This window comes from Maylandia zebra, linkage group LG19, assembly GCF_041146795.1.
Source record: "Maylandia zebra isolate NMK-2024a linkage group LG19, Mzebra_GT3a, whole genome shotgun sequence".
Taxonomy (NCBI): Eukaryota; Metazoa; Chordata; class Actinopteri; order Cichliformes; family Cichlidae; genus Maylandia; species Maylandia zebra.
Window position 1 is genome coordinate 1,858,363 of NC_135185.1, and position 72,089 is coordinate 1,930,451.

At 41.1% G+C, this 72,089-nt stretch overlaps 3 protein-coding genes and 1 long non-coding RNA gene across 6 annotated transcripts in view; 3 read left to right on the plus strand and 1 right to left on the minus strand.

Annotated features, from left to right (window-relative positions):
* Positions 1-16,855: 16,855 nt before the first annotated feature.
* On the minus strand, positions 16,856-26,573 carry hhipl1 (HHIP-like 1). Its single transcript, XM_004564177.6, has 9 exons — positions 26,229-26,573; positions 24,518-25,164; positions 24,168-24,311; positions 23,427-23,755; positions 22,331-22,457; positions 20,086-20,231; positions 19,893-19,974; positions 18,148-18,230; positions 16,856-18,042 (listed from the first exon to the last, which is right to left on the minus strand). Exons 1-9 carry the CDS (start codon positions 26,514-26,516, stop codon positions 17,483-17,485), a joined length of 2,406 nt encoding a protein of 801 aa, XP_004564234.1. The 5' UTR covers positions 26,517-26,573; the 3' UTR covers positions 16,856-17,482.
* A 25,841-nt stretch (positions 26,574-52,414) lies between these two features.
* Positions 52,415-60,860, plus strand: gpr135 (G protein-coupled receptor 135). The gene is made up of 2 exons (XM_076877628.1): positions 52,415-53,088; positions 57,078-60,860. Exon 2 carries the CDS (start codon positions 57,088-57,090, stop codon positions 58,420-58,422), a length of 1,335 nt encoding a protein of 444 aa, XP_076733743.1. The 5' UTR covers positions 52,415-53,088; positions 57,078-57,087; the 3' UTR covers positions 58,423-60,860.
* Positions 60,861-66,232: 5,372 nt separating this feature from the next.
* On the plus strand, positions 66,233-68,910 carry LOC143413972 (uncharacterized). Of its 2 annotated transcripts, XR_013094542.1 has the most exons (4): positions 66,233-66,392; positions 66,773-67,158; positions 67,247-67,388; positions 67,540-68,910. It is a non-coding gene; the product is annotated as an uncharacterized LOC143413972 (long non-coding RNA). The 2 variants fall into 2 exon arrangements; XR_013094541.1 differs by lacking the exon at positions 66,233-66,392 and having other exon boundaries at positions 66,415-67,158.
* A 561-nt stretch (positions 68,911-69,471) lies between these two features.
* LOC101475992 (mitogen-activated protein kinase kinase kinase 7) overlaps positions 69,472-72,089 on the plus strand; it is a 27,730-nt gene continuing 25,112 nt past the window's right edge. The window contains exons 1-2 of one of the 2 annotated variants that reach the window (XM_014408197.4): positions 69,472-69,716; positions 70,177-70,287. In XM_014408197.4, coding sequence (XP_014263683.2) covers positions 69,651-69,716; positions 70,177-70,287 — 177 coding nt within the window. In that variant the 5' untranslated portion in view covers positions 69,472-69,650. Of the gene's footprint in view, positions 69,717-70,176; positions 70,288-71,871; positions 71,894-72,089 lie in introns of those variants that run through there. The other variant, XM_076877285.1, reaches the window with a different exon arrangement.

A 72,089-nucleotide genomic window follows, 5' to 3' on the forward strand; every position in this document is an offset into this window, starting at 1 on the left:
AGTAGTTGCATTAAGCCTTTACATTACTGCCATCTTGTGGCCATTGTCGCTGAAAGCGGTGCTTACTTCAGTCTCAGAGAAAACTGTAGTCCTCTCTGTCTCCCATCAGGACTGATTGGAGCAGGGCAAGCGAGAGAGGCCAGCAGCTTGCTTCTGGTGGTTTGGCACATTGTTAATAACCCGCTGGTCTGTGACTGGAAACATATGCTTTGTAAGCTTCATTTAATGTATAACATTTCGACATAGATTTTTTGTTTCAAATAAAACAAAATAATTGCGATAGCACATACTGCTCCAATAAGCTGAGAGGGTATTACAACAAGTTAAATTTTAAAGTTTAAACAAGTATTATCATGTATTATCTGTATACGCAGTCACATTGTGACACCTAAGTTTACTAGCTGGGACCACATCCTCAGTAACGATGAGCGATGAAGGATGAGGAACTGTGAACTGGTGCTGCGGTTTGGGGAAGGCTTCGAAGGGGACTGGAGACAGCTCCCGGGCCGGGCAGATCCCCATGTACTAACTAGAAGTGAATGAAGGAAAGGAAGAGAGGAGAAGAGGAGAAGAGAAGGAAAAAGGGGGGAAGGGGGGACATGAAAATGAGAACAGCATTTCTCAGCTTGAGGCCAGAAGGGGTGTGAATGAGGAGTGGTCCCGCTCCTGAAATTCAGATGATATCTCCACTTGATTAAGTCAATAGTAATCTGGTCATCTGTCAGAGATCATAAATCATCAGTGTGCTGTAAGAAGAAAATGGACAGATTATACAGATGTGCAGTACTGCTTCAATTCAGTTCAATTTGGTTTTATTTATACAGCGCCAAATCACAACAACAGGCGCAGAAACAGAAAAACTCCCTTTTAACAGGAAGAAACCTCCGGCAGAACCAGGCTCAGGGAGGGGCGGGGCCATCTGCTGCGAGAAAAGGGGGTGAGAAAAGGAGGACAGGATAAAGACATGCTGTGGAAGAGAGACAGAGATTAATAACAAGTATGATTCAGCAGAGAGGTCTGTTAAGTGAGTGAGAAAGGTGACTGGAAAGGAAAAACTCAATGCATCATGGGAATCCCCCGGCAGCCTACGTCTATTGCAGCATAACTAAGGGAGGATTCAGGGTCACCTGGTCCAGCCCTAACTATATGCTTTAGCAAAAAGGAAAGTTTGAAGCCTAATCTTAAAAGTAGAGATAGTGTCTGTCTCCTGAATCCAAACTGGAAGCTGGTTCCACAGAAGAGGGGCCTGAAAACTGAAGGCTCTGCCTCCCATTCTACTTTTAAATACTCTAGGAACAACAAGTAGGCCTGCAGAGCGAGAGCGAAGTGCTCTAATAGGGTGATATGGTACTACAAGGTCATTAAGATAAGATGGGGCCTGATTATTTAAGACCTTGTATGTGAGGAGCAGGATTTTGAATTCAATTCTGGATTTAACAGGAAGCCAATGAAGGGAAGCCAAAACAGGAGAAATATGCTCTCTCTTTCTAGTCCCTGTCAGGACTCTTGCTGCAGCATTTTGGATTAGCTGAAGGCTTTTCCCTGGTCAAAAATGACTCCAAAGTTCCTCACAGTGTTACTGGAGGCCAAGGTAATGCCATCCAGAGTAAGAATCTGGTTAGAGACCATATTTCTAAGGTTTTCAGGGCCGAGTACAATAACCTCAGTTTTATCTGAATTAAGAAGCAGAAAGTTAGCGGCCATCCAGGTCTTTATGTCTTTAAGACATTCCTGCAGTTTAACTCATTGGTGTGTGTTATCTGGCTTCATGGACAGATAGAGCTGGGTGTCATCAGCATAGCAGTGAAAATGTATGCTATGTCTTCTAATGATGCTGCCTATGTATGCATGCATGTATAATGTATTGATCCAAGATGGCGCCGGTGCGTGTGGCTTGCCGTCTATCACTGCCAGTGTTATGTTTGTTTGTTTTGATTTTATTGACTATTGTAATAAATGCCAACTCTCTCTTGGTGTATGATCGCCTAACCCTACTGGATCTCCGACCTTCTGTCAAAGGCTGGGCAAAGTGGAACCAAGCTGAACATAAAACTTTGCCCCCGCTAATATCGGAGATCCCGGCTCACCTGTGCCGTGTTCCAGATCCACCACTCCGGCAAAAGTGCCGTCGCCGGGGTCGAAGGGCTGGCTTCCTGGTGAAGCTGAAAGCTTCTTTAAGGTATTCTCTTAAGCCCTTGTCCAGAAAACAAGGAGTGGTGCCAAACTTCTGTTTCTCTCGGCGATCGTTGGAACCTGTCTGTGCCTGGCTGGTACCTGTCATCGGCCTAGATGGGATGTCCCGAAAACCCTGCTCTCCTCGCCCCCGCCGACGTGGTGTGAATCTGCGGAACCTGCGGCCTCTGTGTCGGGCTTCTAGGACGGCTAGCGACGGGGATCCGCTGCTTACCGCCAGGATTGGCCTGGTAAATGCTAGGTCCCTAGCGAACAAAACGTTTATCCTGAAGGATTTTTTCACATCCCGAGGACTGGATTTTCTTTGTGTGTGCGAGACGTGGCTGAGCGCCGGTGAGTGCAGCATCTTCTCGGATCTTCTACCCGGCGATTGCTGCTATTTTAATTCCCCACGTATGCTGGGCCGAGGAGGAGGAATAGCTACGATCTTTAAAAGTCATTTTAAATGTAAGCAGCTATCAACCCCGTCATTCACCAGCTTTGAACTGTCTGTGTTTGAGCTGGGCTGCTCTCACACAGTGTTGTGTGCGGTGGTTTACCGGCCTCCAAAATACAATAAGGACTTTGTGAGTGACTTTGCTGACTTCTTGGCTGAATTCATGCCAAAATATGATCGTGTTCTTATTGCTGGGGATTTTAATATTCACGTGTGTTGTCCTGACATGCCCATGGCGAAGGGCTTTTTAAACCTTATTGATTCGTTTAATCTGGTGCAATGTGTGACAGGTCCCACACATGAACGTGGACACACGCTTGATCTTGTTTTATCTCATGGTTTTTCTGTTTTTAACATAGAGATTTGTGATGCTGTGTTTTCTGACCACAGTCCTGTGATGTTTGAAGTTCCTCTTGCCTGTGCCTGAGTTAAAACTCGCGCTGCTGCCCAGCGCTGTCGTGTTTTTAACTCCTCCACTGCTGAACACTTTTCAACAGTCTTTGACCAGATCTGTAAGATCCCGGATTTTTTATGCAGCCAGACTGAGGAACTGAGCTCATGGTTTTATTCTACCTGTCGGACTGCTTTGGACACTGTGGCTCCATTAAAATCCAGACTGCCTAAAACTAAATCTGAGCCCTGGCTGAACGACTTGACCCGAGCTGTCAGACGCGACTGCCGTCGAGCTGAGCGCAAGTGGAAAAAGGACAAACTACAAGTGTCATTCCAGATGCTGAAGGACTGTTGGCGTCGATATCAAAGAACTGTAAAAGATGCCAAAAGAAAACACTTATCTGACATTATTTTGTCAAACTGCCACAACCCACGTGTTTTATTTAATACTATTAACTCTGTTCTTAATGCACCATATACTGACTGTATCGAGCCCTCATCAGAAGCCTGTGAAAATTTTTTACACTTTTTTATCGAGAAGGTCTCCTCCACAAGGGCTCAAATCTCTCCTCATGCTCACGACCTCTCAGTCTCTGTTTCCTGCTCTGCTGTCTTTGACAGGTTTGAGCCTGTGACTCTATCCTTTTTAAAGGAGACTGTTGGTCATCTTAAGCCTGCAGGGTCTCCAAATGATGCTGTCCCTCCTCGACTTTTAAAAGAGGTGTTACCTACAGTTGGTCCTTTGGTGCTTGAGCTGGTAAACCATAGTCTGATGTCAGGTGTTGTCCCTAAAGATTTTAAACATGCAGTAGTCAAACCCCTGATTAAAAAACCTGCTCTTGATCCTATGGTTCTTGCAAATTACAGGCCTATCTCCAAACTACCTTTTCTTTCCAAAATTCTTGAAAAGGTAGTTTACAGCCAAATAATGGCCTTCCTGGAAAAGCAAAATGTTTTAGAGGTTTTCCAATCTGGTTTTAAACCCTTTCATAGCACTGAATCAGCCCTTTTAAAAGTTTTTAATGACATATTTTTAGCGACTGATGCTGGGGACTGTGTTGTTCTTGTGCTTTTAGATTTGACAGCTGCGTTTGATACCGTGGATCATGCCATTTTATTCTCTCGTTTGGAGCACTGGGTGGGCATTAGGGGCACAGCACTGGAGTGGTTCAGGTCCTACTTGACGGGGCGAACTTTTTGTGTCAGCCTTGGTGACTATGCGTCGTCCTCCGCTCCCCTCTTGTGTGGTGTCCCACAGGGCTCAGTTCTAGGCCCCCTCCTCTTCTCTTTATATCTGCTTCCTCTTGGTTCTGTACTGAGAAAGCACGGCATTGCTTTCCACTTTTATGCTGATGACTGTCAGATCTATGTCCCTCTAAAGAAAAAAGGCAGATACCTTACACAGCCATTACTTCAGTGTCTCGATGACATTAAGGCTTGGATGTCTGTTAACTTTTTAAAATTCAATGATAAAAAGACAGAGGTGATGGTTTTTGGCAGCCCCACTGAGACCCCCAATGTGTATGTAGATTCCCTGGCACAGTATGTTAAGCCAACTGTCACAAACCTGGGGGTCAAAGTGGACTGTGATCTAAAGTTTGATAATCAAATTAAGGCCGTGGTAAAATCTAGCTTCTTTCACCTCAGGCAGCTGGCAAAAATAAAGCCAATTCTTTCACGGCAGCACTTTGAGACAGTGATCCACGCCTTTGTTAGCACTCGGCTGGATTACTGTAATGCACTTTATATAGGGGTCAGTGCATTATATATTAGTCATCTACAGAGGGTGCAAAATGCCGCAGCTCATCTTTTAACTGGCACTCGAAAGTTTGAGCACATTTCCCCTGTTTTAGCTTCACTTCACTGGCTGCCCATTTCTTTTAGGATTCATTTTAAAATTCTTTTATTTACTTTTAAAGCTCTCCATGGCCTAGCTCCATCTTATCTCTCTGAGCTGCTACAGCCTTATACACCCACCCGCTCTCTCAGGTCAGCTGATCAGCTGCTCCTGAAGATACCCAGGACTGGGCGTAAACTTAGAGGAGATCGTGCTTTTGCTGTAGCAGCTCCCAAACGGTGGAACGAGCTTCCTTTAGAGATTAGACAGGCCACTTCTTTATCTGTTTTTAAGTCACTCTTGAAAACCCACCTCTTTACCTTGGCCTTTGACACCACGTGAGATGTTGGTTTTTTATTTTTATTTTAGTTGTTTTTAGGTGATTCGATGCTGTTTTATCTTGTTTTTGCTTTAACATAGGGCTGTTTTAATTTTATGTCTTATGTGTTTTATTTATTTAATTTGCTGTTTTTTGTTATTCTATTGTTTTAACTTATTTTCTGTACAGCACTTTGTTCCTGTGCTGGGTATTTTAAAGTGCTTTATAAATAAAATTGGATTGGATTGGATTGGAATGTAAACAGAATTGGTCCTAGCACTGAACCCTGTGGAACTCCATAATTAACCTCAGTGTGTGAAGAGGACTCTCCATTTACATGCACAAACTGGAGTCTATTAGATAGATATGATGCAAACCACTGCAGCACAGTACCTGTAATACCTACAGCATGTTCTAATCGCTCTAATAGGATATTATGGTCGACAGTATCGAACGCTGCACTGAGGTCTAGCAGGACAAGCACAGAGATGAGTCCACTGTCAGAGGCCATAAGAAGATCATTTGTAACCTTCACTAAAGCTGTTTCTGTGCTGTGATGAGCTCTGAAACCTGACTGAAACTCTTCAAATAAACCTGTGCAGATGATCTGTTAGCTGTTTGACAACTACTCTTTCAAGGATGTTTGATATAAAGGAAGGTTGGAGATTGGCCTATAATTAGCTAAGACTGCTGGGTCTAGAGATGCTTTTTGAGTAAATGTTTAACTACAGCCAGCTTGAAGGCCTGCATAGCCGATTATTAGAGATAGGTTGATCATATTTAAGATCGAATAAGACTCCAACTGACTTTCCAGTTATATACATTAGCCAGATACATAGGCTGGGCTGGATGGTTCCCTGGCCTAAGATGGGTGATGGGTGTATGTGGCGGGGTGTGGTGAGTGGCTTGGCTGCAGGGTGGATTGCGCAGTGAGTTAAGGGGACAGTTCCAGGGGAGTTTGCTTAACGTGGCTGGTGGTTGTTGTCATGCCCATCCCTTATTTCAGTAGTGTGCCAGGACCTCGAGGTGTGTGGAGTTGGTGAAATGACGGCAAGCTGACTAGACATAGAGGACTGGAAAGAATCAGCCTGAGGGATCTTGACAATGTAAATAAAGCAAACTCACATTGTGAACACAAACATTGTGTGGTGTGTGGGGTCCCCAAGAGCACTTGGGATGCCTGTAGCTCAGTGATTAGAGCAGTGCATCCACAGCTCACAAGGTTGGTGGTTTGATCGCTGGCTGCTCCGGTCTGCAGGCTGGGCAACCCAAAGTTACTTTCTGATGCATTTATCAGACCACAATGGTGTGTGATTGGTAGATAGAAAACACTTAAGCATAGAAGAAACAGGTTGTGTGAATCAGGCATGTTGTATAAAGTGCTTTGAGTCCTCCATGAGAGATAAAAAGTGTTAAGACCATTTTCAGTTACTCATCGTGTTACATGCCCGTTTATTTTGTGGTTTTACAGAGCTAAGGAGTTAGGGATAGCACTCGTCTGTAATCTCACAGTTTGTGGTTCGATACCTGGCTGCTCTTCGATACATCCATCAGAGTGTGAGAATGGGCGACCGTGGCTCAGGGGGTTGGGAAGTGCATCTGTAACCGGAAGGTTGCCGGTTTGTTCCCTGGGCTCTCTGTCCTGGTCGTTGTGTCCTTGGGCAAGACTTCACCTACCGCCTACTGGTGTTGGCCAGAGGGGCCGATGGCGCGATATGGCAGCCTCACTTCTGCCGCAGGGCAGCTGTAGCTACAACTGTAGCTGCCTCCACCAGTGTGTAAATGTGAGAGTGAATAAATAGTGGAATTGTAAAGCACTTTGGGTGCCTTGAAAAGCGCTATATAAATGCAATCCATTAATGTTAGAAAGCACTTAGGTAGAGCATGGGAAAAAACAACTTGTGTGAATGAGGTACACTGTGATTTCAGAATCAGAATCAGAATACTTTATTGATCCCTGGGGGAAATTATTTTTTGTTACAGTGCTCCATTTTAAACCAACATTAAGACAAGACAGACAATACACTAACTAAGAATAGTACAATATATACATATATATACATACATACATAAGTGCAACATAAAAAACCTAACCCAGCTTTTCCAAAAACTGCAGACCTTTTGTTGTTCAGTTTGAACATTCCTTATTATTTGTTGTATGAGGTCACCAGACATTAGTTTTTAGTAGCCATAGACACCTTTTGCTATCCCATGAATTAACTTAAAACAATTAAAGTGAAGTAATGTTTGACGAAGAATGCTTCTGGTTTTGAAGTACATGAAGAAAAACACCAGTTTACTGCATTTCATTCCACTGTTTACTCCTCGTGATGAGAGTGGGAACAATGTGGAGAAACATGGCAGGGGGCTGAAACCAGATCCCCTTTTACAACCACTTGCAAAACAACTTCTCTCTATAATGTAGTGTTGATCAGAGCCCTGCTGAGCCAGCAAGCTGCAGAGGCATCTTTAATTGTTGCAGGTGGTCTGGTTCAGGGAACACAGCTGTGATGCTTAGGGATCTTCAAATAAAACTCCAAAGCATGCATATGTGAATGGGTACATAAACAACAGAACTGGGTCCAACACAGCTGTGTGTGAGATTGCTGTGCCAGGGTTCACAGTCTGAGTTAACGGCATGGCTTCCTTTTGCCTTGTGTCAGTGATTATGAGTGTGGCAAAAGCCACCGCGGATTCAAAAGCACACTTATCAGTTCTCTACAAGTGTTTTTTATTTAAACCAACTCGGAATCTGAAGGACTGGAATTGTTCAAAAAGTCCTACAAAACCACCAAGTAAGGAGATTACAATTGAAATACTGATACGTGGATTGTAAGTGCTTTCAGTGGTAACTAAGGCAGTCTTAAGAACACTGCAAATCACAGTCTTTGTATGTAAGAACAAGTGAATCAGCTGCAGGTGTAGGTTGATAGGCTGGGAAATAGGAAAGTTCATGCTGGAAGCCTTGAGAGTAGCAGCGTTCCTGGCCAGAAGAAACAGAAAGAAAGTGCTTTCTGAGATACTCGACTTTTACTATCATTAAATGGATAAAAACGAATTATCAGATATTCTTTATAAATTAGCTTCAGGTTTTATTCTAAAGGTAAATAGATTATCAAATCACAATGAACTAGGCTTCATTAAAAATGTCCATTACTGTATACACCACAGGTCAAAAGTTTGGACAGACTTCTTATTTTATGTTTTTTCCTTATTTTTACTACTTTCTACATTGTAGGTACACACTGAGGACATTAAATATATGACACAAGATATAAGGAATTATGTGGCAAAGAAAAATGGATAATAATGTCTTATATTTCAGATTCCTGTAAGCAGCCGTCCTTTGCTTTGTTGACAGCGTTGCAAACCCTCAGCCTTCTCTCAGTGAGCTTCATGATGTCGTCACCTGAGATGGATGCCCTTCACAGGTGAGCCTGTCAGAGTTCATTTGTGGAATTTCTTGCTCTTTTAATGGGGTTGGGACCATCAGTTGTGTTGTGCAGAAGTCAGGTTGGTACACAGATGACAGCCATATTTGACAACTGGATAGCGCAGTAGGTAGAATGGTCACCCCATGATCGGAAGGTTGGGGGTTCGAATCTACTGAACGGCTACCCTGAGGTACCCCTGAGCAAGGTACTGTCCCTACACACTGCTCCCTGGGCGCCTGCTTAGTGGCTGACCACTGCTTCACTGAGTGAATGGGTCAAATGCAGAGAGAGTAATTTCCCCATGGGGAAGTACGCATTATTATTGTTGTTAGAATTCATATTAAGTAAGAACCAATCAGCTAAGTAAAGAGAAACAACAGTCCATCATTACTCTAAGAACTGAAGGTCAGTCAGTTTGGAAAATGGCTCAAATTTTTTATGTGTGTCCGCAAGTGCAGTTGCAACAAACCATCAAGCGCTACCATGAATGACGACCGCCCCAGGAAGGGAAGACCAAGAGTCACCTCTGCTGCTGAAGATAAATTCATCTGAGTCACCAGACTCAGAAAACCATTTCAGGTGACGACCTCATGAAGCTCATCGAGAGAATGCCGAGAGTGTGCAAAGCAATAATCAAAGCAAAGGGGTGGTTATTTTGAAGAATCTGAAATATAAAACGTTTTGAGATAATTCACACTTTTTTGTTTACAACATAATTCCACATGTGTTCTTTCATAGTTTGGATGCCAGTGAGAATCTACAATGTAAATAGTCACGAAAGTAAAGAAAAACCATTAAATGAGAAGATATGTCCAAACTTTGGACTGGTAGTGTACGTCTTGTGGTAGCAGGTAAAGTCAATAAGAAATATTTGCCATGCTTTTTCAGTCACTGTTCAAGACAGCAATGACTGTCATATCAATCATAATAACAAACATATATATATATATATATTTAAATCTATAAAAGGTTCTTCAAGGTTCAAGGTTCTAAAAGCTTTAGTTAATGCTATCCAGTGTTTAAAGCATTTTTTTGGTTTAATTGCAATACAGCAGGTACAACACCAGACTTGTAATTAGTTATTAAGGAGCTGAACATTCAAATTTTAAAAGCAATTCAGAAAACGATGAGTGTGTTGGGAAAGACTTTGTGGGGTTTTTTTTTTACAACATTATAACATTACTAACACACAACAATATATCCACTTAAACAGTTCTTCCTGTATATGGTGTCACTTAATTTCTTAGCTTAGGTATTTCCTATCTGTTTCTGAACTATATTTTGAGCTCTAGTTTCAGAGTGCGTCTGGATAAAAACATCCATCAAAGTCCAGGAACTCGCTATGTAATAAGCTACTCTACTAATAAATTGGAACAAACAAATACACAAGCTGATGTAAATACAATGAAAAGAACAACTAACAGATGGTATGGTGCTGCAGAGGTCACCACAGTTCACAGCAAGAAGCTTCCTGCTTCAAACCCAGAGTCCTCTCTGTGAGGGGTTTGCTTGTTCTTCTTGTGCCTGTGCAGGTTTACAAATTACAAAAAGTGAATTATAGTTATTAATTCATTCATTATAGTTGTTAATTATGTGAACTGTGGTTCACAAGTGCTTTGTGGTGAGTGATACTAGAAATGTGTTACAAAAATGCCTAGTTCTTATTTTTTGTGTATACTATCCCTACCATATTACTATATATGATATATGATAGTACTCTATTCCTGGATAGGAAAAGTGCGTAGCTGAAAAAAAAATCTTTCATACAATACTGTATCTTAAGATAAGATAACTCTTTATTGTCATTGCACAGTCATACATAGTACAATGGTATAATGAAATTGGAAAACTGTCCTTCGTTGGCACTACATATAACACAACACGACCCGATACGACACATCACAACGCAACACAAACAACACAACACAGTATAATAACATAGTAATAACAAAGAAGAATAAGTGTGCAGATTTATAAGTGAGGTACCAATGCATTTGGCTTGCTTGTTGCCATATTTAGTAAAGCCATTTATAAATGAACAAAAAACAAGCTGAAGATCAGAGATGACTAGATTGGTATTCCATAGTGTATCTTTAAAAACAGCACCACAAATTAGAGCAAGATGGTCAACTGTAATGGTACAACACAGAGGAAAATGAGTCATAGCCTAAATAAACAAACAGGTGTGCTATCAACCACCCCCCCACATCTGAATACAAGCAGCAGCTTTATCCCACGCCAAGTCCTTCAGTGAAGTTAAATGATGACCTCAGAGAAGTGTCACATACTGACTCACTTAACAGCAAGGTTGCTGCTATAAACACAAGCAGTGGGTATGGACAATTTACATGTGCCCATCATTAGCTAGCATTACTGACTAACAAATTAGCCATCCAAGCAGTTAGAGCAGTGATCATGATGTCACTAAAAAGGTTGTTTTCGCAGTAGGAATGCACCGTTTTTCATTGCAAAACTGAAAGATTAATTGAAGGACAACCTGCATGGTCAGGAGGAGAGCACTGATCAATGTAGCCAAAATAAGATACCTTTGAGGAGCCTCTTTAGAACTCAAGGCTTATGTGAAAAGTCTGCAATGTGGAAATCAGCAGTGCTCTGGGAAAAAAAACGAACCATTTTGAATTGACATAATTTCCGCTGGGATTAACAAAGTATTCTGATCCAGATTTGGAGCACCGTTCTCAGCCTGTAGGGGAAAGTAAGTGGGTGAATAAATTGTCCTATCTGCCCAATAAAGGAATAGTTTACACCAGCATTCATCTACATTGACCCCATGCTCACATAAGTGCTGGGAGCACTATGAGAATCCTGCTTTTTTTTCTTCTTTCTTTTCTCCAGTATTTTCAGCACCATTGTACCCACAATCATGAGGCCACTTCTTTACATTTTCATTTAAATTTACTCTTATCAAGGCATGTTCCATTATATTTAAATATTCAGCCCATCCATCCATTCGCATCCGCTTATCCTTTTCAGGGTCACGGGGGAGGCGGGGTACACCCTGGACAGGTCGCCAGTCTGTCGCAGGGCTAACACACAGGGACAGACAACCATTCGCACTCACACACTTCGCATTCACACCTATGGGCAATTTAGATTTTTCAATTATCCATTTCTACCCAGACTTTTGATGAAATGTCTTTATTAGAATCATCCATCCATCTTCTTCCACTTATCTGGGGCCGTAAGGGGCAGCAGCTCAAGCAGAGAAGCCCATCTCCCTCTCCCTGGCCACCACCTACAGCTTGTCCAGGGGAACACCGAGGTGGTCCCAGACAAGTGGAGAGATATAATCTCTTCAGCGTGTCCTGGGTCTGCCTCGGGGCCCAGGAGGCATCCTTGTCAGATGTGCAAACCACCTCAACTGGCTTCTTTCGATGTGAAGGAGCTCTACTCTGTGCCCCTCCCAGATGGCCAAACTCCTCACCCTATCTCTAAGGGAGAGGCCAGCCACCCTTCGGAGGAAGCTCATTTCTGACGCTTGTAACCACAATCTCGTTCTTTCGGTCACTACCCACAGCTCGTGTCCATAGGTGAGGGTAGGGGTGTAGATTGACCGGTAAATTGAGAGCTTCACTTTTACAATCAGCTCTCTCTTCACCACGACGGACCGGTACAGCATCCGCATCACTGCGGCCACAGCACCAATCCGTCTGTCGATCTCCAGCTGCCTTCTCCCATCCAGGACCTCTGCTCCTGGCCGCCACCTGGCTCACAATGCACCCGGCCTCTGCAGCGCCTCCTGCAGGTGGTGGGCCTGTAGGAAGATGGGCCCATGTCCCTTTTTCGGGCTGTGCCCAGCTGCGCTCCATTGACTAAGGCCCCAGACCATCACACTTCCTCCTCCATGTTTGACAGGTGATGACACACTGTGGAACCATCCTTTCACCTACTCGACGACAAAGATCCTGTGTGATGAACTGAAGATTTCACATTTGATCCATCGGTCCATAATACCTTCTTCCAGTCTTCAGCAGTCCAGTGTTGGTGTTTCATGGCACAGACAAGCCTCTTTGTCTTGCCTGGCTTTCTCGCTGCAACTCATCCTGTCAAACCTGCAGCTTGAAGTCTTCTCTTCACAGCTGAAACAGACTTTCTTACTACGAGCACTGTTAAGCTGCTTGAAGCTGTTGTCCTGTGAGCCGCCATCACATGACCTGATTCAGTCGTGTCTCTGGGTCTGTCAGACTCTTCCTGTCACAGTTTGTTTCATAGTGCAGAAGGAAACTGGACTCACTGACACCTTGACTTTCTTTGCAGTCTCTCTGTAGGACAGACCTACATTTATAAGAGTTATGATGGTCCGTCTCTCTTCCATTGTTAATTGCCTTTTTCTCACCATGTTTGTACCAACACACTGCTTTCTGCAGCACAGTACTGTTCAGCTGATGCTGACGAGGGTACCACAGTGTGTCCAACACTGCTTTATGCAGACAGAGGAATTAGTAGCACCAGCTAAAATAACCTAACACTGAAAAAATTTACAAAGCAATGTGGCAGGCAACAAAGGCAAGCAGCTGAGTATATTCACCGGATCGCCATCAATTACAAAGGAGAAAGAACTCGTAAAGGCAGCATGCAAACTGAGCAGAATACAGAATGAGCAGAGATTACAAAGAAATCAAGAAACTTACTGAGAGCAAGGCCTCTTTTACAAATCTGTCTCATACAAAAAGCTGCTGTACAGGTATTAATAGGCATTAATAATATTTCATATAGTGCAGTCAGAACAACCTAGAGCTGAATGTGCTCAAAACTGTAGGGATCGAAGTGCACTCCAGAAGAAGTCCCTCTCCATTACCGCCCCGTACCTTACTCAACAGCACTGCTTCTGTCAGGTTCTAAGGTTTTAATGGTCACTCAATATAGACACTATCATCAAAAAAGAACAGGAGAACTCAAGAAGTTCAACCTGCCTCAGGAGCTGTTGATCCAATTCTACACTGTAATCCAGTCTGTTCTCTGCTTATCCATCACTGTCTGGTTTGGCTCAGCTGCAAAATCTGACAAGAACAGACTACAACAGACAGTGAGGTCTGCATTTTTTTTCACAAATCCAGAGTCAGGAAACAAGTAGGCAAACATCACTACAGACCCATCACACCCTGGATACAACCTGTTCCAACTCCTGTTCTGCTACAGAGCGCTGCCTGCCTACCTGTGAATATCACCCTACTGTCTCGTCCCACAACAAATTAAAATAATGAACCAGGAAACACATTAATTTAAAAATAATTAAATATAATTTTAATATTACTCATTAAAATCATCCATCCATCTTCTTCCGCTTATCTGGGGCCGTAAGGGGCAGCAGCTCAAGCAGAGAAGCCCATCTCCCTCTCCCTGGCCACCACCTCCAGCTTGTCCGGGGGAACACTGAGGTGGTCCCAGGCCAGCTGAGAGATATAATCTCTCCAGCCTTTGGTATGTCTGCCCTGGGGGCCTCCTCCCGGTGGGACATGCCCAGAACACCTCACCCAGGAGGCGCCCAAGAGGCATCCTTGTCAGATGCCCAACCCACCTCAACTGGCTGTACTCTGTGCCCCTCCCAGATGGCCAAACTCCTCACCCTATCACTATAAGGGAGAGGCCAGCCACCCTTCGCAGGAAGCTCATTTCTGCCGCTTGTATTCACGATCTCGTTCTTTCGGTCACTACCCACAGCTCGTGACCAGTGTTGGTCAAGTTACTTGAAAAAAGTAATCAGTAACTAATTACTGATTACGTCCCCCAAAAAGTAATCCCGTTACTTTACTGATTACTTATTTTCAAAAGTAATTAATTACTTAGTTACTTAGTTACTTTTTAAAAACATGATTTACAATCTGAACAGGTGATAAAGTGATAGATCTCTCAGCCCAATTCTACTTTTTCTGCATAATAATAATAATAATGCATAGATTCCTCTTCTTTTGGACATCACTGCTTGTATTTTTCTCATTTTTAACATTTATATTAAAATTATTCAACTTTAATCAAGAAATTGTGGAAATACAAATGCAAATCACTATCATATTTTCTGGGACTGTCATGTTATTAAAACTTACTGGAAGGGAACACATGCAGCAATACAAGAAACATTTGGAAGATATTTACCTTTGGAAAGCAAAACTCTATTTTTTGGACTTATGCCAGAAGGATGGACAAAGAACGATAAATACTTGTTTAATATTTTACTGGCTGCAGGCAAAAAAGCCATCACAAAAAATGGCTTTCTTCAGAGAGCCCAACTATGAACATGTGGATGGACATCACAATGGACATTCCCAGAATGGAGAAAATGACAGCAGATGTGAACTACAAGAGGGACCTGTTTGTATCACGATGGAGGAAATGGATGGACTACATAAAAAACACAGGCCAGATTTTGCTTTTGCTTTAGATTCTGACTTTGTTAACTACTAGAAGACTACAGGAAATATTAGTTACATTAATGGAAACAAAAACACACTCCCTACATTTTTTTAAATTATTTTTTTTCTTTTTCCTTATGTAACTTTTATTTATTTATTGTTTCCTGTTTTGCTTCTTTTTCTTTTCTTTCTTCTTCTTCTTTCATTCTTTTTGTATGGATATTTTAGTTGTTTAAATATAGAAAAAAAAGAAAAATATATGTAGTTACAAATTGCTGAAGTTGGTGGTATTGTATAGTGATTCCAAAATGTCAATTAAAAAAAGAAAAAAAAAGACCTTTTTAAATTCCTAAAATATAAATGTCCAGGGTGAAAGTCTCTAAATTATTTGTCCAATACTGTAATATCTGTGGTAAAATGTTTACAGGTCCATCACAATTACCCTACAACAAATACACACACATTTTCATTTAGTAGTTTTTATATATTATATTTATGATATTAATAGAATAGAATAGAATAGAATAGAATTTAACTTTATTGTCATTGCACATGTCACAAGTACAAGGCAACAAAATGCAGTTTGGATCCATCCAGAAGTGCTTTAGCATGATATAGATATATTACAATATACATATTAGCAATAATATAGGTATATAGACATGATATGGTAGCTATATGGTATAGCTATGATATTGTAGCTATAATTATAGAACAAATATAGATACAGAGTAGGACTATGATTTGATTTTTTTTATTTGAAGAACAGCTATGACAAAAGGGGTTTTCACCAGCTTTTCTGAACTGCTACAATTAAGAATTAGAAAACACAAACACACACACATCCAAGAAAAGCAGTTCTTGTTGATTAAGATGAACAGGTATGCAGACCGAATATTTTTTCAGGTTCTCTTGTGCTTTTAAAATAGTAGTATTATTCTGCCATCTGCTGGAGAAATGTGCAACATATCAGCATCACATCTGAAAAGTACTTTTCAAACCTTTTTGTTTTGAAAATATAAAAGCATTTATAAAAAGCCTTAATGAATGCTTAAACAGAGGCGGTGTGGTTTGCTGACCCCTGCGCCCCTTTTATAAGTTCTTAACTATTTTTTGCATTTTTTAAATTTATATTACATTTACATTTAAATCTATAACTAACTATATAACTATATATAAATGTCATCTGTGAAACAGAATATTGCAAGCAGGTTCTTTAATATTCTCCAAAAAACACACAATTTCAGTATTTTAATAACCAGCACGTGTTATTTTAGAATGAGCATAATGAATGTGAATACAACAACGTGCAAGTTTGGAATTACTTATGTCTCCTCAGTACGGTGCTGAAAGCTTTAAATAAACCATCCCTTCAATAAATAACCACATATTAAAAGGTAAAACACTTTGACTTGTGACACATGCATTCAGCCACAATTAAAAACACAAAGTCAGTGTCTTGAGTTTCATATGTGATGTTGGATCTGCAGAATCATCATTTTCACCGAGTGGTCATCTCTGTTATGAAATTTGGCAAGATTAAAGACCTCAAAAAAGAAAGTCTCCATCTCCAGCTCATGCAACTGCATACACGTATCAATATTATCTTCATAATAGTCACAGTTTAATGTGGGCATCTGCTGCTGTAAAGTAACGTTATCACAATATTCTGCACAAAATAGGCAGATGTAGAATGTGTCTGCTTACGCAAGACTTCTGGAGCTCAAATACGTTAAATATAAAAACACATTAAATGTCTTTTCATGAGACTTTGTGGAGTTCCAGAATGGAAGAAAAGCTAAAGCGAGGTAATTTATGTAAAGACAAGTGATAATGTCAAGCTTTTATCTTTGATAGTCTTTGAGATAATCATCTTCAAATATTGCATCAGATTTCACATGTAAAAGGTTTCAGGTATGCCTCTTTGCTCTAAGGCTTTTATCCAGTTCACCTTTATATTACATTAAGCAGGGACTCATTGTTTTTTCTTCCCACAAAAAATTGAGACACAAAATATACAGTCAACGTTTTAATTAATATTACACTGTAAAGTCAAACTTTTATAACCCAATAATAAAATTCAAAGTATTCACTTATCAATGAAAAGTACTGAAGGAAAAAGCTTGTGTGTAATTAAATTGTTATACTATATCTTAATGTACTATAAGTAAGATCCATTATTTTGAGAAAAACGACTGCCTTTATTATTTTATTAATTTATAACTCTTAGTTTGTCTCAGTATACACGCTATCCTGCCGTAGGTTATTGAAATGTATGCATTTGCTTGTGAGCTTTATTTAAAATACTCTTAAGTAGTTATCACGTTCGTTGTAATGTACAACATATAACACAACTGCAGTTTTAGATTACTGTTCATTTCTTGTTGCTGTGGGAAATAGAATAGCTGTCTGTGTTGTGTTGTGATTTTTTTTATGTTTTTTTAAACAGGACATTAACTCTTTCGTAATTGCTCTCGACAACTAGTATTAGTTAAACTTTTAGACTTCTGCAACATATGATGAGTTGCCACAGATCACACCAGCATCTTCATAGTGGGCACAGTTATGTGTCCCCACACCAGCATGTCTGCAATCTAAAAGGCTGGATTCAGTGCCTACACACTTAACATCATCAAGAAGAATCCGCAAATCCTTTCCCTCACCAAACTCAGAGTTCTTAGCTGCTTTCAGAGCATGTTGGAAACCGAGCTGCCGGCAAACCACTCTAGCATTGACAAGGGTCCACAGGTCATCACACACGGTACCCCATTCCCCATTAATGTAGATTTCTACACGTCCACGGTCACTCCTGGAATCCCCAACCAGTCTCACTGCTCCCGTCTGGATGTGAGGTGCACGTTCCAATTTGGATTTATTCTTCCTATGCCGGCCTTTACGCCTTGAATTTTTGGTTGTTTTGGAAGTACCTGTGGCTGGTACAGGAGTAATCACGCCTGCTCCTATTTCACCTCGATGATCACTTAGCTCTTGGTGCCATTGATAGGATTCAGTGGATTGTGGCTGAAAGTTTTCATTCGGCAGGTCAATGCCAACCAGCGCTAATGGAAGATCATGAAACAATATAGACCAAATGATATTATAAAAACTGAGATAGCTGGTTTATCATTTCAGTTTGTGTGAAGAGAATGTGTATGTGAACTCACTTTCTTGAGGAACAAACTTGATGAGATTGCTTTTTACTCTCACTGGAAGAGGGTTGTAGTGGCACTGTCTTGGTGGTGCACGTCTAAAACACAATGACAAATAACTGTTTATTGATAGATTCTCTGTTTATTCTTATTTATCCGCTGACAGTCTGTTTTTAACAGTCAAGATCAGACACGGTGATAAAGGAGGAGTTAGGTTCCTTTTATTGCTTCTCTTTGCCGTCCTTTAACATTTAACATTTATTGTCCTTTTGGAAATTGACCATACCAAGGAATCATTGTCGTCTGTGGAGACCGCCATTGCACTGACTGCTGTGTTTTTAGAGGGGTCTGCTTTAAGGCAGTCGTGAAATTTCCTCCCCATATGAACAGCAACAATTACTAAAAACTACTCTTCCATCTATTTACTGACTTCTGTTATTAATTAATAACCTGACATTAATAACCTGAATTAATCTCCCAAATTAATTAATCTTTCTCAGTGATTACATTCCAATTTACACCTAAACTGTGTCATTTGTTAGACTGCAACATCATAAGGTTCAACCGGGAAAAAAAAAAGCTAAAATCTCTCCACTCACCAGAAAAACATGTAATGGGCATCTTGAGGCACCTAATTTTGACTGTCTAGCTAATCAGATACAATATATTGTGAAGCCCACAACTCAAGAAGAGAATTAGAACAAATACATTGTAATCACGTCGAACTTCCAGACCTCGTCTTTATTACTGCCTCTATTAACACAAACCCGTTGATCTCCTCCACTTTGACAGATTACAATTGTAGTCTCCCTGTAGTCTCTCTCCAGTTTGGCACAATCCAGACTTTCAAGATTAACAGAGCAACTCTTCACATTAGAAATGGGAGTAGAAAGGAATCACACATCTCCATCAAATCTTCAAGTTAATACACTCGTGTTAGCCTCTAATCTTTTTCAAACTTTCTGATTAGACAACAGAAATGTTCTTTACTACCTGCAACTACAAAACACAGCTAAGAAGAGAATTCCTATACTTCACAACCCCACAGATCTCAACTCTTTCCCCAACAAACAAACAATAAAAAACATGAGCACAAAATCAATATAACTATTTGCAAATGAAAATAAGACTTCAAGAGTGGATTTTCGGACATGGATTTCTATGAGTGCATTTTTACCTACATTTATTCTATAAGTCCGTGACAAAAATACCAATTTACAACTGAACTGACAGAAGTTGAGACCTGCAGCTAAAGATGAGGCACTGAAACGGTTTATATAAGAAACAGAGAAAAGTCCCTGTCTATCTCCACATCTGTAAGAAGAGTAACACCAAATAAAAAAACTAAAGTGCACTTCAGCAATCCCTCAGATTGACTGCAGGAAGATGCATTATTGAGATTACTGAAAATGTTCTCACTGTATTTTCTACCTTTCCATCCCCTGATACAAATGACTGGAAATATTTTGGAATCTTGATCACAGGTCTTGATTAATAGCATGCACATGTGGGCTGTCAAGTAGCCAGGAACGCTTCAGTGACTGAATCTCACTGAATCTATATCTATGTACAGATGTTTCTCTGTACCTGACAAAAGGAACTAAACAAAAATAATGGTAAGTGGAACAGTGTGGTTATACTTTCTCTACAAAGATGTTTCTCCCTCTAAACAACCTGTCATTGATTCAGGTGAGTTTGCCTAAATTCGTATTAATTTCATTTAAAACAAACTGAAAATAATGAGTAATTCTATCACTCACCTTGAGGGATCGATGACTTTATAAACGACTCCTGAAGGTGATGTAGCACTTGGTATTGCAGTGGACATGAAGTAAAGCTCACCTGAAATGAATAACATATTTAAAGAATATTACACAAAACATTCATTTCAACTGCTTAAACCAGCTAAAAACACTACAGGAAAAACTGTGAGATTGTGAGATGATTCGTTACCAGATTCATCCTCAGCAAAGGAGATAATGTACTGGTGATAGTTGTTGATAAGTCCAGGAAAGGCACAGGTTAGCCCCATCCCCATACATATCTCGTTGTATTTCCAGTTTCCTGTTGTTTTGTCCTCCTGCAGGCTCATCAAACGCCTGGAACATAAATAAAATCTATGATTTCCAATGTGTAGGCACTTTGTGTGTTTTTTGTGTTTTTAATTTCACACCCCTTAGTACCAGTTACTTCTGCATTTTTAGAGTACTTATGAATTCCTTCAAATAACTATAGTACATTTGGTACATTGCACATTGGAGTTTTGGATAAGAAATGAAAGATACAGAAGACCTGATATTGATCTCTGATAGTGAAAAGATATGGTTGTTACAGGGACTAGAAAGAGAGAGGCCTGGACTTGGACACCGCTGTCTTAGACTATTTAAAAGTAGAATGGGAGGCAAAGCCTTCAGCTTTAAGGCTCGTCTTCTCTGGAACCAGCTCCCAGTTTGGATTGGGGAGACAGGCAACTTTTCTACTTTTGATATTATGCTCAAGACCTTCCTTTTTGATAAAGCATATAGTTAGGTGACCTTTTTTAGGCTCTAGTTTAGGCTGCTAGGATGATGCACCCATGGTGAGTGAAGTATTTTTCCTTCACTCACCTTTTCAAGGTTCAAGGTTCAAGGTTCTTTATTCGTCACATGCATAGTTATACAAGTATAACACAATTAAATGTAGCCTGACACGCTCCTCGACTTGTGCAAAGGGGGGGAGAGAGGAAGAACATTATATATGATCTACATTAGGTGAATGTGCAGTAGTAGCATGTAAGCAGCAAGCAGGTGAATTCTGTACATTAAGTGAATTAAATAAGAATAGACAATCTGAACATTTTACAAAATAGACAATATGAACATATTTAAAATTAAAGGAATTTGAAATGTACTTTGTGCCGGTGGGTTTAGAGCAGGGGTGTCAAACTGAAATACACAGTGGGCCAAAATTCAAAACTGGAACAAAGTCGCGGGCTGACGTTAATATTTATTGAAATATATTTATTCCTCCAGATATAAGAATGAATCTTTTCTTATGGACTCAAACACGTTTTGCTGAAAAACTGGAACAAGCAAAGCTTAATACTAAACAATATATATATTAGCTGTATAATACCAGTAGGCCAGCTCTGATAGTCATTTGGTATGGCTTCGTGGGCCAAATGTAATTAGGCTGCGCGGGCCAGAGTTTGACACCTATGGTTTAGAGTATGTAGAAGAGAGTCCTGTCTCAGTCACTTATGGAGCAATCCTGCAGCAGCGTTCTGCTGTACGGATCACTCTCTGAAGAGCTTTTCAGTCTTTAACACAGCTGTTCCCAAACCAGGATGTTCTGTGTGAGGATGCTCTCCACAGCGCCTGTATAGAAAATCCTGAGGATCGCTGGAGAGACCTTCACTCACTATGTATTTGTACACCACTCTGCATTTAATCATTAGTTGTTATGAATGCCTGGCTCTCTTCCACAGCTTGTGCTTTATCCTGTCTTCTTCCCATCAGCCCCCTCCAGTTGCAGCAGATAGCTGCTCCTCCTTGACCCTGGTTCTGCTGGAGGTTTCTTCCTGTTAAAATGGAGTTTTTCCTTCCCACTGTCACCAAGTGCTTGCTCAGTTGGTTAGTATCTTGCCCAACAACACTTCCACACATGGCCTAGAGAAGCAGGGACTCAACCCGGCCCCTCTATTCAGCCACATAGCTGCCATCCAATTACAATATAAAAGTATTTTTTATTTCCTAAATTAGGTGGACACTCTGAAAGTCTACACAAAAGGTTAAGATTAGCATCTTTGAGTAAGACTTGTGGAGTGGTTCTGGTCTACCTAGAATTCAGCTATCAAGACTAGTCCAACCAGGATTAGTCTTGATAGCTGAATCAATATTGATTTTGATAGATGAACCAATACTGAAATAATGGTGACCTGAAGAAGAGAAGGTCCTTCATTTTATTTGGCGAGGAACATGGAGGGTTTGTAAAAAATGAATTTTTCAATTAGCCATTTCTGAAATCCTAGGATGTGAATGAAGTTGCATCAAACACAGCAGTTATTTTAAATTTTTTGACAGAAACAACAGTTATTTAGATTTTGGGGGGCAGACATAACACTCCTTTAATTTCACAAATGATTGGTATTTCACTACTGTTATCAAAATAAAAATAAATGTTCTAAACAATAAAATAACATCTTTCAAGTGAATCCTACCCACTCATGAAGTCTCCAAATATATAAATGCCATTCAGGTTGGGGTATTCACAACCTCGATACACATAACCACCAGTGACTGACTTGCCCATCCTATGAGGATATGCATAAACAGGCAGGACATCATCTGTGAAAAAAATGAAAAAGGGTCATTAACTGCATTAGTATGAATCTCCATTATCAGAGCATCAGAACAGGATGTGCCATTATAGATACATCTTAGTTCAACATTGGGTTGGGTTCAGTCAAGTACCAACAAATGATTTGTCATCCATATTTGACTGATAAGCTAAATGTAATTCTGAATTTTTAAGCAAATATTTATTGCGTTGCTAATTAAGAGTGATTCTGAATATAAACTCTGCCATTAATTTGGAAAAATGTAGGACCTGATTCAGAAGAAGAAATGTGGGGGGAATCAGTGACAATGAATCATGTAATGGCGACAGTGAGAGAGTAATAGTGTCTCTATTGAACAAGACATTTATGTAAACTATTCAGTAATTGTATGATGTTTTTGTTCACACAAAAACTGCAAAATATACTCAGCATCTGATTTATCAGGTACACTTATTAAACTGCTTGTTAATGCAAAGTTCTAATCAGCCAATCATGGCAGCTGCTGAAATTCAAATCAAGTATCAGAATTAAGAAGCAATTACTTTGGATATGGCATAGTTATTGACAAGGCAGTTGGACTATTTCAGAAACTGTTGACCAAATTCTGATTTTTCCACATAACATGGACTAACCAAAATAAAAGAATGGAAAAAAGTTGCCTGAAGTGATGATTTTGGATGGTAGGCTGGTGGCAGTGGTATAATGGTGTGGAGAATATTTCCTTGGTCCACTTTTTGTCCCTTCACACCAACTGAGCATTGTTTAACTGCCACAGACTAATTTGATGCATGTTCAGTCTTCCATGTAAGAAAAACCAGAAAGTTGATTTCACCAGAAGAATTAACGCACTTCTGAGTGCAAAATGGTGACTAGTCTGAGACAAGTGTAGACTGATTGTGCTATTTTTAAAGCAATGGATAAATTACACAGACAAATCTTTAACATACACAATAGTGCATTGATGTGGCATACCTACCTAATGAACTGTTGGCACATAGTTTCTTATCGTAGCAAGAGAAGCCTTCTTTAGCTCTCCAGCCATAATTTCGACCTTTCTCGATTATATCGATTTCCTCGAACTTGTTCTGGCCTACATCCCCACAGAAGATACGCCCTTTGCCGTTTTTGGTCCATGGATCACCCCGGTCCACCGAACACCTCCACATATTGCGAACACCGTAAGCATAAACCTCCGGGCGTGCTCCCTGTTCATGTATAAACGGGTTATCTGGAGGAATTCTGTACAATGGACCTCTCTGGTTGTCATCCACATCAATTCGAAGCACTTTACCCAAGAGAGCTGACCTACAACGTAAAAAATGTTGATCTTTCACTACATATTGATTGTCAGTGTTTCCACAGTTTTTAAACAGCAATACCATCAGTACTTTCATCCTCTCTCCTCTTTAACAGACACACAACAATTCAAACTGTATATTTTTTGTATAGTTGTCATATTTATCTTTAGAACATTGTAATAAAAAATTGAAAATTTTTACTGTTTTTGCAATTTCTTACTGAACACGAACTGAACATAATTTTCACCAGATTGTAATGAAGGTTATAATGTCATAACAACATGCCTTTAATGGCAGATTTTTTCATCTAAAATGTCAAGAAACATACAAGATTATACATTCAAATGAGCTTTTTTACATTTTAATGAATAAATGTTTTACATTTTTCATTTTTGGATGTCTAATTATGAGCTCCTTACTTGTTTTGAGCATTCCCATATTTCCCAAATGGGTCTCCTGCCATTCCACCATCACCTGTGAAAATATACAAGTACCCATCATCTGCAAATAGCAGCTGCCCTCCATTATGGTTGGATGCCGGTTCATCAATCTCCAGAATAACTCTAAAGGAACATGTTGATACAAGAAATAAGGAATAGATCGGGTGTTAAAACAAATTTACACAAAAAAAACACAAAAGAATTGATGCAAACCGTTTGTTTCTCTCTGATAATGGTCAATATGACAAAAAGTATAAAACTGCAAAACAGTTCAGGTTTTAGAAAAAGGTAGTGCTTTTTGCTAACCAAGTACAACAGTTCATACCTACCGCTCAGAGGTGTGGTCCACCTCATTCATGTCATTGGCTGATACGTGGAACTCACTGATTCTGATTCTCTCATCAAAACCCACCTCCACTGAGTAATACACATACAGCTTCCCATTGTACTTGTATTTGGGGTGAAAGGCAAGTCCGAGAAAGCCTCTCTCATCACCTTCCCACGATGATGTTAGCACTGCCTGGGTAATGTTCAAAAATGGTCTCTCCAGCTTGGACCGATCTGGAAGATAGGTCCACACCAGGCCGACCTGTTCTGCCACAAAGAATCTATGTGTGCCATCATTGGCATGCACCATGGCTAATGGATTCTGGAGACCATTGGCCACTTCTTCCAGGCACAGCTGCAGACAGCCATCTGAGTTCACCTGAATGCCACCCAGGTTCTGGGTGAGTTGCTGGTTGTTAAGCAGATATGGATAACAGTAGTCCTTGTCTTGTATCTCCAGGTAATGGCAGAGACTGGTCTGATTTTCTCTGAAGTTTGCTATATATGGGTCACCAGACAAGAAAGGAATGGTGAAAGAACACTTATTCCAAAACTGAAAGCAGTATTCAGAGCAGAGGCCTGGGATGGTCCTGACCGGGGTGCTTGGATCCTCAGCATCAAAGAGGTGAGCTGCATAGGGAGAACACTCCTGAGATCAGACAGATGGAGGAGAGACAAAAAAGGAGGAAAAGAAGAGACATGCAACAAGAAGGAACAGTTAGTGCCACTGATAGCATGTAAAGTGGTCTTTAAACCTGCATTAGTTGTTTTTGTTACATGGATTACAATATGAACAAGTTACAAATACAGCGTACATAGGACAAGCATGATTTTAAATAAACTGCTTATTGCTGCAGTTTAACATCTGTCAAATATAGAGGCTTTGCATTCATTTGACATTATGTATCCTTTAAATCTTAGTCCAGTACTCTCAGGGAACTGTCATCCCTTTACCTACTCGTTCTTCCATTACAAAGATAAAAAGTCTGTAACTCTCTTTGCCCATTGTTTCCTGCTGTGCAAAGTCTTATATAAAAGCCTCTCTTGTGAAATATTATTAGTGATGTCAGTGAACTAAACCAGTAAAGTTGTGGGCCATAACAGAAAATACTGTTGAGCTTAAAAACCTAAAATGGTGACAGCAGCAATATTTCTTAATGTTAAGAAAGTTCATTCAGCCCTTATGACTAAAGGAGATATATAGAAGAGATATATAACTTTAGTCTTGACCCATATTGATCCGTATATATAAAATGATATGTCATGGTCAGGTGTGCTAAATTCTGCATAGAACTAGGGTTCTCCCTGTGCACTTTAACCACCTTGTATTCAGATAATTGAATAGATGATGGTAAACGAATATTAATGTTAAGAATGAATAATAATGTACTTCATTAATACATACTTGCAAAGCAAGATTACTGCAGGTTATTGTATTGAGATATGCCTGTAGATGATGAGGAGCATAATTCCATCTATTTCCTATAGACTGCTTTACCAGTAATGACAGAACATAAATAAAGCGCCAGACAAATCTTTCCTAGCCTTTACTGTATATCAGTGTACAGCTTTCAAAGTCGTCATGACATTTTTTAACTAAAGACTGCTTTGTTGTTTTGCTTCTGTTGCTTATTTCACAGCAGTTGTTTTGTTTGGCCAGTGTAATGGTAGGTCCTGGACTCAGCCAACCGACCTTTGTCCATGTGTTCCTACCTGGCAGAGCAAGTCAAAGATGAACCCGGCACAGCTGGTATATCCACTGTAGTCAAAATTATCCATAATCTGGTAGTATTTAGACATCAGCTCCTGGTCCTTCTGATAATCACAGCAGCCAAATTCCTTGTACATTATACAAAATTCCAGCTCCTTCTGCGGTCGGAAGGGCGGTTTAAAATCCAAACACTGCGGGTGTAACATCACAGGTGCAAAACATAGTGTCAAAAACAACAGAGTAGACCAGAGCCACAGATGGCTGGTGATTTTTCCACAACACCGCTGCATCACGGCTCACACTGCGTGACATGGGAGGACAGCTTTTTCGAAAGAGGCTTCCCGTGTGGACTTTGATCATTTGCATTGCTCAACGCTCTGACGTGGTGAAGCGCAGGTTCACAGCGTTTATTTTTTTTATGTTTGCTCGAGTTTTAGCAAACATAGTTTTAAGCAGTTTGAAATTACAAAGAAAATGTCATTATTCAGTCATTTTAGTAAGTACTGCATCAGTTATGCACAACAGTTTTTTTTTTTCAGAACTGACGAAGCAGACAGTCCTCCGAATCCGACTTTGCGACTGACATTATTGCACATCAGAATAACTAACCAATTTATTTCCAGAGGGGGGCTGAGAAACAATCTTATGCTTCCGAAAGTAGGAAACAGAAAAATTATGACACGCAAATATGTTTTAAGTGGTTTGAATGAGGAGTTATAAATTACACTGGGAAGATTTAGTTAACCTTCTTGTTGCATTCGGTTGAAAAACGAAGCCAAGCTGTTTAATAGCAGAGAAAACGCCTTTTACTTTATCACCTGGAAACCCTGTGTTCTGTTGCTAAGTTAAAACCAACATTAGATAAATCGAAATATCGCCTTTCTCCATATTTCCATTTAAGCTGTAAAACGCTTGTGTACAAAGACTGTCGTCGGCTCAGCTAAACTCACAGTCAGTGAGTCAGTCAGGCGGACTACACACATGCAAACATAAACACACTGTTGATTGATCTTTGACTGAAATTTTGTTTATTACATTATGTTCCACCAGTTTTCTATTTTTGGCCACAATACTTTCTCAGGAATTTAACAATTTTGTATTTATTTTAATTTTTTGTTCCAATACTGCTGGATCATTTTCAATGTTCACAGCAAAATCTCCAGTGTTAAATTAACACTGGAGAGTGTCTATATGGTCCACACCTCTGAGTGTTAAATACAACACTGTTGAGTGTTAAATTAACACTTTTGACAGTGTTATATGTTTAAAAGTAACCTAGTCAGGTTTGAAGATTAACAATGGCTAACACTGAGCAGTGCTGATTTTCTAACACTGGAAAATAACTCAAAATGTTAGAAATATTCCAGTATTAGAAAATCAGCACTGCTCAGAATCTTCAAAACTGATTAACACTCAGAGGTGTGGACCCATATAGACACTCTCTAGTGTTAATTTAACACTGGAGATTTTGCTGTGTTCAAACCAATGAGTGTATAAAAGATTTTTATACAGTCATTGGTTCAAACACACACACACACACACGCACACACACACACACACACACACACACACACACACACACACACACACACACACACACACACAGATGCTAAGTTTCCAAAAAGCAGATTTAGGGCAACATGAAGAAGCAGCAAGAGGAATAAGGATACAAATAGTTTCGTGATCACTCAGTGATGACGGTGTCTGCAGCTACATTACTCAGATGTTTACTGACTAGTTTGATAGTGAATTTCTTCCGATCTGGGTGTGTGTGTCTCTTAAATTAAATCTGCTCATAAACAGTTTTAGATATAGACTCTAAGAATCAGAATTTCTAAAAGACCACCTGTCAAGACAATTATTTACAAGATTAAAGTCCCCACCAAAAACAATGTGAGAATTGGGAAATTTAGTTAACCAGTGAAGCACTCGCTCCCCTAACCTGTCAATGAAACCATTATTTTCAGGTTAGGAACTGAAGCCATAAACATTTACAACAATTTGCAATATCAAGCACTAATAGAAAATAATGACCAACTCTGCCACATTCAGAGATCAGGATTTTTCCATTAAAAGTATTTTTAAGAATGAAAACAACTGCTAAGAAATAACTCAGAGCCCGACTGCACCCTGGTTCGTCCTTTTTGGGCCTAGGCAATGCAGAGTATCCACAACGCAGCTCATCTTTGGCCTCTGGCAGAACAGCTTGATCTGTTTGAATGACTTCTGTCCTTATGTCCTCTCTGTCCTTTTCCTCTCAGCCATAAAAACTTTCCAGGTGAGAGAGCCATTTTGCATGTGACTCGCTGGTTTCCTGATATTTTGCAAGTGGTGTGTCAAAGTGGTCGACTCTCTCCTTCATGGTTTTAATGTCAGCACAGATAAACTCAAAAATGTTGTTGGTGTCTCCTCAACCTTTCTCCATTTGACTGTTGGGGATTCAGATGGTGTAAGAGGAAGAAGGGGAAAATCCTCTTCTGTTATAGATGCAGCAGTTGTTAGTCTGAGCCGAGGTAGTTGTGCAATGTTTCCCTTGATGGTACTCGAGGGCACTCTTATCTGCAGTTTGCTAGTGAAGTTTTCTTGCTAGTGGAATTATCAGTTATTAGCACCTTATGAGCTTCCATGTTTCTTTTCTCAGAGCTTTTCATATTGTATTAATGTTGCAAGTCAAAAAGAGTAGAACAAAGTTAGCAAATAAGGCTCTAATTGCCCTATAACAAACAGAAATACCAGACCAGCTTATATATGACCAGCTTCTTTATATAGTATACTCATAGGTAAATGAACATGAAAGTACTGAGGAAGACTGTAGTGGGATTTACAGTGTGATGTACTGATGTCCCTCACAGTGACGTTGTGAGTTGAAAAGCAGAATGTGTGAATCTGTGACTTGAGAGAGCGCAGCTGAGCACTGGTGGCACTAATGAGAGGTCATTATCACAGAGTTGTGGTTGTAAGTAGTAAAGTAAATAAAACACATACAAATAAAATTTGAATTACACATTTGAAACTCTCAGTATATTTATGTAAATATCAAATCTACAAATTTTGGGATATTTTTCCTGTAATTCTAAATTTCAAACTACAAGTCAGAATGTCACGGCAGTAGCTGAACTCACACGGAGGCACAGGTTAGCAGGATTAACACAACTTTATTGCACAAACCATGAAACTGCAAGGACAATTAGACGTGAACTATGAACTGAGAATTATTACGTCTGTAAGGGTAATGTAAAGCAATAACTAGAAACAAAACACAATTGCATTACCAAGACAACTAGACCATGAACTATGAACAAAGATTTCCTAAGTCTGTGAGTTTGACGTGAAGCTATGATTAGAAACAAACATAATTAGACTGAAATAATTCGGTAGAAAGGCTAAAGCTCAGGGGCATGAAGGAAAGGCACGGGCTTCAGGGAATGCAACCGGGAGTCTCAATACACTGCAAATAGAGGAGAGTGGATTTAGTGGCTGAGTCCATACAATCCAGAGGAACTATAATCAAAGCAACAGGGAAGGTGGGAGGTCCGGGTGAGGCGGCTGGGTTCTGAGAGCGTGGGAATCCGTGGAATGCAATGATGGCGGCTGGAGGTCAGGCAGGTGAGGTGAGCAGATCAGAGCTGCCAAGCATAAGCCAGCGACAGCAGAAAAGGTGAGTATTGTCTGGGATGTAGCGTGGAAGTCGGCTGAGCGGCTGCAGAGAAAAAACACAAAGTGAGTTTCTTTCTATAACAATCTCTTTTTACGCAAAAGCTGTGACAGCCAGCACTAACTGTGGTTAACAGAACACTTGGTGAACAGCAGTGGTGAGTGCTCATCTTAAATGCTGGCAGCTCAATTTCCTGTAGGTGTGGAGACACATCTACACCAACAAAATAAAAGCCTATACCAACCAAACCATAATCATAATAAAATAACAAACTGAACGTAAGTTACCATAAGTACCATTTAAAAAAGTGAAGTGAAAAATACTCCTTCAACCTTAATTACCTGAAGCTCTAACATCTAATTAAACAAACATTTATAGCGCTAAAACACTTTAAATCTTTACTAGAAAGTTAAGCCTGCCAGGTGAGCAGGCAGGCAGCATGGACACCCAAGTCTGTGAATGCGAAAGCCAGAGAATGAGGTGACGTAGGATTTTGAAATTCATACCAAAGTGAGACAGGTAAGTGTCTCACTTTGGTATGAGACTCCTTGGAGACCCCTACATAAATATCCATGAACTATGGATGGATATGGATATGGATAAAACACCACTGTTTTAGTGAACAGTGGTGTTCACTAAAACAGTGAACACCACTGTTTTAGCTAATCACATTTTATGTATGTGGCTCACATGCACACATTTTATGCGACGACTGCATACATATTAGGAGGATCAGCCGGACGCTGATGGTATGTATGTTGTTGCCATTGCACAGAATTTGTGGATGTTTTATCTGCTTAATCTAACTTGGTTGTCCACTTAGAGGACTTTTGCTGTGGCATCACCTGTTGCTGCTGGGTCGGGAAGGGCTCCTTTCTAGGGGTGCAACGATACACAAAATTCACGGTTCGGGTCGATACTTTGGTGTCACGGTTTGATATTTTTTCGATACAAAAAAAATGTTCATGCTTTTTTAATTTGTCATTTATTAAAATTATAAATATATATTTTAACTCAAACGTACAGTTTTTAAATTTAATGTTGCTGAAACAAAAAAGTTATAAAAACAATAACTCTATTTGATCGAGAAATCACTCATCTTTGGAAAAGAGAGTTTATTACAGAGAAATGTCTCTTTCCAAAATAAAACCTACACTATACGCTTCTTCTGGGCTATATTCTCAGCAGCATATTAGACATATCAGGTCCCCGTAGTGATGAATGAAGCTTTCTGAAACATTGAAGCTTGTATTGAAAAACGGTTCATTACTCCAAGCTTTTCAACACAGCCCTCTCTGGTGACATCTGGTGGCCAAAAATACGAAGAGCAGCTTGAATCCACAAAATAAAACCAACTGCTGAGTAATGATTGCCCACTCTACAGAGTGGAATTCTGTCTGATATTGGGCCACCGTTGTGTTGCTTTAAACGTGTATTTTTTGGGGTGACAAAAATGTTGTTAATTTCTTTAATAAATAATTTTGACCAGTATACTCTCCTTGTTTAAACATGCACCATGGCGTGGTCTTTCTTTGCTTGTGACGTCTTGATGTTGGTGATGTTGGGGCGACCGTGGCTCAGGGGGGTTGAGAAGCGCATCTGTAACTGGAAGGTCACCGGGCTCTCTGTCCTGGTCGTTGTGTCCTTGGGCAAGACACTTCACCTACCGCCTACTGGTGTTGGCCAGAGGGGCTGATGGCGCAATATGGCAGCCTCGCTTCTGTCAGTCTGCCCCAGTGTGTGAATGTGAGAGTGACTGAATAGTGGCATTGTAAAGCGCTTTGAGGGGTGCCTAGAAAAGCGCTATATAAATGCAATCTATTATTATTATTAAATACAATAATTGAAAAATACCACGTTACATATAATATACATATAATAATGTACAACACACATTATGCTTCTGCTGTGAGGTCCCGCCTCCATGTACTTATGCAGTTAATCGGTAGACGGGTATTTTTTTTATAAATAATATTACATTAGGGAAATTTTCCTATACATATTTTTGACCTGGGGGTAGAATTGATTGTGAACTTGCAAATTAAAAACATGGTGCATTTAAGGTAACCCTCTTCCATTTGTATTTAAGAAGAACATTTGTTCCACTGTGCGATGGCCGAACCTGTTCCTTTTATATTTAGATAATTTCTCCTGCCTTAAGGAAAATCCTTTCACATGGAACAGAAGAGGCTGGAGTGCAGAGAAACTGGTAGAGATGCAGTTATACAGTCTACCTGGGTCCCACAAACTCTCAGTTAAAGAGAATAGTTTAAGATTATTTCAAACAAAATGTATCTTTTTATAACATTAAATGTAAAGAGTCAAATAGAAGTCTTTCTAAAGATATTTAATAATATTTATATTATGAAAAGCAGATTTTTGACATTTTACGTTTTTCCCGTTGTCAGATAAAATAAACACGCACAAAACAAAAGCAAACAACAAGAACGCAAAGCTGGAAAACCCACCCGATTGACCAAAATCAACTCAAAATACTCCCACACAACAGAACCTCCTCTATTCCTCGCTGGCTCCAAATCACTCAGTTAAAATATCAGTGGTTTGCTATCTGTCACCATCAAAACACTCCACAAATCCCGCGAATGATTCGCTTCTATTGAATCAGATACCGAAGCAGTTAGGTTCTAAATGAAGCTTCGGGCGTCACTGATCACGTGACTCTGGCTAAACGAATCAAGCTTCGACACAGAGCTTCTGAAGCAGTGTGTTGATTTTTTTGACACACGCACCGGAGCGTCAGCTTCAAGCGGGCCATCACTACCTGCACCGTTTTGTATATACACCTGGTGGACTTGTAATAAAATTGTTGTGTGCATCTGTTCCTGGAGTCCTCTACGTCAGACCTTAACAGAATTAATTTATGGATACAGGTAAAAGATATGTAATCCCCTAATGTTTACTTGGTTCGTAGTTTGACTGACTTTGTAATCTGTCCCTCATACAAAAATAAATGTGGTATTTAAATTTAAACCGTTAACCTATGGGCATTCCTTAGCTCCATGTTAAAACAGTTTAGTATTATACACAGCATTGTTATAATCAAAGAAACTATCAGTACACAATAGCTGTACGGGCAGTACCTGACTACAGTTTAATATTGTTTGATTAAATAATTATTTATAATAGAAAGGACATCAGTCATCATAAAGAACAGTACAGGTGACCAGTTGCAATAAATGAGCATTCTGACAATATGTCAAATGACTAATATCTGAGCTGTCATACAGTGAAAAGCAGGGGTCATCCTGGACAGGTTGCCACACAAGGTAACACAGAGAGAGTTACACTTCTCTAACATGCTTAGGGGCTGGCCTTGCACAGAATAAATATAACTGAGCCTGTAATTTTTGCAAATTGTTAAACCCATTGAGCAAAGCAACATTGTCAAATTTTTGGTTTTATCCTAAAAATGTGCATTTATTGGAATACCACTTTAAATTCTGGGGGTTATTACAACTGACACTTTAGATTCGCAAATCTATTCCACCTGAACAGGAGGAGTAGGGGTGCAACGATACCCGTATTGATATTGAACCGTTTGATACAGTGCTTTCGGTTCAGTACGCATATGTATGAACAATACAAAATTTATTTTATCAACTTTTCTTCTGACGATGCTGTCTGTGAGCGCTCAGTGGATCTGCGTTCGACTAGTCCGCCTAGGCTGCACTGTCGAGCGCAGATCCACTCAGTGTTGCCAACTTAGCGACTTTGTCGCTATATTTAGCGAGTTTTCAGACCCCTTAGCGACTTTTTTTCTAAAGAAAGTCGCTAAAAAAGACGTGAAAGCGCGTATCCCTTTTACTCTCAACAAGCAGCGGGTGCTGTAACGCAGTCAGTTCTTCTTTTACTCTTATGCTGTTTTGTGGATCACAAGGTTTAAAACTACTTATAAGCACACACACACAAAGTAACTCCACCAGAGTGCCCAAACCCGGGTAAAGGAGCAGGGTTGGAATTGTGACATTAAAAAAAACAATAATTGCCAAAAGAAATTGAATTTGTAGTTCTAAATAAACTCTAAATGCATTTAGGACATTTTTTACTCACTTTATGTCTCTTCCACGATGTTATTTCTCTCTCCAACAACATAGGTTACAATTAGATTAGCATGACCAATTATGCAAATTAGGCGATGATGTCATTTAGCGACTTCTAGCGACTTTTAGGACAACCAATAGCGATTTTCCTTACTGAGGAGTTGGCAACACTGGATCCACTGAGCGCAGCGCAAGCTAGCAAGACAGAAGCTAAGCTCGTTGCAACATGGCAAATTGAACCTCCCCCACCCTCATTCAGATCTGGCCTTTGGAATTATTTTGGTTTTCATGTGACGTATGACCCTGAAGGTAAGCTTGTCATGGACAAAAGTAAAACAGTATGTCGGATGTGCCACGCAATGCTCAATTACATGGGTGGGGACTAGTGTGTTAGCGCAGTTAGTTCGTTAACGTGTTGGCCATCCAGCCCCACGCACGGGGCGATCCGCGGTAGCTCGTTAACGGAGATTTGCCGTGTTGTGGCATTAACGTCAGTTCAGATTAACGCTGACAGCACTAGTGGGAACACAATGAATATGACTGCACATTTACTCCGACAGCATCCTAGTGCAAAGACAAGTGGAAGCAGACAAAAACAACAAGCACGCATGCTGCAAACTTTACCCGAGTCATTTAGACAGCCGTTAGCACAGTGGTTCCCAAAGTTTTTTTGCTGCGCCCCCCTTTGTTTTATAAGAAAAATGTTGCGCCCCCCCCTCCCCCCCCCCTCGCATGCACACGCACACGCATCCTCCAACCACACACACACACACACCCATATTTTGCTCCATTGCGGTTTATTTCACACCTCAAACATTTAGTAAACAATTAAGCAAGTACAAGTAATCTGCAATAAATTACAGGTAGTAAGAAAATAAACTACTAACTCTTTTACGCCACGTCCACACCTACAAATACTTTTTGACATCTAAAATGAAGATAACACTGTATATATTGTTTTTTACTTTTATGCTTTGTGTGAACAACTAAAGTAAGTAAGTAAAGTTTATTTATTAAGCGCTTTTCACAGACAGGCAGTCACAAAGCGCTGTACACAAATATTAAAATAAACAATACAATCAATAGACATTATACACAATGTAAAAGATCAAATGTAAAGAACGTAAAGAATATAAAATATGTAGATCAGGGGTGTCAAACTCAAATACACAGTGGGCCAAAATTCAAAATGGAACAAAGTCGCGGGCTAACATTAATATTTATTGAAAAAAAAAATCTTCCTCCAGATATAAGAATGAATCTTTTCTTATGGACTCAAACAAGTTTAGCTGAAAAACTGAATATGGAACAGCAAAGCTTAATACTAAACAATATATATATTAGCTGTATAATACCAGTAGGCCTGCTCTAATAGTAATTTGGTATGGCTTCGCGGGCCAAATGTAATTAGGCTGCGGGCCAAATTTGGCCCGCGGGCCAGAGTTTGACACCTATGATGTAGATCAACAAAAGGCTTGTTTGAACAGAAAAGTTTTTAACTGCTTTTTAAAAGAATCCACAGAGCAACTAAGGTGTGTTGCTTATGAAATCCATGAAGTGCTACAGAGAAAGTTACGTTTTATTTATGTAATTAACACATTTTGAACTCTTAAAGAAATATAACAAAAGGAAAGGCACCCAGCTGAACTAAAATGATCCAGCAAACAAAAACTGTTGTGAGCCGCCCCCTTATATCGCCTTTGGGCTTTTGGAGCCTTGACCTGACTATTAAAAAGTAATTGGAAAAAAAGCTCTATGCTGCTGAAAAAGGAAAAATAGATATTTGCAAAATTCTGCCTAAATATGTATTTTACCTGGTTAATGTGTGTGGCGGGGAGTGGTCTGCAGCGCCGCTGCAGGGGAGGCGGACGCACCTGAGCGGCACCCGCAATCACGCCTCGCCGCCTTAACGTCTGTGCTCTCTCTGCTGTTGTGTTGTCGGGCTGTGAGCTGAAAAGCTACAGCCGGCTGTGTGCGTATAGCAACCGTGTGTGAAAAGTGGTCAGTAAAGAGATGCTGAAAAGCGTGTTCATGGAAACATCGTCGGGTCTGCCGTGATATGTTTACAATGGGGCTTCTGCTCCTGAACCTCTGCGCACAGCGTCTGCAAATCAGGGCTGTACGAAGTCACTTTCATCTTTACGCAGGACTGTAAGCTGTCATCTGTGAGGCGTGAGCGGTGTTTGTTTTAACATAGTTCATGGTGGAGCTGCTGACATAATGTGGATCCGAAGATCCATAACTGGCCTAACTGGGGTCGAAAGTCTCATAAACGCACGGTGTTTCGGCGGGTATACCGGCTTCCGCGAGAGTGACGCTTATTTTGAGCGGTGAAAAAATAATATAATATAATTTTATTTTTATATTTCAAAATCACAATAATCTTCCAATTTAGAACTACAAGTTAAAAAAAGAACTAAACACAAATAAAATACACTTCAGCTAAATACTTCTAATATATTTTCCCAAACCACCCGGAGCTGCAGTATAAGGACAAAAGAGCCGCATGGTTGCCGACCCCTGGTATAGTATGTATATCTCCAAAATGTCAGGAGTAGTTAGTCATTACAAGAAGTGTTTGTGAACTAAAAATCAAGAATGTGCACTGAAAAAGATGCAATAGGGTGGTTGTTGAATTTTCATAGAATTACTTCATATATCCAGCATGACTAGTTTAAATTTCACATCTAAACATATTTTTGTCTTTTAATTTCCACATATTCTTTAAGGATATTCATTCTTTTAGAATAAATCATGTTGAAAGGAAACAAATTAGTCATGCTTTATCCTCAAGCTCCGCCCCCTGGAAAGGTTGTGGAGGAAAAATCAGCTGCACTGTCCGCCATTTTTGTCTCTCGCTTTGGAAAATCTACTGTACGGTGGCCCCTAGAGACAAAGCACGTACAAACTCCAAAACACTTGCAAACTCCAAAACACGTACAAAATCCAAAACACTTGCAAACTAAAAAACACTTGCAAACTAAAAAACACATGCAAACTCCAAAACACGTACAAACTCAAAAACACTTGCAAACTCAAAAACACAACGGAAGTGCTCCAGGACGCTAGGGGCAGTGTTGAGCTTTTGTTACCTAGTAACTACACAAGCCAGGAAGTACCAATGACCGGATTTGGGGTTTGCAGCCTTAAAGGCCGCATTTTAAGGCCGATTACCTCACAGCGACAAGAGAAGGCTTTCCGAATTCAAAGGCTGCCCGAAATGCGGCCCTGAAATGCGTCCTTAATTTCCCTGAATTTTAAGGATGGGTCGGTGTAGCCTTCATGGCCCAACATATCCCAGACTTCATAGTGCGGTGGTGGTGTGGATAATTTTGCCGAAAAAAAACCAGTGGAAGCGGAGCGGAGGAAGAGTAAACTTTCAGAAGTAAGTACTGAATATTATGTCACTTATTTATGCGCAAATATTTTTTTAATGAAGAACATGAAACCATTATTGTTGGCCACATGTCGGGAAAGTTGACATTAGCGATGTTTGTACTTTCAGAATTAACTTGGTTTTAAAGCCTTTACTTTAATAAATATATATATAGTCGACCTTAATCTTACAGAGATTGTGATGATTTTGTGGATAATTAAAGTCAGTCATATATCCACAAACACAACAAGCTGAAAGTCAGTGATGCTGCTCGGTTTGCAGTCCTGAATATCACGGCACAAGCAGGATTCACTGCACTGTTAATGTTAGCTATGTTATATTGCTGCCTCTGTTCGGTGGTGTCGAGCCAAACGGACTTTAACGTGTGTTTGAACGAGCTGACGGTTCACTCGTTAAGCTGAAAGAAAGATGCTTTAATCACAGCAGTCACACATGTGTCCACTGTACCATCTGGGAACTCTTCTTGTTTTGTAATAACACAAACTAAATCCTCCTTCTTTTGTGCTGTTTTGTAGCAGTGTATACACCTGAGACTTTAACCTGTCTGTCTGTCCTGCACTCGCTCTCTGTTTCTTTCTCTCTGATTGTGGAATAAAAGTATGAACATGTGTTTATAAGTTACACTTGTGTTTGAATCCTGCAGCTTATCACACATTTGATTTCCATGTGTGACAACTGCAAGTGTCCAGAGTAGAGATGGACCGATCCGATATTACGTATCGGTATCGGTCCGATACTGACCTAAATTACTGGATCGGATATCGGAGAAAAATAAAAAATGTAATCCGATCCATTAAATATCACGAAAGCACCTCACAAAACTTGCAACACGCCATAACTCACCTCAGAACGTTAGCAGTATGCATCACGTGATAGAGCGGCTGTGGCATGCGGGACCTGTCGGTGGTCTAGCATTTGGAGCTTCGCTAGCAACCCGGCATTTCATCTCCGACAAAGTTATCCCGAGAGAAGTAAAGCAAGTGTGTAAGTCCATCTCTGAATGTTTGTAAAGCATTCCTGCGTTAAGCTTAACAAGCGACTGCCTCTTCTTGCTGCTACTTCAATCATGAAACTGCTTAATGATCAGCTGATCGGCTTTTCTGTGCGAGTCCGTGTCTCTTGTTTGTTTTTGGCCCACTTTGCACCAGAAAGAGGAAACCAGCGGCTGAACAACAGCAGCATGTTTAAGCTTGATCAGCTGTTGTTAGAATGTATTTAATATTACTTTCTACTCGAGGATCTTTTGTAGCTGACGGCTGGTAACTGTGCAGGGGCGGATCTAGCAAAGTTTAGCCAGGGGGGCCGATAGGGCATTAACAGGGAAAAGGGGGCACAAAGACATACTTTTCTTTCTTATTCTCATTTAAAATGTCGAGCTTTTAATAAATAATTATCTGACACCCAAAGTTTTAATTTGATGTAAAATGAATAGAAGTCAATTACTGTATATAGTGACTATTAAGTCTAATATAAATACCCTAGTAAGCTATAGTACTTTTTCCTTTGGGAAGGTACCATCTGTGCAGTCTGCAATTTTGTTGAAGAAAGATGTTGAATCTATTTAATATTTCTTGAAAAATAATTGATTTCTGTGCCTTTTTTTTCACACTGCATCAAATTAAGGTTGATTACGTCGATTAAGCATCATGAGGTGGAGCGTGAGGGGTGGTTCCCTATTTTTTATTTATTTATTTTTGTTGTTGCTGGGAGTTGGAACCCTATTAGTTAGGTTGCTTAATATTTACGCTAAGTACTCTTTAAAATACCAGAATAGGGAGGATGGTGTAGGTTCAAGTTTATTAGATTGATCAGTATTGCTGAACTATGAAATATTTTTTTTTGCATACAGGTATAACAGAATAGCTTTAGTGTAGTTGTTGTTTTAAACTTGAGTATGAACTTATACAAAATTCAGCAAGATATTTAAAAAACAGTTTTGTTGACTAAAAAACACTATATCGGATTCATATCGGTATCGGCAGATATCCAAATTTATGATATCGGTATCGGTATCGGACATAAAAAAGTGGTATCGTGCCATCTCTAGTCCAGAGTGAGGACAGACTGAGGGACCCACTGCTGCACATCGTCTGTGAGGCTTTGCACCCCTGATGATCCACCAGGACAAACTCAGCAGTGTGTGAGGAAGAGGAGGAGGAAGAGCCAGCAGCAGCTGACAGATGGAGAGAATAGACAGACTGTTCCCTGTTTGTGAAGGACTGCTAGAAAAGTTTAAAATAACTAATTGTCTGTCCTGAATCAGTCTTATTAGGTAATGTTCAAATAATGTTATCCTCCCAGTGTTTCCAGTGTGGGAGAAAGTACTCAGGGCCTTCAAGTTACACACTATGAAAGGCAGCAACAAGTTTAATGTTCAGAAACCTAAAGTATGTATCAGCAGCAGAATGGAGCTAAAAATAAATGTTTGTTTCAGTTCTATGAAGCTTTGAGTATTTTGGATCAGTAGCACTGCTGTGTTTGTTGCATCATATTGCTGTAACTGTTTATATGCTTTATATATTCTGAGCTAAGTTGATCTATAGTGTTACATCATATTCTATAAGGATGTTATGTGTTTGTAGACTTTCTGCCCAGTTTGACCCATTTAGCAGACGTCAGCCTGTTTAAGGCTCTGATATCTATTCTGTATGACTTAAAGCAGTTATGACATGGTCTGATTTTCTCACCCAATAAAGGAATATTTCATATATCAGTCTACTCTTCATTCTATCAGAAACAGTTATCACAGCTTGTACATTTTCTTTTTATAAATATATGTAAGCAATGAGCCAAATTTAGTAATGGCAACATACTGAAGTAACAACATTTGTCTCTGATATATGATACACCTATATATACACTGTCAAAGATACTTGTCTTTGAGTGAAGATTTAAGGTGATAAGACATAACTGCAACTTGAATCTGTACTGCTCAGTATTTGACACAGAGTTCATGTTCACTGCTGTAATAGCTAATAATGATTAATATAATAACTATAATATTGGCCATATTATATTTACATTACAAAGTGATATGACTTTAGTCTCATGAACAACATTAGCTAATTCTTATTTACTAACTAATCTTAAATAACTGTTCAGTACAGAAATGAAGCCCAAAAATCATGTTTTACTGTCCTGTGGTCTCAGCCTCAGATACTTATCAAATCACACAAAGCTCTTGTAGAAACAAACAAACAAATGAACAAAATATATTCTCCCTCATTTCTGTCAAACCAAGTTGTATGACACGTTTCCAGCGGTTAGTATCATGGTTGCTAGGCAACCTGGGAAGCGCGACAGAGACTAGACCGTCCCATACAGACAAACTTGCCGTTTATTTTGCAAATAGAGCTCAACACTGCCCCTAGCGTCCTGGAGCACTTCCGTTGTGTTTTTGAATTTGCATGTGTTTTTGAGTTTGCAAGTGTTTTGGAGTTTGTACGTGTTTTGGAGTTTGCATGTGCTTTTTAGTTTGCATGTGTTTTTTAGTTTGCAAGTGTTTTGGATTTTGCAAGCGTTTTGGAGTTTGTACGTGTTTTGGAGTTTGCATGTGCTTTTTAGTTTGCATGTGTTTTTTAGTTTGCAAGTGTTTTGGATTTTGCAAGCGTTTTGGAGTTTGTACGTGTTTTGGAGTTTGCATGTGTTTTTTAGTTTGCAAGTGTTTTTTAGTTTGCATGTGTTTTGGAATTTGCATGTGTTTTTTAGTTTGCAAGTGTTTTGGAGTTTGTACGTGCTTTGTCTCTAGGGGCCACCGTAGCAGCTGGAAGACTCAACACAGACCTAAGATTCAGTGTAACGCTTATCTAAATGTTGTGTGTCCTGTTTGTAAGCCCAGAAAAAGAAATTAAATAAAATGACGACCTTGAGCTTCAAGCTAATGTAAGCGTAATGCTATAGCATAAAGCTAATGCAATGATGAGGTTGTTAAATTAGTAAAAATACAGTACATATCTCCAACATGAATCATTTATATTTTTGGTCTAAACATAATTAAGTCTCACGCCTTTCACTTGTTTTAGAAGGATGTTCAGTCTTTTAAAACCAGTCATATCAAAATAACAGAAAATAGTTATGTTTTCTGTTGAAACTCCACCCACTGCGAGGGAAAATTCACTGTGGCGGTCCGCCATTTTTTGTCTTCGCTTCGTTTACGTTTGGTGCTGAGCTTTACTTTGTCGAAGTAAACTGAAAACTACATGTTTGAGGAGAAACGAAGAGAACATCCATTAGATGGGGAAGTTTTTCTCATGAATTGCTGTTGAGCAACATAATGGAAAAAACGAGTAATTCCTTAAGTTAACTAACAATAATGCTAGCTTAAGCTGTGGGACAATATTGTAGCGGGTCAGGGCTGTTCGGGGTTCTGTTTTTACAGTTATGTTTTGTTTATGCTACCATAGTGACGGGTGATGCCCTGTCGCTGCGACGGTGTGTCCTTCCGGGGTCAGAGGGCGCCCTGTGTGTTGTTGTTGTTGTTGCTGTGCTGTTGCCGCGCTGAGCAGTGAGCTAGCGGCAGTGTTCTCCTGGCAGATGTAAATAAATGGCTGTGCTCCCTGGCTAAGAGGGCGGGGGAACAAAACCGAACAGAATTCTGTCTCCTCCTTGTCTGAGCTCGCCACATTGGTGTCAGAAGTGGGATAGCTCACCCTCGCCGTAATGGAGAGAGACATTCAGAGGCTGGAGCAAGCTGTCGAGGAGAACATTCCCCACTTGGGAAACTGGCGATTGAAGAGAGAGGATGTGAGTGGCCATGTAAGTCCCCCGACGGGTCCCGATGGCGCGAGCGCACCGCGGCGGCGGCCTGTCGCGATAGATGCTAGGGCAATGCTTCATGGGCTACCTCTGTTGACCCACACGCCGAGCCCCCAACTGCGAGCAGTTATGCCTACCACGCCAGTTAAGGTACCGAAATACAACGGGCTAACCCCGCTAGAGCCCTACCTCTCACAAGTGCGGCTGGCCACCAGACATAGTGGCTGGAGCGAAGAGGAGACTGCTACACACCTAGCGCTAGCATTAGAGGGAGATGCACTGCAGATACTCCTTGACCTATCCCCGGCAGAGCAGCATGAGCTCCAGGCCCTCACCGCAGCACTCGAGAGGCGATTTGGGCAGCGGCACTCCACTGATCAGAGCAGAGAGCAGCTGACCAACCGGAGCCGGGGGAGAGCCTGGGCACCTTTGCAGCAGACGTGTTGCTGTATGCTCGTCGTGGCTACCCAGAGTTTCCAGCAGCAGCCCGTGAGGAGCTTAGCCTGCATGCTTTTCTGCGAGGACTTTTCCCAGAGCGACTACGCCAACACGTCCGCCTGGCCATGCCTCAGACCCCCCGTGAGGCGCTCCTTGAGGCTGAAAGGGCCGAGCCGGTGCTCACCTCGCGACCTAACCAGCAGGTGCCCCCCCCAAACTACCCCCAAATCAGAGCCGCAGAATGCGACGGGGAGATCGCCGAGATGTCCCAGCTGCAACCCTCGGTGCCCCGGAGGCGTCCTCGTCGACCGACCGACCGTTGCTACCAGTGCGATGAGCCTGGCCACATGGCGCGTGACTTCCCAGCACCAGCCCCGAAGACCAGAACTACGCAGCCTCGGGGAAACGAGGAGGGAGCGGTGTAGCGAGGGGACCACCGCTCCAGCTTCCTGCCCCCCTCCAAGGACGATGCACAGTGGTGGGCCGAGTTGGGCACCTCAAGGGACTCTACCTGAGCTGCTGTGTTGAGGACCAGCCATGCCAGGCCCTGGTGGACACGGGGTCTACCTGGCGTGCTCCCTGGAACATCCGGGCCACTGGTGGAGGGTTGGGTGCCCACAGACACCCAGCTGATGACAGTGACAGGGGAGAAAACTGTTATGCGGGGGAAGAAAACGTTGCAGATCCGAGTGAAGGATCTGGAGCTGGTGCACGACTTCTGGCTCGCCGACATTCAAGACCGGTGCATCATTGGCCTGGATCTGCTGAGCAGCTGGGGGGCCTGCGTCGACACCGCAAAGCTGGCTATCACTCTTGGCACAGAGACTTTTGCCCTCCAGCACGGCCAAAAGCAGGGAGTGGAGGGGACCAGACGAGACAGGCGTCGGGCAGCTGCCGCTCAACAGATTTCGGATGCCGGTTGCTCCAGGTCATCTCCACTCGCCTCAGCTTCTCAGCCCGACAAACCTCCCTCGACCGAGAACATCGAGGCTGTTGATGACCTTTGGCAGCGCAGCAGCGTAGGCCTCAACGTCGACCAGCGCCAGCGGTTGAGGTGCCTCCTGGATGAGAATGTGGACATCTTTTCCGCCAGTGACAAAGACTGTAGGCAGACGAGTCTGGTCCAGCACACCATCGACACCGGCTCTGCTCAGCCCATCCGTCTGCGCCCACATCGGCTGCCCCTCTCAAAATGGCAGGTAGCTGAAGAGAAGATCCGTGAGATGGCTGCGGCTGGGGTGATCGAGCCGTCCAATAGCCCGTGGTTCTGGTGGGGAAGAAGGATGGCAGCCCGAGGTTCTGCGTGGACTTTCACCGTCTCAATGCAGTCACCAAGAAGGTGACTTGTAACTTGTACCCGCTGCCGCGGATCAACGAGGCCCTAGATTACGTTACCGGCTCCAGTTGGTTCAGCTCCCTCGACCTAAGCAGCGGTTACTGGCAGGTGGAGCTATCCCCCGAAGCAAGGCCTAAGACTGCATTCACCATTGGACAGGGGCTGTGGCAGTTCAGGTTCATGCCATTTGGGCTCTGCAATGCGCCAGCAACGTTTGAGAGGCTGATGGAGAAGGTGCTCGTGGATATCCCTCGTAGCCGCTGCGTTGTGTACCTGGATGACCTGTTGGTGCACGGTGGCGACTTCGACAGTGCACTGTCTCACCTGAGCGAGGTCTTGAGTGCCATCCGACGAGCTGGGCTGCGGCTCAACCCCGCGAAATGCCGGCTGTTGGCGAGAGAGACCACGTTCTTGGGCCATGTGATCAGCGCTCGAGGTGTCGCCACTGACCCTGCAAAAGTGGCTGCGGTCCGGGACTGGCCGACTCCCTCGAACGTCCAAGAACTGCCGAGCTTCCTGGGCCTAGCCTCCTACTACCGTCGGTTCATCAAGGGGTTCGCGACGATGGCCAGCCCCCTCCACCGCCTGACTGACAAGGGACAGCTGTTTGGCTGGGGGGATGCCTGTGCTGCGGCTTTTGCACAGCTGAAGGAGGCCCTCACCAGAGCCCCAGTCCTGTCCTACCCCGACGCCCGGCAACCTTTCATTGTGGACACTGATGCTAGCAATGTAGGAGTCAGGGCGGTCCTTTCCCAGCAGGACGAGGCTGGAGAACGGGTGGTGGCGTACTTCAGTCGTGCCTTGGGGCGAGCCGAGAGGAACTACTGCGTGACCCGGCGGGAGCTGCTGGCCGTAGTGCTAGCGGTGCGGCACTTCCAGCCATATCTGCACGGCTGCCGGTTCCTCCTGCACACTGACCATGCGTCTCTGACTTGGGTCCTGAACTTCAAACACCCAGAAGGGCAGGTGGCCTGCTGGCTGGAGGTCCTTCAGGGCTACGACTTCGAGATCCAGCATCGGGCAGGTCAACAGCATGGCAACGCTGATGCCCTCTCCAAACGGCCCTGCGTAGCCGTCGAGTGCCGCTACTGCCTGCGACAGGAGGAGCGGGCCCAGGAGGTGCTGGGGGTGGCTACTGCTCAGGCCACAGCCAGCGGAGGGGGCTGGCTCCCATTGACAACGCAGCAGCTGAAGCGGGAGCAGGAGGCCGACGCGACCTTGGTTCAGGTGGGGGCCTGGCTGGAGGCGGCGCAACGCCCCGCCTGGGCGGGGGTGTCGGGACAGGAGCCCGGCAGACGCCGGGGCAGGGGATGATGGTGGCACCCCATGTTCTGACCCAAGTGACTTTTCCCCCGCCGTTCGAGACCGGCCGGTGCGCCAAAAGAAGGCACCTGGACATTTGCAGGACTTTGTGTGGGGTAATGGGGTCGTCGGGGACGACTGACCCCTTAGGTGGGGGCTATGTAGCGGGTCAGGGCTGTTCGGGGTTCTGTTTTCACAGTTATGTTTTGTTTATGTTACCATAGTGACGGGTGACGCCCTGTCGCTGCGATGGTGTGTCCTTCCGGGGTCAGAGGGTGCCCTGTGTGTTGTTGTTGTTGTTGCTGTGCTGTTGCCGCGCTGAGCAGTGAGCTAGCGGCAGTGTTCTCCTGGCAGATGTAAATAAATGGCTGTGCTCCCTGGCTAAGAGGGCGGGGGAGCAAGACCGAACAGAATTCTGTCTCCTCCTTGTCTTAGCTTGCCACAATATTATGTGCATTAGCAGTTTTTCAGTGTGTGCCCAGTCACATCCGCCTGTTTTTTCTCAGTGAATACAGACTAACAAACTTGTGTCCATTTAGTTAACTGGTTGTACCTAAAATGTTTTAGTTAAACAGTTAAACAAGCTAGTTTGCCATGGGGTGGGCTGTGTGTGTGTGTGGGGGGGGGGGGTCTTCACTAAAGTCGGTTTATTTGGTGCATGACACCTATGCAGTACTCATTAGGAGAGAAAGTGCATGACGTGGGGCTTTATTTCATGTTCTGGGGCAGTGAAGGTAATGTACTGATAACATGTTAAACACACACAAATACCCTACAAATTATTTTAACTGATTTATAGAGAGACTGAAAGGAGGGCTTAAAGAGATAAAAACATGACAACAAATACGTAAAATTTATTTTTTTCTGTATTGATATATGGTGCTTATCCCTGCTGAAGGGCAGATTGGTTTTGCTTCAGAGCAATTCTCTAGTGCTGTTATGTAGAGGTGTTACAGTTAAGGTTTTAATAACATTATTTTATTTATTAGTGAAGATTTACATATATTATCTCACATTCTGTAAGTAAAATTTTCTGGAAAGGTCAAATTAACTACTGTAACTAAGTATTAATGAAAGACCTTGATGTATATATGACTATAATAGATGTAGTTTCTGGGTCATTTGGCAGAACTGCAAAATGGCCAGAAGGAGGCAACTGCTGTGGTTGCAAACAGGCTTTGGGTGGTATGGAAGCAAGGGCAACTATGGAACTGCTCAGCAACATGGGACCCATAGCTAATAAATAGTAATATGACAAAAAATAACAACTTTGTGTGGATGTAACCTTGTGAGATTTGAGATTTTGACAGCATTTTTGTGACAACTTCTCTTTTTAGATAAATGCAGAGTTTAAGCGCATTACCACCATGCCACTGCAGTCCATATTACTCTCGCAGATAGATGTGCTATCTGACAAACTAATAAAGGTCTTCAAAAGGTGAGGAGGACAGATAGGAAGAAGACTGCAGAACATTCTGGAGCCCACGGCCCAGGTAAGAAAAAAAATTAATTTGTGTATACACTTTAGGGAAAATAATAATTTTAACAAAATGCTGCTTGTCACTCTATGCCAGGAGTATGTTGAAAATCACCTGGGATTTTCACAATTTACCATGGGTGCGTTTTTCTTTTTTCTTTTACCTGCATTAGGACCATGTGTGGAGTTCATAGTTGAACACCTCTCTATGCTCTGACAGTATTCTGCTTCTATGCATGGAGATTTCACTTCATGCATTACCTTTTTGAGCATTCTGAGGACTCAAATCACATGCTGTAATGAATCCATTTTTGTTCACCTAAAGTGTTAATGTTAACATTTTTGGGAATAGTGACACAGATTAAAATAAGATTTGATATAATGTTCTTTGACCAGTGTTCTGTTGAATTAAAATTTGGAATTCTGCATTTTCTAGGCCACAGATGAAGCCATTATCCAACGATCTAATAAGGAAACAACCATGGGAATTTACATCATAAAGTCAAGAGATGCCAATGGCAGCCCTGAGGACATCGGGATAGTCCTTGAAGGCCAGAGAGTCTTGCTGGATTTGGATAACTATACCCTAGCAGCTGCAATGCTGTTTGGACTAATGTACACTTTGAACCTCACCTGCCCACTGGAAAAGTATACCTTTGAGGTATTATAGAAACTGGTTATGGAGCTCAAAAGCAACAGCCTTTCAAAGAAGGCCCATGTTTTCAGGACCAGACTGTACGATTGAACAGTTTTCCAGTTATGATGTGGGAACAACATGTTTACCTCTTTGAATATGTACCATCCTTTCTTTTAAGCCAGCACTGGTAAAGTTGCAGTACATAGTGAAACTTATTTTTCTGGCACTTTTCAACTTGGGGCCTTTATTACTGCAGTTTCCACTTTTCAATCCATGGCTCTTTTGAAAAAAAATTCAAACTTTGAATGTCCATTTTTCTCAATGGAAATGGTGCCTTGTACCAATTTCACCAGTTTGCAATTTTTTTCCCAAGGTGCACCACTACAAACAGATTGCATCGTCTAGTATTAGTGATTGTGATGTTTAGTGGGCGATCGTGGCTCAAGAGTTGGGAGTTCGCCTTGTAATCGGAAGGTTGCCGGTTCGAGCCCCGGCTTGGACAGTCTCGGTCGTTGTGTCCTTGGGCAAGACACTTCACCCGTTGCCTACTGGTGGTGGTCAGGGGGCCCGGTGGCGCCAGTGTCCGGCAGCCTCGCCTCTGTCAGTGCGCCCCAGGGTGGCTGTGGCTACAATGTAGCTGCCATCACCAGTGTGTGAATGGGTGGATGACTGGATATGTAAAGCGCTATATAAATACAGGCCATTTACCATTTTAGTGATAGAAGCAAGCCAATACTAATCAGTTTAGGTCTCTTGGTTTTGTGCCTGTGGGTTATAATGTTATTTTAAGTCTCTTCTTTGTGTCATTTTAATAATTACACCCCTGTTGCCATATTACCTTATGGCTCTTACATTTAAAAAAACTATTTTTTACATAAGCGCGATGTCATAGGGCCCCACAATGTTGAATTCAGGTTCCAGCAGATAACTTTGAGGAATGTTGTGGAATGTTTTTCAAGAGATGCATTGTACAAATATGACTCATGTATATTTTGGAAGCCTGAATTGAAAGTCCATTGTTACAACCGTGTAGTATTTTCAAAAATACAGGTCATTGTTCAAAAATGTTTTGCTTATTTCTTTGATTGAAGAGAAAGTGTACAGTACATACAGTAAGATCAGCCTTAATTTAGTTTTACTTATTGAACACTCAATTATATATTAGATTATATATTATATATTAGAAATTTGTTATAAAATAAAATAAGCTTACCATAAAATAATCTTGTCAATTTAACATATAGTAGTCAAATACAATTAACACAAAAAGTTCATGTCTGATAAACAAGTGGTTTCTATAAATATTTGACCAGAATGAAAAACATAACAACAACATAAAGCCATGTTCATGTTACCAGAAAAATGTGTGCAGGTATAACATAAAAAACTAAGGTTAACCCTAGAACACTATCGCTATAAATAGTAACACGATCACTAATGCCGGGTGATTTTTACCCGATATAATATAACCAATGAAAGGTAATCAAATATATCAAAATATGACAACACATGACAAATTAGAGTGGTCTTCTTTTACTTTCAACTGTGCCATGTCTAACAAAATGAAAAATAAGACTCCTAAAACAAAATAATGACTCTGGAAAGCTGGTCTTTGGTCCACCCATTCCTGGGACATTTGAGACTTCCCTGGTGATGGCACAGGCTCCTCGACACGCAAACAGCTGCAGGAGAGTGAAATCATATAAATGTATTTTCTCGGGTGTAAATCACCCAGCGATAGTGTTCTAGGGTTAACCAAACATAACTTAATTTCGTGCAACTGATGTACATATTTTTTTTTATGTTTATCCCACTGATTATTTTTTTCAGTGTGGGATCCTGTTTGTCCGTGATTTAAACAGCCCAGCGCTGCTCCCGACGAAGGGAAAACCAATTCTGCAGGGGAGACCTACCTCGGCACTTGTGCAGGTGAAGCCAAAGGGAAGATTTGCTTCACCATATTTTCTAGTCTTTGGCTTAGAATGAAGTTGGTTTGGAAACATATTCAGCTATGCTTCATCTCCTGCTTTGTGTTTCTGTAGGCGCCCTGTGTTAGCAGTGTACAAGCGTTTTGTTCCCCCCCCCGTTGTCATCCCGCGCCCCCCTCTGCCATGGCTCTGCGGGGCCCCACACTTTGGGAAGGTCTGCGTTAGCACATGATTCTCCTTATGGGGACCTAGTGATGGCCCGCTTGAAGCTGACGCTCCGGTGCGTGTGTCAAAAAAATCAACACACTGCTTCAGAAGCACTGTGTCGAAGCTTGATTCGTTTAGCCAGAGTCACGTGATCAGTGACGCCCGAAGCTTCATTTAGAACCTAACTGCTTCGGTATCTGATTCAATAGAAGCGAATCATTCGCGGGATTTGTGGAGTGTTTTGATGGTGACAGATAGCAAACCACTGATATTTTAACTGAGTGATTTGGAGCCAGCGAGGAATAGAGGAGGTTCTGTTGTGTGGGAGTATTTTGAGTTGATTTTGGTCAATCGGGTGGGTTTTCCAGCTTTGCGTTCTTGTTGTTTGCTTTTGTTTTGTGCGTGTTTATTTTATCTGACAACGGGAAAAACGTAAAATGTCAAAAATCTGCTTTTCATAATATAAATATTATTAAATATCTTTAGAAAGACTTCTATTTGACTCTTTACATTTAATGTTATAAAAAGATACATTTTGTTTGAAATAATCTTAAACTATTCTCTTTAACTGAGAGTTTGTGGGGCCCAGGTAGACTGTATAACTGCATCTCTACCAGTTTCTCTGCACTCCAGCCTCTTCTGTTCCATGTGAAAGGATTTTCCTTAAGGCAGGAGAAATTATCTAAATATAAAAGGAACAGGTTCGGCCATCGCACAGTGGAACAAATGTTCTTCTTAAATACAAATGGAAGAGGGTTACCTTAAATGCATCAGGTTTTTAATTTGCAAGTTCACAATCAATTCTACCCCCAGGTCAAAAATATGTATAGGAAAATTTCCCTAATGTAATATTATTTATAAAAAAAAATACCCGTCTACCGATTAACTGCATAAGTACATGGAGGCGGGACCTCACAGCAGAAGCATAATGTGTGTTGTACATTATTATATGTATATTATATGTAACGTGGTATTTTTCAATTATTGTATTTAATAATAATAATAGATTGCATTTATATAGCGCTTTTCTAGGCACCCCTCAAAGCGCTTTACAATGCCACTATTCAGTCACTCTCACATTCACACACTGGTGGAGGCAGCTACGGTTGTAGCCACAGCTGCCCTGGGGCAGACTGACAGAAGCGAGGCTGCCATATTGCGCCATCAGCCCCTCTGGCCAACACCAGTAGGCGGTAGGTGAAGTGTCTTGCCCAAGGACACAACGACCAGGACAGAGAGCCCGGTGACCTTCCAGTTACAGATGCGCTTCTCAACCCCCCTGAGCCACGGTCGCCCCAACATCACCAACATCAAGACGTCACAAGCAAAGAAAGACCACGCCATGGTGCATGTTTAAACAAGGAGAGTTTACTGGTCAAAATTATTTATTAAAGAAATTAACAACATTTTTGTCACCCCAAAAATACACGTTTAAAGCAACACAACGGTGGCCCAATATCAGACAGCATTCCACTCTGTAGAGTGGGCAATCATTACTCAGCAGTTGGTTTTATTTTGTGGATTCAAGCTGCCCTTCATATTTTTGGCCACCAGATGTCACCAGAGAGGGCTGTGTTGAAAAGCTTGGAGTAATGAACCGTTTTTCAATACAAGCTTCAATGTTTCAGAAAGCTTCATTCATCACTACGGGGACCTGATATGTCTAATATGCTGCTGAGAATATAGCCCAGAAGAAGCGTATAGTGTAGGTTTTATTTTGGAAAGAGACATTTCTCTGTAATAAACTCTCTTTTCCAAAGATGAGTGATTTCTCGATCAAATAGAGTTATTGTTTTTATAACTTTTTTGTTTCAGCAACATTAAATTTAAAAACTGTACGTTTGAGTTAAAATATATATTTATAATTTTAATAAATGACAAATTAAAAAAGCATGAACATTTTTTTTGTATCGAAAAAATATCAAACCGTGACACCAAAGTATCGACCCGAACCGTGAATTTTGTGTATCGTTGCACCCCTAGAAAGGAGCCCTTCCCGACCCAGCAGCAACAGGTGATGCCACAGCAAAAGGCCTCTAAGTGGACAACCAAGTTAGATTAAGCAGATAAAACATCCACAAATTCTGTGCAATGGCAACAACATACATACCATGTCAATGCACCTGTTCACATGCAGCCGACCAAGCAGCGAGCGACAACAGATGCCAGGAAATTTGCAACATGTTCGCTCAGGGATTGAGAACGGGCCGGAAATTTGACCGTCAGTGAGCATAGAGAGGGAGGTGACAGAGCCTCCTTATATACACAGCGCCCCTGCTGGCACTAGGTCAGCATATTCAAAACGGGCATGTTACTCATTGAGAGCAGCCTTAAACCATCCTGCTACATCATGTCAATATTGTGAAAAAATCAGAGGAATTCTTCCAGCACCTTGTTGAATTTATACTATAAATTTAAAAAAGTCAGTTCGGAAGGAAAAAGGGGTCTAGCCTGCTACTAATGAAGTGGCCAGTGTAGCAGTGATTCCTTGTTTATAAAAGCCAAAAATAAAATGCATGATTTCAGCATTGTATAATCTTATATAGCTTTGGGAGGGAAACAGCTTTGTTGTGCTATCTGCTTATTTCGGATGACCCCGCAAAAGTTTTTGGACACTTGCCCACAAATAAAATACAGAATTACCAAAGTGAAAAGAAAAGTGCTATACTGCATTACTGAAGCTCATATGATCAAGGTTAAGAAATTGTTTCATGTTCTTGTTTTTAATTCAAGGCGCTCAGTCCCCTGCTATCCTCTTCCCTTTTATCAAGATCTACTGTGTGTGTGTGTGTGTGTGTGTGTGTGTGTGTGTGTGTGTGTGTGTGTGTGTGTGTGTGTGTGTGTGAGGGAATATTAGCGTGTATTTCACCTCTGATAATTATGCCATTAAGTATGGGCTCAGATGGTGCAAAATTGCACACAGGTTGCCATAGCAACTTTATGAGACGTCGGTCCAAGTTTTGAGCACGTTCAAACAAGGCGTGGCTTCTTCGAGTGAGTGAGCGAGAGATGGGTCATAGTAGAGAAGCTGAGAGACGCGATGGATGCTGGAGCCGTCCTGCTCTCGCTTGAAGCTTTGTTCGTTTACAGTCCGTTTATTGCGCCTTCGGTCTCAGTTTATTAACACCGTCCTTAAATCAACCAACAACATGGCTACGGTGGTCTTCCTCCGACGATTTATTTTATTTTATTTTTTGAGTTAATTTTTTCATAGCGACGCTGAACACAACGGTGATAGAAGAAGAAGATAGACCGAATTTGTTCTCCATACAAAGGCTTGGAGAGGCCCACATCTCAACATCATGATCTAGCACATGCCTAGGACTGCTCGTAGGTGCTTTTGGACGGACGTGTGATGGTTTTCCTGGATATGGAGCCTGCTGTGTGCTGTAAGGATCAGAGCAAGGAAAAGGCTCGATGGACTCTGCTGAAAACAGCTCAGGACACATCCGTATAACTGGCGTTTGGAGCGAAATGACTAACACAAAGGCATCGCTTGTTTGTGTGGACAGTGTAAGAAAACGACTGAGGTAAAAGGAGGAAAATACTGAACAAATAAAGACTTCACAAGCAAATAGCGAGCTTTAGACTGTTGACATGGCTGCACCTCAAACGTACAAGGCTGTGAACCAGTCCGCCTATTTAACAGATAGGAGGAAAACATAACAGGTGAGGACTAAACGTATTTAGCTGATATTCAGTTTAATGATGTTTAATGAAAGATTTTGTTTCTAATAGCACAAGGGTACAACTGCTAACTAGCTTTGTAGTATAGTAAACAGATTTTCTTTTAATATTCCAACACTACCTTAGAAGTTATGTCTTTTCCAAATCACTGTAGCTACGGGGGTATACTTTAAAAAAAGTTACCAATATGAAAAAAAAGAAGCAAAAAAATGACAGAGGGAAGCACAAACTCATCGACAGATATGCATTTCAATTTGAAATGTGTATTATGTGTATTTATTAATGCATTAAATAAAAACAGGCAACAGGTGGCTCCACTTTGAACTAGCATCTTACAGTTTTGATCAAACAGTGAATCCCAGTTTGATTCTGTAGAAAGTTCTTTCTTACTGTATAAACTTTATAAACAAAGAAAGGAAATGCAAAACATCTCAAACAAAATGATCTACAAAACTAAAACAAAACGGAGCAGGAGGCTTATCCAGATAAGCTTGTCGACAATTTCTTAATTAAAATGGTTACTATATACAAATATACATATACAAATGCATAGATGTGCATCCATGTGTACAGATACATCTTTGAACCTACAGACAAATACTTTCAATATAATGATATTCTCATTCTATACAATAGCACAGCTCATAACGTGAATACCTAATCTTTCATTTTTATACACATAAAATATGTATTGCTTATATTTATCTTAAATTGTGCAATATTTTTACTTTCTTTAATTTCTTTGTCTGGGCTGTTCGACAAAGTCACTCCACAAACTGATATGCACGTTTTTAAGAGCGTTGGCTGCACATGGCTGCTTTAAATTGCATTTTCTGCTCACGCCGTACCTTCCCTCTCTATTCTTAAATAAATTCTGAATATTACTTGGAAACATAGTATTTCTTGTTTTGAACATCACCTGTGTGGTTTTAAATTGTACTAAATTCATGAATTTCATAACTTGTGGTTTCAAAAAAGGTTTATTTGTGTGTTCACAATCCCAAATATTGTGTCCTTATTGCTCTTTTTTGCATCGTGCATATTTTTTGTAAAGAAGTTGTTCTGTGTTGTGTAACAGCTAAAACAGATTCATATAACAGGAAGGCTATAACGGCAAGAATATGTACTGATGATGCTTTCCTGGAGTCAATCTAAGAACCACTCAATGAGGTCATAGTCCTTAAAGCTGGGCTTTATTTCATGCAGGTCACTGTGGAGCGTTATTGAAATGGCTTTTACGTAAAGACAGAAAGGCAGCAGGCATGGAGTGCTCACAGAGCTATTTACAATCAAAAAATGTCCAACAAAATGGACCATACCACTATTAAGCAGCCAGTGTAACAGTGGCGTGGTCCATGTGGTTTCCTTTCCCGTGTTGATGGTCTTGGAGACAGTGAGAATAAAGACCACGATTAAATGAGTTACCAGCAGCTACTTTAGCAATCATTAAACCAACATAGAGACTCTAATCTAAAACTGTGTCTGAAGCAAGGGATGTGGCTTTTTTTTTTCCTTCCTTCATTAACAGAGTTGCCTTTGAGGACGGGCCTGCAGGATAGTGTGCCTTTTCCATCTTTTATGCCTTCATAGAAATAAACACCCGTGCAAATTTTCATGAGACTGTCACCAAAATGCAGCAGCCAACTGAGTGAATCGAGAGCAGAAAGTTACTGATGCACTCCATTTACACAAGGAATAGCACCGATAACCAACGGCATCGACAGAACTGATATGAATTCTTAGAACTGACTGCTATTAGTGGTGTAGTGACACATTCAGGCCTTTTACAACAGCTCACCCAGGGGATGAAACAAAAATACAATAACGCTTGTTAAACATGAATTTTTTTTATCAAATTAAACTATAGTGTTGCTAATTAGTTTTATTCACATTTCTTTATATTTAACAAAATAATTTGTTGATCTAATGTAAGGCCATGTGAAACCTTTCAAAGGCCTTCTTTGCACCTAAAGACAGAAAAGCTTTTTTTGGTTTTTTATTAATGTTATATACCATGCCTTCCATTTCTCAGTTTTTTGTTTGACCAGGACTAGTGTAAAGTCTTTATATAATGCTTTAACAAAAAAAAATTTAATTATACAACTCAGTTTGAAAACCATCTGGTCCCACTTGTTTGCAGATTTTATACTTAACACCTAATTCCAATTTCTTCTTTGGCAATTTCTGCTACAGGTGTTCATCAATTGCTCTAAAGAGTCAGTTTATTTCAACAGGCTCTGTAATAGTAATGTCGTTTTCTCTGGTCCCCTCCCCAATCAGACCAGGAGTGACATGTTTAGCCGCATGTTCTCCTTAAATTGCTGGCTGTCTGAGTGGTCTCCAAAAAACCATGTGGGCTTCACAGATAATTGGGAAACTTTCTGGAGGAAACCTGGTCTTGTTAGGAGAGATGGCATCCATCCCACTTTGGATGGAGCAGCTCTCATTTCTAGAAATCTGGCCAAATTTATGACCCTCCCCCCCCAAAAAAGAATAAAAAAAAATATGACTATCCAGAGTCCAGGAAACAGAGTTTCAGTCTTAGGCTGTGTCCCAATCCAGCGACCGCACGCTGTAGTATGAGAAGTGTGGAAGTGCAAGGCTTGTGAAATGGGACGGTCTGGCCTTCGTCAGGCTGCTCAGGTTGCCTAGCAACCTTGATACTAACTGCAAGAAACGTTTCATACAGCTTTGTGTGACAGAAATGAAGGAGAAAAATGTTTTTTTGTTCATTCATTTTTTTTATGACATCACTGTGATTAGTTGAGTATCTGAGGCTGAGACCACGGGACTGTAAAACATGATTGTTGGGCTTCATTTCTGTGCTGAACAGTCATTTCAAGATTAGTTAGTAAATAACAATTAGCTGATGTTGTTCATGAGACTAAAGTCATCTGACTTTTCTCAAATCTCACTTACATATAATATGGCCAATATTATATTCATTTATTACAGCAGTAATAAATCATAATAATCTGACAATAATAATAATCTGACATATGTGTAAAAAGAAAATGTAGGAGCTGTGATAACTGTGTCTGATAGAATGAAGAGTCGACTGATATATGAAATATTCCTTTATTGGGTGAGAAAATCAGACCATGTCATAACTGCTGTAAGTCACACAGAATAGATATCAGAGCCTTAAACAGGCTGACGTCTGCTAAATGGGTCAAACTGGGCAGAAAGTCTACAAACACATAACATCCTTATAGAATATGATGTAACACTATAGATCAACTTAGCTCAGAATATATATTAAACCCAAGTTAGTACAAACATCGCTAAAGTCACATAACTTTGCCGACATGTGGCCAACAGGAATGTTTTAATGTTCTACATTATTAAACATTCGCACATAAATAAGTGACATAATATTCAGTACTTACTTTTAAAAGTTTACTCTTCAGCCGCTCCGCTTCAGCTGTCTGCCGTATTTTTCAGCAAAATTATCCACACCCGCCGCCGCGCTATGAATTGTGGGATATATGGGACCACGAAGTGTACACCGGAACACACTTCAAATTTGGGGAAATCGACGGCGCATTTGGAGTACACTTCGGATTGGGAGAGCCGTCGTCACGACGCTGTGACGTAATAGGTCTCAAAATGCGTGTGGTCGCTGGATTGGGACTCAGCCTTACACGCCTCTATGCAGCTTCTCTCCTCCTGCTACCCCCCCAAAACCCCATCTCCATTGAGACTGTGTCAGCTCCCAAACAGACAAAAAACAAACTAAAAACCAGCAAAAACAACTTAAACATAAAAATCCAGTATCCACATCTGAACCAAAGAGTAAAACAGTGAAATGTGGATTATTACATGTTAGGTCTCTCCTCCAAGTCTGTTAGTAAATGATTAATAATTGATCAACACATCGATTTACTCTGCCTTACAGAAACCTGGTTGCAGCAGTGAAAACTTTGTGTCCACAGTTTTTTGAACAATAATTTCTCCATCTTGTTCTTTAGGGTTATTTCCATGGTGACCAACCTCATGGCTACCGCTACAGAGACCATAGTGCAAACCACAGGAAACCTGTCAGACCATAAAGACCAAAGAGGAAGTGAATTTGGTCGTACCCATCAGGAACTAAACCCGTCTGTGCTGAGTGCTGCTGAGAGTAACTCTGTTCTCCATGGAATCATAGTGGCAGCTCAGGCACTGATACTGCTGTCTGTATTCCTTCTCTCCTGTCTTGGTAACTCAGCAGTTGTCGTCGTTATCATCAAGCACAGGCAACTTCGAACAGTGACTAATGCTTTTATCATGTCGCTGTCGCTATCGGACTTCCTCACGGCTGTCTTGTGTCTGCCATTCTCTTTTGTTATGCTTTTCAGTAAGGATGGAGTCTGGATGTTTGGGGATCGTTTCTGTGTTGCCAATGGGTGTTTGAACACCTGCTTTGGTATTATCGCCACCCTGACAATGACTTTGATATCCTTTGATAGGTACTATTCCATTGTCAGACAACCACAGGCTAAAATAGGCAGACAGAAAGCAGCCCAGTTATTGATTGCAGTGTGGATAACTGCTGTCATTTTCTCTCTGCCTTGGTATCTGGTAATCCGAACACCTAAAGAAATCCACAAGCAAGGTTTTTACCACTGCATGTATGTGTTCCACTCTGGCACCTCACTCATGGGAACAGCTTATAGCATCTGTCTGATCATTGTATGTTATTTATTGCCTTTTTGCCTGATGTGTTTTTGCCATTACAACATTTGTAAGACTGTTCGGCTCTCAGAAATACGAGTCAGGCCTGTGACCACATATGCATACTTACTTCGATTTTACAGTGAAATGCGAACAGCCACCACAGTTCTGATAATGATTGTTTTCGTTATTTTTTGCCGGGGGCCATATTGTCTAATGGGGCTAGTTACTGCTATAGGGGACTACACATTTAATCCTGCAATGGACACAGTGGCCATTTGGCTAGCTTGGGCAAATGGAGCCATTAACCCTCTGATCTATGCTCTGAGGAACCCAAATATAGCCATGTTACTGGGACGCAGTAGAGAGGAGGGCTATCGGACCAGAAATATTGCTGCATACCTCTCCAGCCAAACTCAGAACCACGAGGCCCGGTTTAACAATGCAGAGAGGATAAAAGATCGCTACCTGAGTCGCGCAGGGCTTAACAGCCAGCTGTTGACTTCGAGTCCTGGAAAAACAGGAGGGGGAGGAGAAGTGTCAATGTGGGCTTGTAAAAACCCTGCTGTGTACTTCTGTAAGGACACTCAGCAAAATACTGCATCACTGCCAAACTCAGTTGGCGCTCAAAAGACAAAGAGACCTGACACGAGCCTTTGAGATTGTAGAGTTTGCATTATCTAAGAGTTGGTTTCATCATAAGTGTTATTGCTATGAATCAAGATTTGTTTTAAAGACTTGATACTGTGTATGACTCCTGAGACCAAAACTCTTATGTTTATGATTAACATTGTGCTCCAGGTATGAACAACACAAAGAATAATTTGAGTTGTTCATACTAAAATGATCATATTTACACTGTGCAAGTATCATCTTGGATGATACCATTAGGTCCTCTCAAACATACTCATTTAAACTGACTGAAATGAGTATGTTCTTGTTCTGTGACACAGAATGCTAAAGGGTGCAAAATAGCTCATGTCTGAGTTTGAACATCTTTATATCTGTCCTTAATCTTAAATGTGCCACACAGCATATGTACTGTTCACGTCATTTCCCCTGTCCTCACCAGCAAATTAACATTGTCTATTGTTTGTTTAGCATATTAAAGCAACATAATTAGATGCCACTCTCCTAATATCCCTACCTATCAGTGGCTCCAACATGACTTTAGTTGGAGCCACTGATAGGTCAGTCAGACCAGGAAGTAGCATTGTGGCATTTTTCCACAAATGCTTCAAAAAGATATTCATTACAGAGCTGGCTATCAAACTGCTACTCTGGGGAAGCCTGTTAATGCGCCCGTTAACACGCGGCATACTACTGCCATGCAGTAACAATGGCTCATAAACCACAATGTGAGCCTGCTAGATTGTGAACACAACATATTCAGTAAATAATTCTACGACTGATTTCTCCTCTAAGCCTCTCTTGTGATGAATTTAGTGTTATAATAAAATTGATAGTTGAGTATAGGTAGTAGGCATTAGCCTCCTGTTGCGTGGCCTGTCAGCTCTTCACCGGCTATAGCCGGTGTAACACTGACCTCAAAAGTACTTTCCGAAGGTAAAATATGTGAACTTCTGAATAATGCACACTTGTAAATTTAAACAGCATGTGGTATCTACAAACATTTGTGTACAATGATGGTACAGCTTCTGAAATACTGATGTTTTAAAGTCCATAAAATTAAAATACTAAAGAAAAGAAAAAGGGTCTTATTAAATCTCCAAAAGTTGATTCTGTTCATCTGGACGTAGCGTCCAGATGAACAGAATCAACTTTTGGAGACTTACTTACCTGGATGATTGAGATGCATCAAGAGGTGTTACTAAATGTGTATGTGCTACATTGTTAGTAGCCTTTGTGTACTTTTTTTTTTTTTAAATGAGGTGGCATTTCTGAATTATTTCCTGACTCAGATATTTTAGTTCCCAGCGTTACAAAGCAGTCACACATGATCCTTACCTTGTGAGAGACCGGCATTTCAATACAGTATACTTACATGTATTCTAATGATGGTGATGCCACTCTCATATACACCAAAAGAATTGATTTCCTGAAGTAAATGCAGTGTGAATAGATAGATGAATGTTTTGAGCTGAAATGTAATAATTTCTAACTGATAAGTTAGAAATGTTGAATGAGCTGAAATACAAATCATTCAGCTAAAAGTGCAGAACTGTTGAAAGTTCACATAGAAGTTGGAAAGTAGCTGGACACCTTTAAAATGTACAGTACATTAGAAAAAGCTGACTAATGACAAAAGAAAATTTAGAGTCAGAAACCATCTGAATGAATATTGAAAGCTCACATTCTTTAAATCACTAGAAGTGTGGAATTGTGTATTTTAAATTTCTAAACTGAAGCATCTTAAATTCTTAAAATAAAAACAATATTTGCATGTCTGCTCTAATCCGCTGTGTGTGTAGATCAGTGGCTTCTTCTGAAACTGAAGTGATGGACAACAGCCTCTTGCCAGAGGACAATGTGATAAACAGTTCATGTGAGGGGTCGTCAGCATCGTCTTAGTAGAGATGATGACGTGCTGCTTTCTGCTTTTGTTGCTTCCTCTCAAACAGGAAGTCAGAGATCCACCTGAAAGTGGGACTAAAGTCCTGAAAAAGTAGCCTGGCATAAGTTCCCGCAGAGTCCAGATTCTCTGTCGAGAAAGAGCTCATTCAAATCTTTGGAAAGTTATCAACTGACACTAATGAACCGTGTGTGTGTGTGTGTGTGTGTGTGTGTGTGTGTGTGTGTGTGTGTGTGTAGGTGCATGTGAGTGTGTGTGTTTGTGTTTGGGGGTGTGTTTTTGTGACCTCCTGCCCCCAAAAAGGTCATAAAAGCAGGACGTTTACTAAACAAGAAAACAGAACCCTCACATAGGATGTCCCATAATAAAACACTAGAGCCTCCCCCACCAACAAACTGGCTGGGGAGGTGGTCAGAAACAGATCCTACAGTTTGAACCAAGACTTATAAATTTAAGTACAATAATGGCAACATTTAACAATTTGACTCCAACATAAGCCATAATTCAATTCAATTCAATTTTATTTATACAGCGCCAAATCACAACAAAAGTCGCCTCAAGGTGCTTTATATTGTAAAGTAGACCCTACAATAATACATACAGAGAAAAACCCAACAATCATATGACCCCCTATGAGCAGCACTTTGGCGACAGTGGGAAGGAAAAACTCCCTTTTAACAGGAAGAAACCTCCGACAGAACCAGGGTCAGGGAGGGGCGGGGCCATCTGCTGCGACCAGTTGGGGTGAGAGAGGAAGACAGGATAAAGACGTGCTGTGGAAGAGAGACAGAGATTAATAACAAGTATGATTCAATGCAGAGAGGTCTGTTAACACATAGTGAGTGAGAAAGGTGACTGGAAAGGAGTAATAAAGCAGTGACGTAGACGTTACACTGCTCTGTCATGGTGAAGAGAGAACCGAGCGTAATCTATGGTGATGAGCTTTATGGATAGTGACGGAAAGAATGAGATGAAATGAGGAAAGGCGCTTTCTCCAATGGGTGGCTGTGCTTTTCCTTATCAACTTACTAAACCATCCATTAGTACTGGTACTACACTAAAGCCTATTAAATACAACAACCAACCCATAATTATTTTAGACGTGTAACATTACAATAGTTGCTGTTACATTCCCTAGGATGATATTAGTTTTTACTTTGTGAAATAATGTCTGGTGTTTTGTCTAAGCGCCACCTCCTCTTGATTAGGAGCTGTTGCCTGAATCAAGCCAATCAGAAATCAGCAGAGCCCCATATAAAGTCCATGGAGCTGTGTTTCTGGTCCTTCTGGCCATTGCCATACGTGTGCAGGCTTACATACCTTTGGAATTGTATGTGTATCTTATGTGACTGTGGCCAGACTGCCTGTAGGGGAGAGCTGCCTTTGCTTTGTGAATCGTTGTTTTCTCCTGTTTATGTGCTGGTTAGGTAGGTTATTGTTGTAGGTTGTATATTTGTTTTCTTTGGAATTAGGTAAGTTCCTTTTATTTTCTATTAGGGATGTTTTGTCTGTTATGTTGGCTTTAGCTCTCCCTGAAGTTAAATGTCAGTCTGAACTAGAGCATTAAACTAGGAGGAAATAAACCTTTAAAAACTGCCATCTTGACTCCTCAATCACTGCTTTAACTTTATATTAGTCCATCCTATCCCTAGCCTGATAGCTAAAGTTAACTTTAAAAGGCAGTTACAATTGATATCTTAAATTCACATGTTTTTTCATATACATTTCTAAGTCAGCACAAACTAACTACTTGGCCAAGCTTAAAATAAATTCAATTATATTAAGATTACTATCTCAAGTTATCCTACATCATACCTTATGAACAAATCATCTCAGTCAAATCAGGCCTGGAAAGGTGGAAGAATGGACCATAGAGTTTTCACCTCCTTACCTATGAAATAAGCATGATGAAAAGGACTTAGGTCCTATGAACTTTTAAGGATGTTTTGTTTATGGCAAATATCACAAATATCATTATTTTGGACACAAACTGTAATCTTGATTATTTAACAAGGTGATTAAGTTAAACATTTACTCAACTTTAAAAATATATATTTCTAAACAATTAAATTTCCTGAAATTTAAATTCAAATAAAAGAATTACCATCTAGCCCTGCAGGCTGGTCAAAAAATTCTCTCCACCACTTCTTGTCGGTTGGTTAGCTATCACCAGTTTGTCCATCTGTACCTGGAAGTCCCATAGGATCTTAGCTCAGTCATTGTGAACCACCCTAGGGGGCATACCCCTTTTAGACCTAGGTACTTCCAGGTTATACTTAGCACAAATGTTCCTGTACACCAGCCACCAGCCGCTGTATGTCGTTCTTACTAGTACAGCCAGGTTCTGCTATGGTTCCCTAGCAACTATGAAATTAGTGGCTAATAATGTTTTATACAGCATTGTTTCGGGTGGCTGTGGCTCAGGTGGTAGAGCAGCTCAGCTACTGATCGGAAAGTTGGTGGTTCGATCCTTGGCTTCCCCAGTCTGCATGCCAAATATCCTTGAGCAAGATACTAACCCCAAGTTGCCCTCCGATGCGTTCATCGTGTGAATGTAGTTTAGTTTGCACTTATGTTTAGAAGTAAATGGGTGAATGAGGCATGTTGTATACAGCGCTTTGAGTACTCCGGGAGAGTAGAAAAGCGCTGTATAAGAATCAGACCATTTACCATGTTTTACATAAATAAAGCAGGAAATCTTCATTTTATCTAATTTGTCTTACTTTAGTTGACATGTTTCATTGGTATAAAATGAATCTGAGGCTGAGAGACCATGGGACTGTAAAAACATGATTAGGCTGCAACAGTAAATTTAACATTAGCTAGTAAACAGCAGTTAGCTAATGTAGTTCATGAGACTAGAGTCTGTTACACTTTGGTATTATAATGGAAATATAATATGGCCATCATTACATTTTTTATTTTAACATATGAAATATATTTAATCCAAATTTTACAGCAGCGAAATGTAACTCTGTTTCAAATACTGAAGTTTAGTAAAAATTCAAGGTGCATTTATTTCTGTTTGATATCACTCTTTATCTTCTCACAAACAAATATGTCACAGCTTATATACGGCTGTATTATATATACACTACCAGTCAAAAGTGTGGACACACCTTCTCATTTAATGGACTTTCTTTATTTTAATGACTATTTACATTGGAAAATTCTCAGTGAATGCATCAAAACTATGTAGTAAACAAAAAAGTGTGAAAAAACATGTTTCATATTTTAGATTCTTCAAATTGGTCACACTTTGCTTTGATTACTGCTTTGCACACTCTTGGCATTTGCTCAGTGACTCGATGAGGTTCATTCATTGATGCCTTCAGCAAAATTCTGCAACATTAATAGTAATGAACATACAGAAAAACCATTAAATGAGAAGGTGCGTACAAACTTTTGACTGGTTTTGACTTGTTCTTTAGCACCACTCCATTTATCTAAAACATTTTAGTTCAGGGGCCACATGGAGAAAAGTCTATTCTCAAGTGGGCCGGACTGGTAAAATCATTGTATATATAACTTAAAAACAACAACTTCAGATTGTTTTCTTTGTTTTAATACGATCAACATAAAAATAAAGCTAGAGCCTGCGGACAGTATGTTCAAAATAGTACAGGCACAACATAGCTAATAATCATAAAACATCTCAAGTTATTTGAAAATTCTGAGGACAAAGAACAAGCACACAGTGCCTCAGTGATTCACAGAACTGTTTCACAGATCACAGAACTACATCAGGGTGTCTCTTGCAGCACTTTCAGTGGGGTTGCATCGTTTATTTGACTCCTGATACCTGGCATCTTTTAGCTTTCACCAGCTCATCAATATCAGGCTTCACATCCTGAGCGGCAGCTAACTTCAGGATGTGATTCAAGTGCCTGTGCGTGAGCCTTGAGCGCAGTTTTGTTTTATTTATGCTCATTACAGAGAAAACTTGCTCACAAAGATACGCGGTTCTGAATATGCACAACAGTTTTGCAGCGAGGGCTGTCAAGTTGGGGTAACCTGGCAAGAGATTCTGATAGAATGTGTTCAAGCCAGCTGCGGCAAATTTGCCCTTCAAATCCGAGTCACGCTGCAAGTCTATTATTTCAAGTTGGATCCGGACGGGCAGATCAAAGGGATTCACGGTGAACGGCAAGCAAAAAACTTTGAAGTCTTTCCCCAGTTCACCAAAAATCTGAAATCGTTGCTCAAACTCTAGTAACAGTCCCGTTATTTTATCTTTAAACCGCTTCATATCTGCCACACTTTGGAAGTGAGCTGCATCACCACCAGCGAGCTGCGTCTCCCACAATAACAGCATCAACTTGAAAGAACGTATGCTGTCATAATACTGCGTGACAACTTTGTTGCGTCCTTGCAGCTGTTTGTTCAAGTTATTCAGGTGCTCTGTAACATCCACCATAAATGCAAGGTCCTGCATCCATTCTGCAGAATGTAATTCTAACACTGGTTTCCAGTTTTCTTCCATAAACTGTTCAATTTCTTCTCGTAAATCAAAGAAACGCCTCAGCACAGCACCTCGGCTCAACCATCTTACCTCAGTGTGGTAACGCAGGCCATAGATGTGGTCTTTCTCTCTGAGAAGACTGTCAAACTGACGGTGATTGAGGCTTCTGGATGAAATTAACAGTTTGGATGACCACCTTCATGACGTTATCTATTTTCAGTGACTTGCAACACAAAGCCTCCTGGTGCCAAATACAGTGAAAAGTCCAAAAACCACGTCCTCCATTTGCAGATTGCACTTTATCTCTGAACTTTTTTACAACGCCTGCTTTCTTCCCGATCATTGAGGGCGCACCATCTGTAGCCAGGCTGACAGCGCGGGACCAGTCCACTCCGACCCTGTCCAGCGCGCCGACAGCTGCGGTCGTTGTATCTGTCATCGATACCAACTCCACGAACTCCTCGGTGACGGTCAATGTGTCATCAACTCCGCGGATGAAAATTGCCAGTTGTGCAACATCTGTAATGTCCGTGCCTTCATCAATTGCAACTGAAAACACAATAGATGACTTTATTTTTGGCTTCAACTGGCTGTCCAAGTCCGCTGAAAGATCAGAAATCCTGTCGGCAACTGTGTTTCTTGTCAGGCTGATATTTGCAAAGGCCTGGCGCTTTTCAGGGCACACAATCTCCGATGCCTTCATCATACATGTTTTTACAAATTCACCCTCACTAAATGGTTTTGAAGCTAGTGCAATGTCGTTAGCAACGAGGTAGCTAGCTTTCACTGCAGCATCACTGATGTCTCGGCTGTGAGTAAACACAGACTGCTGTTTCTTCAGACCCGCCAACAGTTCATTCACCTTCTCTCTTCTCCGCTGTCCTTGAAAGTTGTCATATTTGTCGGCATGAAGACTCACATAGCGGCGATGGAGGTTATATTCTTTCAGCACTTCAACATGCTGGGAACACACCAAACATACAGCTTTCCCATTCACTTCCGTGAATAAATAGGAGGATGACCATTTTTCTTGGAACACTCTGGATCCACTTTTCTCTTTTTTGACAGAGACATATTGCACATCAGGTTTAAATTTTGCGGGCAAAACAAAGTAGCTCACAATTGCTATTGCACCATCCAATGGACACAATTGGAACAGCAGTTTCTTTATTTAAAAATTGCTGCTCGTTTTTATACTTTACAAAATCATCTCACAGGCCGGATTAAACCCATTTGCGGGCCTGATCCGGCCCGCGGGCCGTGCGTTTGACACCCCTGATCTAAAAGCTTACTTAAGTGGGTAAAACGAAAATTCACAAGCTGTGATCAATTGCATCTGATAAAATGAAGAGTAGACTGATCTGCTCATAACCTCTCCAACAAATATGAATGAAAACACATAGCATCCTTATAAAATATGATGTAATTTGATCTTTTTCCACCGCTACCTGCATTCCAAATATTTTATTTTTGTGAGACATGTAGGGGAGAGTGAGGTAAGATGAGCCAGTGGGTAAGTTGAACCACCCCTTGTATCTAGGTAACTGTGTACATGTTTTGTCATGTGACCATAAATCCAGGAAGCACTCATCATTTCCATCCTGCTATATTAAAGAGGAGCACATTGGAGAAGGGGTAAGTCTGTATTACACAAAAAAATGTTTTTTGCTTGTCAAAGTAAAATTTCTGCCTATCAGGTAAATTGACTGTAATATTAAAACAAATGTATCTGTGTCTAAGATGATATATTATACATGTTGGTGGGTTTCTAAAATATAATATCATCTGAAGAAGTTTTCTAAAGATTAGCCTAAATTGCTAAGCTAGCCCGTTTTTTTCAAAATGGTGGCTATGGGGCAAAGTGAGCCAAAGGCTATGGGGTAAATTGATCCAATGGTTCAACCTACCCCACCATAAGGCACTGAAATTTATTTAAGGCTCTGACTTATTAAATAGTATTTTAGTTCAGTATACTGAACCCTTTTGTTGTATTTGTCATATGTTAACTATTATAGAAAAGATATCATGCCAAGGACCTACAGACGGAAGACCAGCTGGGGCTCAACACCCCTGGAGGAGATTGAAAGGGCAGCGAGTGAAGTCAAGGGAGGAAAGTCCATAAGATCAGTGGCTAAAGAAAGACAAATTGACAGGTCAACACTCAGGAGATATATTAAAAAGAGGGACACACAGGAGGTCAAATCGGTTGGCTATAGTGGAACAGCTTCAGCAAAGAGAGTCTTCTCTGAGGAGGTGGAGAAGGAGCTATCAGAGCATATCAAGAAGCTTGCAGAGCAGTTCCATGGCATTTCCCCAAATAAATGCCGTGAACTGGCATTAGAATTGGCAGGCAGAAACAACATTCCTACTCCCAGCAACTGGACAGAGAAAGGTTTAGCCGGTAGGAAGTGCAAGAAACAACATTTCAGTAGGTTGGCACAGACTAATGTATTTTGTGTAGTTTATTACTTTACCATTACATTTTTTAGGTAAAGAATGGTTCAAGAATTTTTTGGCACGCCACCATCTCTCTTGCCGTATGCCTGAGGCAACATCTTTGGGAAGAGCTACAGCCTTCAATAAGACTACAGTTGGGGAGTTCTTTGACAATCTGGCTAAAGTGATCGACAGGTAACAGAAGTTATCTAATTGAAAACATTAATAACTATTTATGACAACTACAAACAACAGTTAAGTGAATAAATATGCGTACTCTCAGCTAACATTTTTTGCATTACTTAAAAATTTAACTAATCATCATTGCTCTTTTTTTGTTTGACAGGTATAAATTCCCCCCAAACATGATTTTTAATGTTGACGAAACAGGTGTAACAACAGTACAGACACCAAAGCAGGTAGTGGCAGAAAAAGGAAAAAAACAAGTGGGCTCCGATGAGGTCCAACCCAGGCAAAACTGCCAGCATATACCAAATTGCTGGTTGTGTGAATGATGCTTTCATGTCAGCAATGACACCACGAAATATCTCCTCGGGATTTAGAGCCACTGGGATTTTCCCTTACAACAGAGATATCTTCTCTGATGCAGAGTTTGAGCCATCCATGGTGTCAGACAGGCCCAACCTGGAGCAGCAGCCTGCCGCTGAAGGTGTTGCACCTGTGGTTTCAGCCTCTCTTTCTGCTGAGCTACCTTCACCAGACCCTGTACATGCATGTGGTTCACGAAGTGACCCCAACCATGCTCGATATGTGTCTCCCACTGATATTCTACCCTTCCCCAAAAGTCAGCAGCCCAGGAAACAAACAAATCGAAAGCGTGTGAAGACACGAATCCTGACTGATACACCTGAAAAGCAGGCAATTGAGAAAGCCCATGAAGAAAGGACAAATAAACTGAAAGGCAAAAAAGAAATAATCCACAAAAAGCAAGGAATGTGGAAGAGGAAACAAACCCAGACAAAAATTGCAGTGGAAAGCAGCTCTGAGGAGAGTGATGTTCCCATCCCATTTGAAGACACTTCTGAGTATGAGAGTTCCAGCGATGAAAGAAGTGAACCAGATGTCTCAGACCTGGTAGTTGGTGACTTTGTCATCGTAAGATTTGCATCCAAATCCAGGAGCCACCATTACATTGGCCTGGTTGACAGCTTTGCAGACAACGAAGTGAGTGCCAGATTTCTCAGAAGAATCCGAGGGATCACTAGCAGTAAGAAACCCACGTTTGTGTTCAAGGAAAATGATGAGGCATCTTTCCCACGCAAGGATGTGCTGAAGAAGCTACCTCAACCTCAACAGGCTGGAGGAACTGCAAGGAGGGAGCAACAGTTCATATTCCCCTGCAACCTTGATCATTGGAATATTGAATAGTTCTTTTGAATAAATGGTTTTGAACTGGTGGTTTGTTTAGAAACCACCAGTTTCCAGGTTTGTTCTCACAGGTTTACAACTGTTAAAATGGTTTGTTTTCACAATATGATCAGTTTTACATTTTAAAAACTACATGGTCAGTTTGCCCCAAGATGGCTCAGTTTACCCACTGACTAGGTTCAATTTACCCCTAATCTGGGGCAAGTTGAGCCAAAGGAGCATTTTTTTTTTAATAGGTCATTATTTTGGGCAGCGTCATCAGACATAGATTCTGATCATTACATTTGAAAGGAGACATCCTGAAATAAAGGAATATGTTATCATTCTATTTCTGTGTTATTTTTTTCTCACATCCAGGGCAACATGAGTAAAAAGTGGCTCATCTTACCTCACTCTCCCCTATGCCACTCTAAAATGATCACAGATCCATCCGTGGCGACCCCCGGCGCCTGTCTCCTCGCTTCCATCACACCTCCCCCGCTCTTCCTTATCTCCAGCCTAACCTTTATCAACGAATTCAACGTAACATCGCGCTGTTATGTACTCTGTGTCGTACTAACTACACTCCTTTATAGCGGCATGGTCAGTGATGGTGCGTGCTGTCTGGGAAGACAAACTGTACAAACCATGGCACATGTGGTCTGTCGCCCCTGGTGGAGGTTCTTGTGCAGACAAAAACAAAACAAAAGCAGCATTCAAGACTGCGAATCACTAACAGCTTGATTGATTTGGCCTTTTTTAAACAAATAATTTATACCACAAGGTTTTACGTAGAAATAAACTGTGTTTGTAAACCAGTTTCATTACGATTTAACTTATCCGTTGCGCTGTTTACTTCTTGTATTTAGGCACTGTGTGCTGTGCAGCGTTCACGAGCGCGCATATCACAGACGTCTCTAGCCACTGCGCGAGCTGTTGGTGTCTACTTCCTGAATTCAGAGCAACAGATGAGTAAGGCAGCTCGGCAGGACTCCCCCAAGGTTTTTTTTCTGATAAAAACACGATAAACCTCGGTTTGTAAGTCCAGCGTCGTCGGCTTGCTTCGAGGAGTGTCGGCTCTCTGCCACGATGGTGGAGACTCTAGCTGGGTGTATGTTTGAGGACATCCAGTACGCAGATATCCAAGTAGAAGCGGTAATTCAAAGATATATATTGAAACTAATGTTAGCTCAGCGGTGCTAGAGATCAGTGGCTGAGTTTGGATCAGCTACGTTTCTGTCTGAGTAAGGCTCGGTTAGACTGTAACGGACCAAAGAAGTCTGATCTGTTTGTTCGCTTTGAAGGGGTACTGTTCTTAACTGCGAAGTACAGTGAGAGTCTGTCACAAGATATAAAACATGACAGTGTTTACTACTGAATAAACCTGCTAGTAATCATAACGAGGCCCCGGTTTTTAAAGGACACAGTTACTCATATGTGAACTAGTGATTCCCAGTTTAGCTATTTTATATGATACGATGACGACTGATATACAATAAAATGTATTTTTAAAGTAAATGTTACTGTAGTCCCTCTTCTGGTATTAAGGGAAAATAACAACAGAGTATTGTCCCCCGAGTTGCAGCTGTTAATTTTCCATGTTCTTTGTCTTCAGGCTGTTGGCAGAGGGACTTTTGGGGTTGTCTTCAAAGCTGTGTGGAAAGGAAAGGATGTAGCAATCAAGACCATTGAGAGTGACAACGAACGGAATGCTTTCCTTGTTGAGGTACTGTGAATATCCTTTTTTGTGCCCATCTGTTGTACAGTATCACATATCTTAATGTAATAGGAAAAATAACTTTTCATAGGCAGTAAAGCAAATAAAATGTGGACAAGTAGATTTAACCAGATGACACTAAAACACCGCATTTGGCTGGAAAGCTCCACTCACTGTGAATGTACTGCCAGCACAGGCTACCTACCTGCTCTGCCTCCAGGCTGTGGCTCAGGAGGTAGAGGACGTCACCCACCAATCAGAAGGCTGGTGGTTCTGGCCCTGCCTGCTCCCGCCTGCGTGCCAGCTAAACCCAAGTTGCTCTCCAGTGCATTCATTGGAGTGTGAATGATAGAAAACGCAAACTCCTGGGTTTTCCGTTACAAAACAGCCGATCAGAGTTGGTTCAGTCAACTCTTAATATATTCATATTAAGCTTTCTTTCTCCACTCATCCACGTGCTATCATCAGTGAAGGTCCACAATTACCCAATGCCACGACATATAGTAGATGAAGTACTGTCTCCCATTTTAATCCAGTGGACCGAGAAACATAAATACCTGTCAGTACTGATACACACTAGATGAACCCATGGCACCATGCAACAGCTTCCCTGAGGCCTACAGCTATCTTTTCTTCTTATCTTCTCCTTGTGTCCCCTATATGGTGCCACATTTTTAAGGAAAATGCATTTGTTTGTTGAGCAGCAGAGTTGAGTAAATTGAAATACTTGCCAAGTCTTCTCTGTCAGTGCTAAATAGCATCTTCTGCTATTGACTCTTGCTAATCAGGTGTCTGATGGGCACCTGAGTAGTGGCATCTGTGCACACAGACCCCACTACAGCGGCCAGTTTTGTCTGCTCCAAACATTCCACATTTAACTGATCTGAATAGGACCTTCCCTATAGGGCAGCAGGCCCTATTCAAACTCTTGTTCTTGTTCTGCAAAACCAAATTGCAGCATTATTTGATGTGAACTCTACTACCATCTCTTAAATTTAAGGCCAAGTGCCATACAATGGGGGATGTCAAAGACAAGCCGCGAAGTGGGCGTTTCAAGAAGATGACACCACAGTAAGACTATTTTCTCAACCTGCACTTGGGAACCATGGGCAGTCTTCTACAGGTTTGCACAGCACTCTACCCAGATAATCCGGATCAGACTGCACACAGCCAGTCTCCTATCTTATAGGACTGCCAGGAGGCCTGCCCTGACTGTCCTTCACCAACAGGCCCATTTGCTCTGGTGTCAATAACATGTGCACTGAAATCTGTTAATTTCTAAGAAAGACAGTATACTCTGTGTTTGGCGTGATTCTATTATGCCACTATGTAAACTACAATGTAAAGAAATTCTTTTCTTCCTTTTTTTTTTTAAGTGTGAAACAGAAACTTTTTAGTTTTACTTCAAATTTTCCCAGAAAGGAGGATTACAATGTCTAAAATTGGCCTGACAGTTCCTCCTTTTACAGTCTTCATCTCCACTTTGTGAACGTGTTGGTCAGTGCTTGGAAGGGTTTTGTCTTTGGTTAAAACATCTCCAACCTTCAGAGTTGTTGTTTGTTTTTTTTCCAGTATCCAAAAAATCAACCCTTTGTCAGTGAACTGAGGTTCTGCTGTGAGTATGTCAGCTGCCAACCTTTCAGATAATAGAAGACAAGCCATTTTTTCACAAATATTCCAGAAGCAAATCTGACCAAGTCTAAGGATGGTCTAGCACAGGGGTGGGCAACTCCAGGCCTCGAGTGTCCCTGCAGGTTTTATGTGTCCTTGAACCAACACAGCTGATTTAAATGGCTAAATTAGCTCCTCAA

Excerpts from the sequence above, each read along its gene's own strand:
- hhipl1 (XM_004564177.6), bottom strand. The coding sequence starts at position 26,516 with ATGCAGCGGTGTTGTGGAAAAATCACCAGCCATCTGTGGCTCTGGTCT. Across the intron at positions 23,756-24,167 it reads TATGGGAATGCTCAAAACAA|GTCAGCTCTCTTGGGTAAAG; the intron begins GTAAGGAGCTCA and ends TTTACGTTGTAG. Across the intron at positions 18,043-18,147 it reads CAAGTTTGTTCCTCAAGAAA|CGCTGGTTGGCATTGACCTG; the intron begins GTGAGTTCACAT and ends ATCTTCCATTAG.
- gpr135 (XM_076877628.1), top strand. The coding sequence starts at position 57,088 with ATGGTGACCAACCTCATGGCTACCGCTACAGAGACCATAGTGCAAACC.